Here is a 55,597-nt window from a genome sequence, read left to right as displayed (position 1 = left end):
TTGGAGGCTGCTGTGGGACATCCCAAGTCCCCTTGTGAAAGTCAGTGGGATGTCCCATCCCAGCCTCAGCAGGCTATGATGGCACATCCTCCTAAGTTATCTTTGCAGACCAGCACAATGCCCCATGATGACCTCAGAGGCTCATCTGGGACATTCTGCCCTCTGCAGATGGTGTTGCAAAGGTGACCAACCCCATGTTCTATGTGGGGGACTTTGAGATATTGGCTTGTCACACAAGTGTTCAAAAACCATTTACTTCTTCCTTCATACAGTACAAATTGCATGAGGTATAGACACAAATTGATTGAATTTATTATTGCAATTTTCAAGGCAAATGTGGAGGCCCAGGTGGGTCATCTCCCTGGCAACTAGTGAGATGTCCCAATACAGCAGAATCACATTGCAAAGATGTACATGAAAAGTACTATTGTATACTACTATGCATGGTGGGATGGGAGGGGATGTATAGGTTGAAGGACACTTTGTGGATTAAATCTGTCAGAGGAGCAAGGGGGCTAGGATTTCTGCAGCTATTTCAATGCTAATATAAGCTGCACTTTCAGGAGTAGGGACCCCAGTCACCCAAGGCAGTCTTGGGACATCCCAAATAATTGCATTTGAATGGATGGCTATGTGGGAAATCCCATCTGTCCCAGGGCCTAAAAATCTGCATAGCCCTGGGACATGACCAGATGTCCCTGGGCAGACCTTGGTCTGGGAGGCTATTAGGCTGGATGGTTTGGAGAAACTATTCAGCCTAAATGCTTATAAAAAATGGTTACCTGAAGTGCAATTGACCTCAGACACCACTACACCATCGAGACCATCACTATGGTCAAGAATTGCCTTATCACTGCAAGGGATAAGAATGATTTGGATGAGGAGGATGAAGATTCTGATACCTCATCTGATATCACTTGGAGGGTGCTAGTCTTGCAGCAGATTCGGAACTATGTGGTGGTTGCCACTACACTCAGTCTATACCAGGCTGCAGTCTCAACACTTTGAAGCACTACCCCAGAACCTTACCATACATCTGCTCTTTCAGGACAGGGATGGCTAAATAAGTTGCTTAATGGGCACCCCAAGCAGATCAGAACTGAGCTCAGCATCCACAAACATATCTTCCTCAGGCTGATATCCATCCTTCATGAAGGGGATCTCCAAGATTCAAAGAATGTCATGTTAGAGGAGCAGCTGGCAATTTTCCTGTATGCAATGGTGACAGGCTTATCAGCTTGGCACATCGGTGAGTGATTCCAATGCTCGATGGATACAATATCATGGTGAGTGCACTGTCATTTGGATTGAAATTCTGCTAAACTTTACCCAGGTATTTTAAATGAATGCTCCATGCATCCTCCAAGGGTTGCATTTATACCACATACAGTCACCTTCCCAGAGCTGATTCACCAGTTCCCAGTCATATTGCCACCAATCCCAAATTTTATCCATACTTCAAAGATGCCATAGGTGCCCTCAATGGTACACACATCACATGTGCACCATCCACAAGTGAACAAGACCTCATGTGCAACCACAAGGGTTTCTTATCTCAAAACTGTCTCATCGCATGTTCATTCAATGGTATCATCACATATGTTCTCAGAGGCTGGGAAGGGTCAGCTGCTGATGCCATGGTCTGCCACAATCCCTGCTTGTGGGACTTTGCTATTCCTGATGGGTGGTATTACCCTGCTGATGCAGGGTATCTGTTGACTCCACAGCTACTTGTACCATACCATGGCCAATGCTATCATTTGGCTGAGTGGGGGCGAGCCAATCTACAGTAAGTACCACTACATTTTTATGTGCATTTGATTCTCATTCATTCCCTACAGGCCAAGGGATGGCAAAGAGCTTTTCAACCTTTGCCATGCCATGCTCTGAAACAACATCAAGTGTAACTTCAGAGTTATAAAACAATGTTTTCTGACCCTCATTCTCCCACCCAAATATCACATGGCAATCCAGTCCTGCTTGCCTGCAGCGGTGTGCTGTGTTCACAATATCATCCACCTCCACGATCCTGATGACATTGACATGCCAGATCCTGATGAATTCAATGAAGATGATGGGCCACTTTTAACATCTGAAGAATGGACATCAGAAGCTTGCAAGATACTCCATTGAATGCTGGGTCACATAGTCAGATGAATGCCATGCATGACATGATTGCAGCACAAATGTGGGAAGATTATCGCACTGAGCTCGCAAGAAGGGGTTGATTCAGTAGTTCAGTAGCTAGTTTTGCATAATATCCATGTATCCACTACGTCACCCTCAAATTTCATCCATGTCTTATCCACCCTCAATTTTCACACTTGCATGGCAATTTTAAAACAGTGGTGATTGCTGTATAGACACATAAGTACAGACAAACTACTTATTTCCCCCCCAAATTCACATATTCTGGAACCTCATAGCCAATGGCCTTGAGCCTCATCTTAACCCACAACATTCAGTATGTTGCTGACTGAGTGGCAGCATTCTTGTAACCCATGACATAGGAGGATTTCTCTTCAAACAACATTTGCAAGTGGACTAGGTTCTGCTCCAAAAGGTTCTTCTCAAGCTCAAACATCAACGTGCATGCTTCATCAAGACTTTGGCCCTTGGGATTGTTGAGGGCAGTGAGCATCTTGGAGGTACTGTCTTGCACACCAGACATTAGACCCCACACTGCATCTTCAAGGCCAGCTGTCTGTGAGTGCTGCTTCCAAGAACCACTGGAACTTCCCAGGGAAGCTGCTGTGGATGTGGTGTTGAGCCCAGCAGTGGTGTCACTTTTGCACTTCTTGCCATGAGATGACAAACTAGATGACAGATTGATGGAAGTGCTTACTGATGTCATTGTGGAGGACAGTGGTGATGTAGGAATGGATGAAGGGGAAACTGTCAGGCCAGGCAGGGACATGGGTGGCACACTGGAAAGGGCCTGTGAAATACCCTGTGGTACAGGTGTACCTTGAACATTTATGGCAGGCTGCACACTCCAGGGAGTCTGTGTGATTTGATGTTGATTAGGGAACACAGATTGATCCTGCACAAAGGTAAACTGTGTGGTGGGTTGCACAGGTGGTAGCTGATACTGCATATGAGGATGTGTGAATGGTAGCTGATGCTGCACAGCTGGCTGCAGGAATGATGGTGGTGTGGGGAGCTGCATAGATGCGAGCTGAGGCAATATGACAGGGTGCACAATGGAGCTGGGAAAATCAGATGAGGTGGAAGTAGAAGCCCAGGACCTTTGGGCAGGGTCAGGCACTGGCAGCATGGTGTGCATTGGTGCCCCTTGCCTTGTCAGGAAGGGCAAGGTCTCACATATGATTGAAGTATTTGAAGCCTGTGTTTTGGTATTGGGCAATATCTGGCCAATCCTAGGGGAAGGTCAAGGATTTTTGCACCATGCCAGGAAAAAATCTCAGACATACCTCAATGACATCATCCATCATGAGCTGCCCTGCCTCAGTTACAACGTCAGCACCTCTTGCTGCTGAATATGCAAGCCCCAATCCCCTTGCAACAGCTAAAGCTGCATAGTAATCCTGTTTCAGCTTTGTATGAGATGGGTGATACCAAATGCAAGGATAAATCAGTAAATGCACACTTTCCCACTTGTCATAACAGCTTTTCACAGTTTTATGGTAGCCATTGGCTTGGGCAGGTAACCAAGATACCAAATCATTGAAGTGCCCTAGTTGAAAGACCATATGATCACCTGCCTTGGGTCAGATTTCCTCCACAAAATCAAGAAGCATCTCAACATCTGTATGGGGCCATACAGCTCACAACTTCAGCTGAGGCTCAGAGCTCGAACTGATTGACAGAGCCTTTTCTTTTGACCCAGAACCCCTACCTTCCATCTTGCTGTGAAGTTGATGTGAGTGGCAGGTTGGGGACATGGAATGGTCTAGCCTGCAATAAAGGTCAGTTCGTTGAGGTGGCATATCATGTTATGCATATGTGGTAGCTGTGATTCATCACCTGATCAGTAAACACCACAGTCGCAGATAGTCTACAATTATCAACTTAGAAGTCCGCTGAACTCCGCACAGAGTTGGTTTGTATATGTTTTGCATAAGGAAGTGGAAATTCCGCTACCGTTCGGGCCCTAAGTGTGACTACACTATGTGTGCCCATGTCATGTAAATTGCAGATTCAACATTCACAGGTTTCACTATTGTAATACCTACAGTATTTAGTCTCGCACAGTAGATTCCTCACCTCAGACGTTGTCGCTACTCGCGTGCAACTGAGTATACTTCGTATAGGTGAATATTAAGACGTTGTCGCTACTCGCGCGCGACTGAGTATACTTCGTATAGATATATCTGTGACAGAGGCAGTAGGTGAAGGCTGCGAATATTCGGACGTAGAAAGATGGCTGCTATGTTGGGAATGGTGATGTCTTCAGACTCACTCGCGTAGCGCAACAAGGTCGTGATCCCGCGCACTACCCACTATGTGATGCTTCTCAGCAAGCAGGCACGAAGTAGCGATGCTGACCGCACAAATAAGGTGCTGCGTCGTCAGGTCAGTTCCTGTTCTACGATTCAAGTCTGCATGATACTCACAGTACATACATGCGCATCAAGTGGCGGGCGCTGCCACGTGTCTGCTGTGCCAGTTGGCGCTCACGAGCGTGCCCACAGCATTCCCTCAGCTTCGTCTTTCCCTCACTCGCAACGTCAATTCAAACGCACAAACCTTACACGGAATATACACCCAATTGTTACATCAATGGACAGCGATCAGTTGAAGAGACGTCGCTCCAGTTCTGCCAACCCATCCGGCTCTTTGCCTCCTTCGGTATGTCGTCTGATTTTTCCTAGCGATGGTATGTGTCAAAATACTCATTTCTTCGTAATGACCGGCAAGCAGTCAAAGAAACCTCGCACTAGCCTTGCAAATCCATCCAACTTCGATGCTTCTTCGGTACGCAGATCACTCCTTTCTGGCGATGGTATATGTCAATTGGCCAAAAATCGATCGCAGGGATCTTCTCAGGCTACTGCCCATCTATCCTCTGATATTCAAGCGTTGGGCAGTGCCTTTCAGGGGCCAATGTGGGTTTCTGCTCATCCAGCAGAGCCAAGTTCCCTAAGTCCCACCGCGGGAGGGAGCACTGACATCTATGTTGATGGGGCGATTTATGAACACAGAGGACAATTTCAGGTCGCTCCGAACTACGAAGTATGTAGTCTATGCTGTCTCCGTCTTTCGACAACTCTAAGGAAGCTCGCTGGACAGACTCAGACGTCGACGGATCAACCAAATTTCGGCAATATGGATTCCATGTCGCCGACGTTCCTCAGTATGGGTCCCGTGACGGATAGGGGCGTAGGGGGTGTCGACCCTGAGACTGGTGCGAATACCGCACTCGCCGAGACCCAAAGCTTCCCCGATACGTATCTAAAACCGTTCAAAGATTTCAATCAAACCGTCACTACCCTTACTAAGGTAGGCAACTATTGTTCTGCTTCCACCTGATGACCGCATGCCTGTGCCAGATCCATCCATACGCCCGTATGGCGCTGGGAATGTTAGTAGCCATTTCTCAGGTACGTTCTTACTCCTGTATGCATTCCTCATCTTATGTAGTCGTACGTAGATGTTCGTGGTTCAGCAGACCCGAGATGAGCGGGTCTCCCGCCTCCTGGATATAGTCAGAAAGGTTTACGAATTCCTCACGGAAGAAAATACCCTCATGGAAATTTCGGGCAAGCGGGAAACTTTCGCGAAGATCGCACTCATGACAAGTGGTGCGGTGCAGTTCATCAAGAATTATTCTGCGACCGTGGACTTCTGTACGTCAATCACACTTTCCCACCGCCCGAGCTAATGCAACTTGGTATCAGGGAAGAGATCAGGGAAGGACGTAGAATATCAGGCGCGCGACGTTTCTATTGCCTACACCGAGGCGCTAGACGACTTGATGCAACAATACCGGCGCCACGAAGACCGGGGAGTCCAGGTCGATGCATTCCGCGTACTTGAAGAACTGGACTTGGACGGTTTCGCCCGTGCCCGAGGCGTGGGTGTCAATTGGACCAAGAGATGCCTTGATGGTACCAGGAGGGAGATCCTCACGGATATTATTAACTGGATCTATGATACCGCTGAAAATGTGCCACGCATCCTCTGGCTCCATGGGCAAGCTGGGAAAGGGAAATCTGCCATTGCGCATACGATCGCTCTGTGGTTTAAGAGCATTGGAGGGGTCGGATCTTGCTTTTGCTTTTCTCGTGACTGGCAGGCCGAGCACCTCGAAGAACAGTTAATCAGGACAGTTTCATGGGACCTCGCAGAGCGTGATCCTGCCTTCCGGCGAGCCTTGGCGGATGCAGTTGCGAAGGATGATGCTCTCAAGACTACCTCTGACATCGTGCTTCAGTGGAAGCGACTCATTTCGGAACCATTGCATAAGATCTTAGGGCTTGTCGTTGGGAATGTGCTCGTCGTCGTCGACGCGTTGGACGAAAGTGGGGGAGAACCATCGCGGAAGCACCTGCTCTCTGTGCTTGCGCCAGCCCAAACTGCTGAACTTCCTCGCAACGTCCGCATCCTCGTAACGTCCCGCACATTGCCTGATATCCAGCATGTCCTCAATGCTGCTCAGCATGTGAGGTCGACCTCGTTGGACGACGTCTCTACAGGGTTATCGGAACGTGACGTCCGATTGTACATCATGAAAAAAGTGGGCCATCTTCGGGGCGTTGGGCCTGCAGTAGTTCATGCGATCTCCCAGAAGGCGGAGGGTCTATTCGAATGGGCGCGTCTGGCTTGTGAATTCGTGAACCCAGGTGCAGTCAAGAACGGATCAGTCCAGGAGCGCGTCGACAATGTGATGAATCTTCGTTCAGGAAGCGGATTGCTGGATGCCATGTACCGAGCAATTCTTGAAGACAGTATCCCCAAGGACGAAACCACGCTGAGCCAGTTCCACTCTGTGATGCAGCAGATCATGTCAGCACTCGAACCTCTGCATTTGAATACTCTGAATAAGATGCGCAGTCACTTCCCTGACAAGGAGGACCGTTATGACTTAATTGCGATTCTTGCATCCATGGCCCCGCTATTGGGTGGCATTACAGATAGGTCTTGTCCTGTCCGACCACTGCATGCGTCGTTCTATGACTTCCTGATGGATCGTTCACGGAGTGGTGTCTACTTCATTGACACATCTGACGGAAGAGGCATGGCCTTTGCCACATTGCAGATTCTCCAGGATGACCTTCGATTCAACATCTGTGGATTGGAAAACTCATACCTGGCCAATGCTGAAGTTCCCGATCTGTCGAAGAAAATTGAGGACAAGATTCCACACCATCTCTCATACTCCAGTCGATTCTGGACCCAGCATCTGAGGAAGACAGCATTTGACTTGGGACTTGCAGGGTTGGTGAAGGCTATTGTTGGAAGTGAGAAAATTATGTTCTGGCTGGAGGTATTAAGTCTTCTGGGGATGGTTGGAAAGGGTGTGGATGCTCTTGGTATGGTTGCAAGATGGCTACAGGTGGGTTCCCCTATATACAGTGTTTGATGACATCTGACAGAGCAATGAAGGGAAAAGAAGGCTTTAAGGATGTATTGGCATTGGTAGAAGATGGAATCAAGTTGATTCGGAATTTTGGCAGTGTGATAGTGCACAGCACTCCACACCTGTATGCTTCTGCATTGCCATTTATTCCTTCCAATGCATTGTTATCAATGATGCTCTTGCCAAAATTCTCAAGGCTGGCTAGAGTTGCTGTAGGGGGCTTGAAAGGGTGGCCAGTTGAACAGCAGCTACTACAAGGCCATGCATCTATGGTCACCTCAGTTGCATTCTCCCCTGATGGGAAGAGGATTGTCTCAGGCTCTTGGGACAAGACTGTGAGGGTCTGGGATGTTGAGGGAGGTGTGCAGATTGGCAGCCCTCTTGAGGGCCATACAGATGGAGTCCAATCAGTTGCATTCTCCCCTGATGGGAAGAGGATTGTCTCAGGCTCTTGGGACAACACTGTGAGGCTCTGGGAGAATGAGCAGTTGGCAATGTTTGTATCCCACCCCTCCAGCATGCTTCATCCATTCCCCCCTGCAAATGGTATGTACCTCCACCTGTGACCTATCCTTATTTCACTTAATAAAAATGCAGATGTCAAGAGATATCCCATTTGCTTTTCATTTGACTCCTCACATGCACTGCATAATAGTAAACCACTTGTTGATGGATTTGTGTCACAGGGGGCTATGCTGGGCCAAGCAGTCAAGTTACATGATGATGGCTGGATCAGAGGCCCAAAGGGACAACTACTACTTTGGATCCCCCCAAAACTTAGGAGTCCATTTTACTCAATGTGGACCATACAAGTCATTCCTAGAGGTTGTTGCACAGAGTTGGACTTGAGTCAGATGGTCCATGGCAAGGAGTGGTGCAAATGTTTCCATTCCAGTGAACAAATGATGTCTTAAATTATATTTTTATGTTGGGTATACCTGCTGCTGTACTGCCACATATTAGTTCATCCCCTATGCTTTTCCAATGATCATGTTACCTGCTAATTGTACTGATGTCCTCTGATATCACATACCACATGTTATCACATCCCACTTTCAATCACAATTCATGATGTGCTACCTGTTGGGAAGTACATGTTACACCCAAGCACAGCATAATAATTCACCAAGGGGATCCCTTAACTCATAACCATGCCCCCAGCTGATATTCTCTCCCATCCCTCTGCCCCCTCTGGTATCAACAAACTCACAGTGCTCACTACCTACAATGATTTTTCCCAGAAAGCTGTTGCATGCTGTCAAAAGTTCCTTGAGCCCTGTGTCATCCCCCTGGTCATGACTCTTACCCAGGTGATGTCCTTATACCACTCTCCAGCACCTCATCACAGTATACAGCTCTTTTTCCATTTCCTGTACCATTTCCTCTTGATTCTGGTAGATTGGCACATTGAATTTGGCACATTCACCAGCATGTAGGGCATTGTGAATGTGAAGGCATATGGTATGGTCATTGTTCTTGATGTCTAATGTAACCATAGAGGTTGCAGTGTTGGCAAAGCTCAACAGTCTTGTCATAGCTGGTTGCTGGGAATCACTACTTGCACTAGTCCTGATCTGATGTGATGATGCCAATGAAGAGGGCTGAGTGAACACTATTGTGGATATTACACCTGTGATTCTCCATGATCTGACTTGGGCATCATCAGCTTCCTGAGTCTGTCATCCCCTCTCATCTTGTTTTATCTTATCATGGTTATCTCATTTAATCTTGACACAAGGTTCTACACCCTTCTGGGTCTTTCTTTTACTTGCATGTTGTTTCCTTACATTTCCCCTTGATGTCACTGGTGGTGTCATGAACACTGCTTTGGCTACATGCACTTCGCTTGTGTAGGGACACATCTGTAGTACAAAGGATTGCAATACATCATTCAGAGACCTCATTTGGGTTCTCTTTGGGGTCTTAGCTTTAAAGTTTTCAACCCTATTCCTCTCCTCCATGTGACAGTAGGGTAATCTGAGAGTGTCTTCTTTAGGATTATCTCACTGGAACTTGAATCTACTCTCAAACCATTGCTCTATCATCCTGACAATGACACTGGATGTGTTAGCTTTACCCAGACCTCAGGGTTAAGAGGTTTTTCTTTCTCCATTTCCCATTCTTTCCACACCCCACCTTTTTGGTAGGTGTCCCAATAAGCATTGTCCTTGGATAAGCATATCAGGGCCTTTTACATATCAGGATTGAGTGGGAGTACTGCTCTGTTCATATGTGCCCATACTCACATCCTGAACCACCAGTCCATCCATTCTCATTTGTTTCTGGTATGCAGCCCTGGATTGGCCATCAATTCCACTTGTCTTGGAATGGTGTTGGCTGGTCTGGTCCACTGCTGTTGCTTCTGTGTTAGGTTTTGTACTGTGGGCCAGTTGACAGGCACTGGAGAGTTCCTCTGGGGTGGTTGGTGGTTGTTTTACAGTGATGAGGTATGGAGTTGGCTAAATAACATGAGCTTCTTGGTGTGAAATTAAGTTCACCCTTGTGTGGCACATCAGCAACCATCAGCAAACCAACCCTCACCTTGTCCAGGCTGGCCTGACTGGAGCAGACTGTACAGCTGCTCCAGACTCCCAGCTATCCCCCAAAAGGTTCCCAACTGGCTAGCTCTGTCCAGACAGTCCCAGTAGAGAACATGACCTGCATAGAAATGATTGGCACATTTACATAAATCACATATTAGGTCTCATGAGGCAGATGAGGGGCCTGGATCTAGCCTGACACTGTGGAATGCAACTCAATCATCAATGTCCCAAAAGCATACATGAGCAGACTTGGGTGTCATGCTGGTGAGGGCACCAAGCACCCAACATGAAAGGCACCATTAATGAAGTAAAGGCTGGAACTCAGTCTAACCTTGTAGTTCATTCACAGAGCCTTGCGATCTTTGACAAAGGACTTGAACCCTGATAAGAGATTGTCCTCTCTGCAAAGACACTGGAAAATAATATTACCTTGGTGCTAAGCTAGCCTGCATCAGTCAAGGTTGAGCATGAACAAATTCTGCTTTTTTGGCTTGATGGTAGGGTTTACTTATCTACCTTCTGTCATCATCTAACTTTGCAGTTCATTCAAAGAACCTCACAAACTTTGCCAAAGCAATTACTTGAATCATGATAAGAGATTGTCTTCTCTGTGAAGATGCCAGGGAATAATATTACCTTGGTACACAGGCTAGGCTGCATCAGTCAAGATTGAGCATGAGTAAGTTCTGTTTTGCTTTCATAGTAAGATTCACTTGCCAAGTGTCATCAGCATCAGCAAACCCCCTCCCCCCAAATTGCCAGGGTGTAACAGCTTAGTGATAGATCAGGTCATCCACCTATCCATCAAGATTCCAAGGGTATCCATCCACATAGAAATACTGGAGCTTCTTGATGTCATGAAAATCACTGCTTGTCACATATGTGACTCTCAGACTCAAGCCTGGTCCAGTCAGGACCCCCTAACCCCTATCTCTGGTGAAGTCTGGACCTACTCTGGCCTAGATAACTCAAATCCAGAACTTTACCCCTATCTCTGGTCCACTCTGGCCTCTTGGCCTTGTGCTGTTCCACCCAGGTCCATGTCTGGGTCACCTGGACATAACTCTGGTAATGTTTGTGCTATATTTAGTTTTAGTCCTCTTGCCTGGTCTCTGCTTACTGTATGAATCCTGTGTCTGACTCCAGTTATGGCAGTCACCCAGACTTTGGCTATTAGCCTCAGCATGTCCTCTGTGGCTGTCCACCTCTTGCTAATCATCTTGCTAATAGCTTATTAACAAGTCCAGCTCTATGTTTGTTACTCTGGACTGGCCTTGTGTATTTAACCCCTGTACATACTTCATAGCACCTCAGTCAGAATATCAACTTAGTATTACCCTTAACTCTGTACTACCCTCTGAGTCTACTAAATAGCTAAGGCAAAGCCTTGGTCTATCCTCAGCCCCTGTCCTGGACCTCTCCCCAGCTTGCATAAGGGTACAGCACATAAACTGAGACCAAGGGAGGTAGATCCAACCCCAGACTGGCTTCCCTCTGTGTGCACTCTGAGACTGGTGTGAGTCAAAGTGAGGTTCAGTGGTGTAAACCAACCAAAACCAAAACAAAAGACAAAGAAAGTGAGTGGTGGTGTGCCTATGCAGTACCTAGATGGTGGAAGGTCTTGTTCAGGTGGGTTTTTGCGAGTTACAACACTTGAAGATGAGTGCTGAGGGTTGGGGGTGCTCCTGACAAAGAGGGAGCAAGAAGTGAGAGGATGCAATGGGGTAGACTGCTGTCAGCCTACAGAAGGATGGATGATGACTTAATTCAATGTCCTAAGCTGCACTGAGCTCAGGGAGGACTTGGAACAAAGTATATTGATGAAGATGATGATAAGCAAAGTAGACAATAGCTAGACCCTTAATAAAGTCTCAACTATTGAAGCTGATGAATGATTTCACTGAGAGATGATAAAATGCAAGCAAGAGGGCTCTCTGATGTCTCTTTTTCTCTATCTGAGTACAGTGATTTATATACAGTACAGGGGCATTGCCTATGGAAAACAAGGTGTAAACACTTGGTAAGTGATTGGTAACTGATAAGTAAGGAATGTAAGTGGTGGGTAATTGACTTAGAAAGCATTGGTGAGCATTGGTAAGGATAAGTAAGCCAAAACGCAAATAATCAGTAAGTAAAGTCAAAAGCTTGGTAAGTATTTGCAATAGGTGAGTCAAAGTGTGGAAAGGTGGTTTGAACCAACCAAAACCAACACCAAAGACAAATAAAAGCAAGTGGTGGTTTACCTCCACAGAACCTGGAGGACAGAAACATCTAAATTGGGAGGAGTTTCAATGGCAGGTGCTCCTAGCACAAGTCAATGACAAGTTATGCAGGAGAAGAAAAAAGAGGGATGACTGAGAGGGGGATGCTGAGTAGAGTAATGATCTTTGATGGGATGTGCTCCTGGCACAAGTTGATGTTGAGTTATGCAGGAGTGGATGAATGAATGAAGATGTGATGGGGGATGCTGAACAGAGCAAAGGTATTCAGCAGAAAGGACTCCTGGTGCAAGTCAATGACAAGTTATGCAGGAGTGGAGGGATGTCTAATCAAATGTGCTGACTAAGCACAGATGACACTTCAGATGATAAATGAAGGTAGATAGACCCTTGATGGAGCCTCAACTACCAAGAATATGAATGATGACAGATAGACTCTTCTGAATGAGCCTCAACTGTCAACAACAATTTAGGACTGGGATGAACTGAACTGATTCCTCAGTGACTTCTTGATTGCTTGTTTGTAGCTAAGTACAGGGGGTTTATATACTGTGGGAGGGGTGCAGCCTATGACAAACAAGGCACAAACACTTGGTAAGTAATGAGTAAGGACTGTAGGTAAATGAGTAATCATGATGAGTAAGTATTGATAACAATGAGTCAAGGACAGTCAAAATATCACAGTATGAGTCAAAGAGTGCCAGAACCTGAGTAAGCATGCTGGTATCACATTAGGAGGTGGCAATGCATGTCAGATCTCAGTGGAGACATCACTAGATCCAAAGATGGGATGACAGATGGACAGTGTTTCCAGATGGGGAAGTATTAATTCCAGAAAAGGATGGCATGAGTCAGGTGTCAAAGGACTAGGGTGTTGGGGGTCTGTGGGGCAACAGGAGCATAGGTGATCACATCTCCCACCCATTCATCCTCTCAGTGAAGTTAATAAAAGCTTCATGAATGGGGCTCTGATGGAGGAGAGGGAGAAGGGGGGACATCTTCTGCTGGGTCTTGCAGTAAGAAAGCAAGATGCATGTCATACTCATCATGGATGTGATCAGGGAGGCTGGAGAACAGTAGATTATACTGCAGCTGTTGCAACATGGGGAGAATGATGGATGAGACTGGTATGAAGACATTGCAGGGAGCAGGGAGGAAGGATCCATATGCTTCTTGGACTGGAGAGACTGAAATGACCACATAAGACCTTTGTAACTGAGTGACAGACCTGAGGTGACCAAAGAACATCCTTCTGGAAGTCATACTGACAAGGAGAACATGCTGACCAAGCTGCATGGGGTGGGATGGGGCTGATGATGATGGAATGAACCAGGGGGCTTCAGGATGGATGCTGGTGGGAACACCTGGCAGATATACATAGTCACTGTCTCTGGCAAAGGAGACAAGAAAGATGATTGATGAAGAGGTGGCCATATCTGATGGACTTAGTGAAATGAGTGTCTGATGGATGGAGTGCTGTGGAAATGTGTAGTGTGTGAGGATCCTTTCCAAACTTGGAAGGCAGAATTGTGTGGCTGAGCACTTTAGGCAAGTGTGAGAATGGAGTTGATATCTTTGGAAATGGTGGAGATATGATGAAAACCAGAATGCTGTACATGAGTGCTAAAAACCTTTGATGGGTGCTTGACTTGCTTCCTCTTTTCTCTCTAGCATTGATGACTCATTCTTGTGTGAAGGATGGCTGCTCACATCCAGCAGTCTTTCTATGCATGAGGGCTTTAGTCTTCATCTGCATGGCATGGCATGTGACTTGTTGACAAGTTAGGCAGAGTCAGCTGTAACCACGTCCACAACACCTTTGGTGTGTGACAGCACACTGGAATCACATTAGGGGGAGGCTGTGCATGTCACATCTCAAAGGAATTGCTTCTAGGCCAACATGGGATGACAGAGAGGCAGCACTGATCTGATGCCAATATAGTACATCCAAAAGGGGATGGCAGGTGTCAGTTATCAAAAGGGGTCAAGGCTTTGGGGGTCTGTGGGGTGACAGGAGCATAGGGGATTGCAACTTCCCCCCCCCCAACTGTCCTCTCAGTGAAGCAAATAAAATTTGATGAATGAGACACTGTTGGAAGAGAGGATGAAGGGGGAGCATCTTCTGCTGTATCTTGCAATAAGAGGGCAAGATGTGCATCATACTCATCATGGATGCAATCAGGGAGAGTGGAGAACAGTAGCGTATACTGTAGCTGTTGCAATTTTGGAAGAATGACAGTGTCAAGTCTGGGCCTACTCTGACCAACTCTGACATGAAACAAGGTCTGGGGAGAGGTTTGGGAGCAAGTCTGACACAGTCAAACAGAACTCCAACAAGTGGAGGATTGGCAGGAATGAAGTCCACTGAGACAGAAGCAGAGCAGAGTGAGGGCATTGGGTTTAGCTCATGCACTACTCCCTTGCATGATCTCAGCCCTTGTATTTCAGAGGAAGAGACCAGATGGAAGATCAGAGTTAACTCTGACAAACAGAAGACAGAGAGATACAGAGTAGGAACTTAGGTGATATTCATACTGAAGAACAGCAGAGTACTGTACAGGCTTTTATACTACCATGGAGGTACAGTAACTGGAATTGGAACTGACATATGGAGACCTGTAAATTTTCAAGTGAAAACTTCCTGGACAATGAATGAAGGGGAGATGGAGAACATACAATGGGTAACATAGAACAAACCAAAAAGGAAGCAGTCCAGGTGCTGAACCATGAGGTGTGCACACTGCAGAGTACCTGACTGTGCACTGTCAAGGAGAAGTCCAAAGGCTGGACTAGAAAGAGTCATGTGACCCACTGGAAAGCAGTCTGCACAGTCTGACAGAAGGCTGGTACCAAGTCTGACAGTAGCCAGAATGGAGAAGACTTGCAAATGACAGAGGACCATCAGAGTTGGTGCAGAGTGAATGGAATGGCCAGTGGAGTAGGGTGTGGAGTGAGTGGGAACCTAGGATAAACATATGGTCATGATAGTGCCCCCCCCTTAGGGCCTGAACCCCTGAAGGCTGCATGTATGGAATGACATCAACATGAGTTGATTATTTGAAACTGTTTTGATGCCTTGAGGACAATAGACACAGCTGCAGCAGAGCTCTGTCGGAGTTTGAAGAACTGCTTAAAAACATGTGTTAGGGCACTGAACCTTCATATCTTTCCCCATCACCATGTCTGCTCAGCATCAGAGTAAAACCCCCCAGCCAACCCCTGGCCACATCCACAACTACTCCCAAGTTGCAGATGAAGACCTGGTCATCCTCACTGATGACTCCACTGACACCAAGTGGGAGAAGTCCACAGAGAAGGTGCACTGACAAGAGGAGACTGAGTGGAGGGAGAGGGAGTGCAAGGCAGAGTGCAAGGCCAAGCATGAGGAGGCCAAGCAGTGGAGGGGAGAGGAGGAGTGACTGGAGGCAGAGCACAGGCAGAGGGAGCAGGAAGAGGCTCAGAGGAAGAAGGCAGCAGAGAAAGTGGCTGCAAGACAGAAGGTGGCAGTGGAGGAGGCTGAGAGAGAGTGGCAGAGGGCATTGGAAGAGAGGGTGCAGGCCAGGCAGAATGAGGCTGCCCAAAGGTGTGTAGTGGACCACTGCAAGTCAGGTGGAGCTGACTCATAGTTTATTGTTTACAGGTTATGTGGTGCTGTCTACAATGCCACCACCACCCAGAGAGTCCCAGGGGCCTCTGTGGTGGTCACCACAAGCAGGAGCCCCCCCTGCAAGCAGTGTATAGCCAGTAAGACCATGGGGCTGTGTGAGGCAGGGAAAGGCAAGGCAAGGGCCTGTGTGCCCTGCCAGAACAAGAAAAAGGTTTGTAGTTGGGTGTGGGAGGAGGTGGTGGCAGGGCCATCATGGAAGAGAGCAGGGACAGGGAGAAGAAGAAACAGCCATGAGGAAAAGGGAAGGAGAAGGCAGTGGAGACAGAGGAAGTGGATGATGAGCATGAGGTGGGCAAGGAGGAGGAACCAATGATGGCACATGAGGGCCCCTCGAGGGCTGAGACCTCACAGTGGGCAGAGTGGGAGCAGGAGCAGCAGCTGCAGGCTGCAGAGAGGTACACAGAGGCCCATGAGAGGGCTGCAATGGTGTTTGAGAGGATGGTGGAGGCAGCAGAGTGGATGGTGGAGGCCACAGAATGTACAGCTGATGAGTTCAGGCTGTCCTGCACATGGGAAGAGTGGGCAGAAATGAGGAGGAGAGAGGATGTGTGTGAGACCAGGGTGGCTGAGTTTGAGCATGCAGGTGGAGGCTGGAAGAGGCCACAGTCAGAGGTGGCAGAGGAAAAAATCAAAGAGGTGGATGAGGGTGTGGAGGGGGACAACAGGGAAGGGGAGGAGGTTGGAGGTGAGCAAGAAGGCAGTGAAGGACAGGAAATGGAGGAGTAGTGTAGATTTTTTTTTTTTTTTTGACTTGTATATTCTCTTTGTACTACTACAGAAATAGACTTGTATTTTTTCTTTGATTCTGAGAAATGAGGCAGACAGTCAGAGAATACTTGAAGGTACTTAGGGGAGTTTTGGAAAGGGGTGGAGTTGGTCCATGGAGGATGGTTACTTGTCCAGAGTACTATAGTGGGGGTAGATACAGGCCAGGTTTATGTGGATACCATTCATGGAAAGCAGAGACAATGTTGGAGGTGTGATCCAACTCAGTTGCAAGCAACCAAGATGTTTCTTCATCAGTGTTCTTGTAACCAGCCCAGCAGACTAGGTACAACAGTTGACAGTGGCAGTGATGGCAGTCCACCTTAGAGTCTATTATCTCCAATACTTCATACTCAAGGTCACCATTGACATCAACTGGAAGGGATGGAGGTTGTTGTCAATTAGGGAAGGGATTAGCTACTGCAGTTTCCAGTTGCAAAACATGGAAGACTGGGTGGACTGAGCACATAGAGTCAGGGAGCTTTCAAGTGACAGAGTGCATACCCAGCCTGGCCAAGATGGTGAACAGACCTAAGTACTTCTCAGAGAGTTTTTCTGAGGGACAAGTGGAGTGGAAGTACTTGGCTTTGACATAGGCCTGTTCTCTGACCTTAAACCCAGGTAGAGGTATGCATTTGGCATCTGCTGGACCCTGGTAGTGCTGCTGAGCAGTGGACATCTTGGAGCAGAGGAAGTCATGGAGGGTAGAGAGCTCAACAACATAGTTGTGAGCCCATGGAGAAGTGAAGTCTTGGTCAGGGACCACAGACAGGTTTGGATGGTACCCCTTGTTGGCAAAAAAGGGGGAAACTCCAGTAGTCACACTTGGTGCATTGTTAAAAGTGAAGTCTGCTAGAGGTAAGAGCTTGGCCCAGTTGTCTTGTTGGTAATTACAGTAGATGCAGAGGTACTGCTTGAGGGTCTGGTTGGTCTGGCCATTGCCTTCTGGGTGGTAACCTGAAGTGAAATGAAGATGCATGCCAAGGGCCTTTCCTAGGGAGTGGAAGAAGTGGGAAACAAATTCTGGACCCCTGTCAGAGGTGACATTAGCAGGTACCCCATGCTTAGAGAAGACATGGGTAAGGAAGAGCTTAGTGAGTTCAGGTGATGGAGTTGTGGGTGGGGATGAACACTGCTTGCTTTGAGAGGTGGTCCACTACCATGAGGATGGTGGAGTAACCATTGGAGTTGGGGAGGTGCTTGATGAAGTCCATATAGATGGAGTTCCAAGGTCTTTCTGGGATGGGGAGTTGCTTCAGTAGACCATAGGGGCAGTGATGTGGAGTTTTGCTCTGTCCACAGGTGGTGCAGGACCTGACATAGTTTTTCATGTCAGAGCAGAGATTAGGCCACATGTAGTCTCTGTGGACAAGTTCTAAGGTGCAGTTTTGCCTGAAATGGCCTGCCAGAGGGTGATCATGTTTGAACTGAAGCACTCTGAGGTGGAGGTCATCAATGTCAGGGACAAAGATGCAACCATCAAGGCAGAGAAGACCATCAGAGTCCAAGGACCACCAAGGCTTAGTTGGAGTGGGGAGATGACTGGTGGAAATAGTGTTGGAGGGTAGGGCAGAGATGATGTTGGAGTGCAAGCACTTGACATCAAAGACCATGGCAGTGTGGAGCATGGGTGTCATGAGGGTAATGGTATGGAGGGACAATGTGAATTGCTCCTGTGTAAACATAGGGTGGAGATTGTGAGGATTTACCTGCACATAGTCCCTATCCCCCCCTTTTGGGTAGATGTCCCAACAGTGCATAAGGGCATTGGGTTTGACTGCCAAGTGGCCAGGTCAGAAGCAGATAGAGAGGTTAAACTGGGAAAGGTACTCTGACCAGCAGGCCTGTCAATGGGTGAGGACCTTAGAAGTGGAGAAATACTCAAGATTTTTGTGGTCCATTACCATGTCAACAGGTAAGGTGGAGCCCTCTAGGTAATGCTGCCAATGGCAGAACACCTCATAGATGGCCAACAGCTCCTTGTCATGGGTGTCATAGTTGAGTTCTGGTGCAGTCATGGTGTAGGAGTAGAAAGTGACTGGGTGGAGTTCACCATTGGAGCAGGTGAGTGACAAAATGCCAGTGATGGCATAGTTGGAGGCATCAGTTTCAACTGTAAGTGGAGCATCAGGAACCCAGTGAGTGAGAATAGGAGTGGAGCTGAAGGCATCCTTCAGGCAGAGCAAAGTGGAGTGACACTCCTTGGAAAAGTTCCAAGGAGTGCCCTTTCACATGAGGTGAGTTAGGGGCATGATGATGTCAGAGTAGTTATTAATGAACCATTGGTAAAAGTTCACAAAGCTGAGGAAGGACCAGATGTCTTGCACCTTCTGTGGCTCAGGCCAGTCACAGACTGCCTGAACCTTCTCAGCAGACATAGTGAGACCAGAGGGAGAGAGGATATAGCCAAGGTACTTGATGGAGTTGGAGTGGAACTCACACTTCTCTGGCTTGGCATAGAGGCCATGCTTTTGAAGTTGGTGGAGTACCTCTTTTACATGGTCACAGTGCAACTCCATGTCCTGTGAATAAATTAAAATGTCATCAAGGTATACCATGAGGCAGACATCTAGCATGTCTGCAAAGATGCTATTAACAAATCGCTGGAAAGCCACAGGTGCATTAGTTAGACTGAAGGGCATTACCCACCACTCATAAGAGCCATAGCAAGTGCAGAAAGCCATTTTCCATTCATCACCATCTGCAATGCAGACTAGATGATAGGCATGGTGGAGGTTGATCTTTGTATAAACTTTAGCATGGCTCAGAGAGTTGAGCAGGTCAGAGATGAGCAGCAGTGGATAGCAATCTTTTTTTGTGATTTTATTGAGTCCTTGATAGTCTATGCAGAGGCAGAGTGAACCATCCTTCTTCTTCATGAAGAGGACAGGGGCACTGTGGGCAGAGGTGGACTGCTTGATGAAGCCATAGCCAAGATGCTCATCAATGAAGGCACAGAGAACTTCAAGCTCTGGAAGAGAGAGAGTAGATTGTGCCAATGGGTGGAGAGGCTCCTTCCTCTAGATTGATCTTGAGATTGAATGAGTGGTGTGGTGGAAGCTTGGTAGCCTTGTCTTTGCTAAAGATGTCAGCAAACTTGTGATACTCAGGAGGGACTGAGGAGAGGTCAGGAGGCAGAGAGGAAGTGGAGGATGCACATAGCTTCACATCATCAGTGGAGAGCTGTAAGTGGAACTGTCTAGAGCCAGGGAGAGCACAAGCTCTGACATGTGCAGCAGTGTTGATGAGTGACATGAGTGGAGTGGAGTACAGCAAGTCAATCAGAGGTGCAGTTGGAGCTGCAGATGGAGTGGAGGGTGTTGGATCTGGAGCAGAGCTCACAGTGGAGGGTGACAGAGGCACCAGGGGCATTGGCATTCCCTGTAATGGTGGGCTAAATGATATACTGCCCAATACCCAGTCAATTGACAGATTGAAGCAGGTGAGCCAGTTGTGTCCTAACACCAGTGAACAAGAGGAATCCCACAGAGTAACATAAAATGAAACAGAGTTGACATCACTGGAAGGAAAGCAGAGGGAAAGATCTACTTCTTGGGAAATGACAGCATTCATACTACCATCAAACAAGTGGAGTGGAATAGTTGGAGAAATGGAAGAAACAGGAATAGAATATTTTTTGATTATAGATGGGTCTACAAAGCAAATCAGAAGAGCTGGAATCAATCAATGTAGAAACAGTATCAACAGAATAGTTAAGAAGAGTTACAGACAGAAGTAAAGAATTGGGACTGGAGAGAGCAGACACATTGAGTCAGATGTCCAGTTGTGCACAGTTGGGGTCAATCCTCCAGGCTGTGCAGACTCCCTGGAGGAGCAGACTAATTTTTTGGCTCAGCCTTCTCCATGGGCAGAGCTTCAGCCATAGCAGCACAGGCTTTGGCTGCATGGGAGGTTGACTTGGGACAGTCCTTCACAGAGTGGCCAGCCTTGCCACAGAAGAGGCAGAGGTTGTTCTTCATCCTATGCTGGTGCTCAGCAGAGGTGAGCTTGCCATCCTTACCCAGAAGATGGGCAATATTGGACTTAGACACATCAGACTTGGGCAGATCTTTCTGCCTGCCCCTGCCCTTGGCATCAGACTTTGGAGCAGAGGAGAGGAGGATGACTTAGGCTCGTTGTCAGAGTTAGAAGACTGCAACTTGTCAGTGGTGGGCTTGGTGGTGTGTGAGATCTCCACTTTGTGCTCCCAGTAATGTGCATCAATGGTTTGGGTGAGCTCATGGAGTTGCACAAGGGTAGAAGGTTTTCCAATGCAAGTGATCTCATCCTTGATGTGGTCTGGAAGTCTGCTATAGAAGCAGTGGTGGAGTGCACCAACACCATAGTCCTTGGCCTGTGAAGCCCAATGACTGAACTCCACAACATACTTGGTGATCTGAGAGCTGGCCTTCATAGTGAGGTTCTCAAGTTGCTGGATGGCATTGGCTATGGAATCATGCAGACTAAAATTGGTTGTGAGTTCATGTAAGAACTCATGGTAGTCATCCATCCACAGTGGATGGTCATAATCTTTGGGGTTTAGCAGGTCCAGCTTGAACCAAGCCAAGGCCATACCCTTCAGATAGGATTGAGAAAAGGTAACCTTTGCCCTGTCAGAGCAGAATGTGTGGGGGCAATCCTGGAAGTTCAGCTTGCACTGTACAAGGAACTCATGGAGTTTCTTTGGGTTGGAGCTGTGGAAGGTGTCAGGCTCACAGACCTTAGTTTTTGGAGTGGAATCCCCAGTGCATGAACCAGACCATGTGAGCACATGGACAGCTCTAGCAAGAGTGATGAGGGGGTCTTCTGGTGGCTCAGCCAGGTCTTCAGGGATACCCCCATCACTGCTGCCCCTGCCATCAGAACCACCATCAGGATCATCAGGGTCTGGGTTGGGTCCATCATCTCAGTTACAGGGTGACAGAGTGTGGAAGATTGTTGGATGGAGGTTGGAGTGACCAGCTTGTGAAGTGCTTTTGCTGTCACACACCAAAGGTGTTTGGTGAGGTGGACATGGATACAGCTGATGAATGGAGATGAAGACCATAGCCCTCATGCAAAGAAGGACAGCCAGAAATATTGGCAGTCATCCCTCACACAAGAACAAGTCATCAGTGCCAAAGAAAAAGAAAGGGAGCGAGTTAAGTGCTGGCTAAAATTCTTAAGCACCTGTGTATGGCATTCCAGTTTTCAACATATCTTGGCCATTTCTGCAGATACCGAGACCATTCCCACACTCACTTGTAGTGCTCAGCCACATGATCTTACCTTCCAAAATTGGAAAGGATTTGCACACTCCACATGTTTCTACAGCACTCCCTCCAAAAGATGCTCATTTTGCTAAATTCTTCTGATATGGCCACCTCTACATCAATCATTTCACTTGTCCCCTTTGCTAGGGACCATGACTACATATATCTACCAGGAGTTCCTACCAGCTTCTGTCCTGAAGCATCCTGGTACATCCCACCCTCATCTATGCCCTCTCAGCCCATCCAGCTTGGACAGCATATTCTTTTTGTCAGTATGACCTCTAGGAGGACATTCTTTGGTCACCTTAGGTCTGTCATTTGCTTGGAAAGGTCTTATGTGGTCATTTCAGTCTCTCCAGTCCAAGAAGCATATGGATCCTTCCTCCCTGCTCCCTGCAATGTCTTCACACCGGTCTCATCCATCATTCTTCCAAGATTGTGACAGCTACAGTATAATCTACTGTTCTCCACTCTCCCTGATCGCATCCATGACAGGTATGATGCACATCTTGCCTCCTTGTTGCAAGATACAGCAGAAGACACTCCCCCTTCATCCTCTCTTCCAACAGAGCCTCATTCATGAAGTTTTTATTTGCTTCACTGAGAGGATGGTTTGGGGGGGAAGGTTGTGATCCCCTATGCTCCTGTCACCCCACAGACCCCCAAAGCTTGACCCCTGTTGACATCTGACTCACCCTGTCCACTTTTGGATGTACTATATCAGCATCAGATCAGTGCTGCCTCTCTGTCATCCCACCTTGACCTAGAAGCAATCTCTTTGAGATGTGACATGCACAGCCTCCCCCTAATGTGATTCCAGTGCACTTTCCCAGTTCCTGACATTACTTGACTCATACTTTGATGTTCTGACTGTCTTTGACTCACCTATTGCCAATACTTACTGATCTTTTGACTTTGCTTACTGATTCTTCACTTTTTGGCTTGCTAATCCTTACCAATGCTTACCAATGCTTTCCAAGACAATTACCCATCGCTTACATTCCTTACTCATCAGTTACCAATCACTTACCAAGTGTTTGCACCTTGTTTTCCATAGGCAACACCCCTGTACTGTATATAAATCACTGTACTTAGATAGCAAAAAAAAAGAAGACATCAGAGAGCCCCTCTTGCTCACATTTTATCATCACTCAGTAATTCATTCAGCTGCTTCAATAGTTGAGACTTTATTAAGGGTCTAACTATCATCTACTTCACTCCAAGTCCTCCCTGAGCTCAGTGCAGCTTAGGACATTGAATTAAGTCATCATCCATCCTTCTGTAGGCTGACAGCAGTCTACCCTATTGCATTCTCTTGCATTCCTGCTCCTTCTTCATCAGGAGCACTCCCAACCCTCAGCACTTGTCTTTGAGTGTTGTAGCTTGCAAAAACCCTCCCAAAGAACAGGTTCTGCCATCTAGGTACTGCATAGGCACACCACCACTTGCACCTTTTGTCTTTTGTGTTGGTTTTGGTTGGTTTTCACCACTGAACCACACTTTGACTCACATTGCCTTCAGTGCAAGAGTGGTGTTGAGTGGAGAATGTTTGGAACTGTTTGATGATGGAAGGAGGGCAATGTGGATTAGCCAGTGCTGCAATGAGGTTGTTGGCAACCTCTCTTCAGGATTGAGCTTGAGTTCTCATAATGGCATAAGTTTTTCAGGAGGCAGGAAGTGGGATTGTACAAGTGTGGGTACAAATATACTGTCAAGTCCAGGCCTACTCTGACCAACTCCAATGTGAAACAAGGTCTGGGGAGAGGTTTGGGAGCAAGTCTGACACAGTCAAACAGAACTCCAACAAGTGGAGGATTGGCAGGAACAAAGTCTGCTGAGACAGAAGCAGAGTGGAGTGAGGGCATTGGGTTTAGCTCATGCACTACCCCCTTGCACAATCTCAGCCCTCATATTCATATTTCAGAGGAAGAGACCAGATGGAAGATCAGAGTTAACTCTGACAAACAGAAGACAGAGAGATACAGAGTAGGAACTTAGGTGATATTCATACTGAAGAACAGCAGAGTACTGTACAGGCTTTTATACTACCATGGAGGTACAGTAACTGGAATCAGAACTGACATACAGAGACCTGTAAATTTTCAAGTGAAAACTTCCTGGATGATGAATGAAGGGGAGATGGAGAACATACAGGTAACATAGAACCAACCAAAAAGGAAACAGTCCAGGTGCTGAACCATGGGGTGCATGCACTGCAGAGTACCTGACTGTGCACTGTCAAGGAGAAGTCCAAAGGCTGGACTGGCAAGAGTCATGTGACCCACTGGAAAGTGGTCTGTGCAGTCTGACAGAAGGCTGGTACCAAGTCTGACAGTAGCCAGAGCAGAGAAGACTTGCAAATGACAGAGGACCAGCAGAGTTGGCATGGAGTGAGTGAAATGGCTGGTGGAGTAGGGTGTGGAGTGAGTGGGGACCTAGGATAAATGTATGGTCATGACAGACAGACAAGACTGGTATGAAGATGTTGCAAGGAGCAGGGAGGAAGGATCCATATGCTTCTTGGACTGGAGAGACTGAAACAACCATATAAGACCTTTCTAACCAAATGACAGACCTGAGGCAACCAAAGAACATCCTCCTGGAGGTCATACTGATAAAAAGAACATGCTGTCCAAGCTGGATGGGCTGAGAGGGGGCAGACAAGGATGGCATGTACCAGGATGCTTTAGGATGGAAGCTAGTAGGAATCCCTGGTAGATATACATAGCCATGGTCCCTAGCAAAGGGGACAAGTGAGATGATTGATGTAGAGGTTGCCATATCAGAAGAATTAGTGAAATGAGCATCTGTTGGAGGGAGTGCTGTTATGTTTTACCCTTGTTTTTGCCTCATTGCTACCTCATTTCCTTCTGCTGGATGTTCTTTCCTTTCTTGGCCATCTTCTCCTTGTTCCAATGGCCTTTTACTTCCATCACTAGCAATATTCCCTCATGCCTTGTTTGGGACATGTAATGTTGTTGTTCAACCAATAACATAGATAACTCATTACATGTGGATGCCTCACAATCTATTCCTGGAGCCCCAGACTCAAGCCGCTCAATCATATGCAGTGTTCCTCAGCACTTTGCCCTCAGAGTCCCTAACCTGGACTTCTCTTACTAGCATTGCCAAATCCTCTGCTGTTTACAGAGGTCACTGTAGCTGTTGCTTCAGTAGAAACCATTAGCCTGTAGCTGAGCTCAACCTATGTCTTGACTTTGGTCAAGTGTAACAAAAGCTCAAGTCTAAACAGCCTTTTGGCCAATGGTCACTGTTTAGTGAACCACCACAAACCCCCGAAACAACCAACATTGGGCACCATTGTGACCCACACAAGAAGAATCTTCAGAAGATGAACAGGAGAGCACTGTCACCAACACCTCCAATGAACCAGAACAACTGGATAGAGGCTTTAACTCAGGTATCCTCTCAAACCTTTTCAACCAGTCCCTCTCTTTACTTGGTACTCCCATCCCACCTGTACCAACCCTGACACCTTTCACTCTGCCCCCACCCCCAAACATGATGTCCAGTTCATTGTCAAAGGCTACAACCAGCAATGCCATCAAAGCCACAGAACTGAAGATTGGCTCCCCATCTTATTTTGATGGTGACCAGAAAAACACCATGAGCTGGCTGTTTTCAGTCCAGATGTACCTCATGGTCAATGATGAAGTATACAACACTGACACTAAAACAGTAGTGTTTGCTCTGTCATACATGAAGAAATGGGTTGCTTGCTCATGGGCAGCAACCTTCCAGAAGACCTCTCTGGAAAAGAACCCCCCCAGTTTTGGCTCTTTTGCTGAATTTACAAAGACTTTCAAAGCTTTGTTTACCTCCTCTGACTCTGCAGGTGTTGTGATCTCCAAGATGTGCACCCTGAAACAAAAGGAATCCATGGAACAATATATCACAGATTTCCAAACCACTGCCACAGATTCCACCATCACAGAAGATGTGACCTTGATGAAGTCTTTCTCTCAAGGTCTCAAACCATTTATTGCCAACTGCATCTACATGATGGAGATGACACCTACCAAGGTTGAAGATTAGTATGCTCAGGCACAAAAGTTCAATGCAAAGTGAAGGAAAGTAAATGAGCTTTCCAGAAAGAAAGAAAAGAAGGTGTTTTATCCCAAAAACAACTTCTCAGAAGAAAAAGATCCCAACACAATGGACATGGATGGAGTGAAACTCTCCAAAGAAGAAAGAGACCACCACATCAAGGAAGGAAGATGTTTTGGTTGTGGAAACAAGGGACACCTCTCATGGGAATGTCCAAACAAAGGAAAGACTCCTCAGAAAAGAGTCAAGAAAATCAAGAGGATCATCAAGGTAGAAGAAACTGATGATGAAGAAAACAATGAAGGGCCCTCCATAGCTTTAGTGAGCATTGCTAGAGTGTTAGGAAAGGGTTTTTAGAGGGGATCTCTGAATTGACATCAGAAGTTCCCAGTGAAAAGGACAGTTCCATCTCTGCTGCTCCTGTACTAGTATCTTCCACTCCAGATTGTACTATGCAAATCCCTGTCTCCCTTTACACATCAGAAGGAACAAAGAAAATTGTCAACACCACTGCACTAGTTGACTCTGGTGCAGAAACATCCTGTATTGATTGGGGATTCATGCAAAAGCATAAAAGATTCAGTTTTTTGCCACTCTCTACTTCAAAATTAAGGGACTTGTCCACCAGTCCTTCCATGTTATCAATTGTGGATTGGAAAACATGCTTCTTGGTCTCCCTTGGCTACAAGAAAACAACCCCATCATTGATTGGAGAATGGGAACTCTCTCCATCAGTGAAAAGACAAACAGGTCCAAAGAGTTGTCTTGCAACACTTCTTGTGTTGCCATCGATGAACCTACTGTAAACCTTGTTTCCCCCATTGAGAAAAAAGGGATAAACAAGTTTATGGATTATGAAGAACCCAAGGATGACACAATATGAGCTCACTTTGTAATGTCACTTGGAAAACTTGTTGAAGAAGCCAAGAAAACAAATCCCAAAAACCATTTTCTTAAGAAAGTCACCACCACCACAGAGTTAGCACAAGAGGAAGCAAAGAAGAAACCAAATGTGGTCCTTCCTGATGACTACAAAGAGTTCACCTCAGTTTTTGAAAAACCTTCAGACAGAATGTTTCCCCCATCCAGACCCTATGACCATGCCATAAACCTCATTGAAGATTTCACTCCTAGAGTGGCTAAGGCATACCCACTTTTTCCATCTGAGAGAGAGTCTGCAGAAAAGTTCATCAAAGAAAACCTTTGAGAAGGAAAGATCCATCCCTCCAAGTCTCCCCAAGGTGCTCCATTCTTCTTTGTCAGAAAGAAGGATGGCTCCCTCTGTCCCTGTCAAGACTACAGATATCTAAACAAGAATGCAGTGAAGGATGCATATCCCCTTCCCCTTATCTCAGATCTGGTCAACAAGTTAAAAGGAGCCTCCATCTTCACAAAAATGGATGTTAGATCCAGATACAACAATGTCCAGATAAAGAAGGAGACCAGTGGATGGCCACATTTATCACACACAAAGGACTCTTCAAACTGACAGTCATGTTCTTCAGCCTTTGTAATTCCCCTGCCATGTTCCAGTGATTCATGAACGATTCATTTCAGGATATGATCACTGAAGGATGGTTGGTCATCTATATGGATGACCTTCTCATCTTCTCCACCAATGCTGAAGAACACAGACAAAGAACTTGTCATGTCCTTGAATGAATGAAAGAATTGTCACTTCCTCTGAAACTAGAAAAGTGTCATTTCAATCTTACTGAGGTGGAATACCTCAGAATGATCATAAAGGAAAATACTGTCACTATGGACCCCATCAAAGTCCAGGGTATTGCTGAATGGCCTGTCCTGAAGAAGGTTAAAGATGTGTGATCTTTCCTGGGATTCACCAACTTCTATTGAAGACTCATCCCTTAGAGCTAGTTCAGAAACCTTGGGTAAGTTGCAATTAGTTCCTTCAATGCTTGTACATGTTTTTCCACTGGGGCAGTTCTCACTGAAGCATGGTTGGTCATCTATATGGATGACCTTCTCATCTTCTCCACTGATGCTGAAGAAGACAGATGAAGAACTCATCATGTCCTTGAACAAATGAAAGAATTGTCACTTCCTCTGAAACTAGAAAAGTGTCATTTCAATCTTACTGAGGTGGGATACATGAGAATGATCATAAAGGAAAATACTGTCACTATGGACCCTGTCAAAGTCTGGGGTATCACTGAATGGCCCATCCTGAAGAAGGTTAAAGATGTGCAATCCTTCCTGGGATTCACCAACTTCTACTGAAGATTCATCCCTTACTATTCAGACATTGCCAGAGCCCTAATTGACCTAACCAAGAAAACTGTCTCTTGGGAGTGCTCAAAAAAGTGTCAAACTGCCTTTGAACTCCTAAAGAGGATTTTTATGGCACAACCAACCCTCCATATGCCTGATACTTCTTGGCCATTTGTGATAACCACTGATGCATCTAAGTACATGACTGGAGGAGTTCTCCTTCAAGAAGATTTGAATGGTCAATGGCAGCCCTGTGCCTTCATCTCCCAGTCATTTAACCCTGCAGAATGCAACTATGACATTTATGATTGAGAGTTGCTGGGAGTTATTCAAGGACTGAAGACCTGGAGACATTATCTCCATGGTTCCCTGTTCCCAGTCAAGGTCTGCACTGACCACAAACATTTGACCTACTTCAAGGCACCCCAGAACCTAAACCATTGCCAGGCACACTGGCTTCTGGACCTTGCAGATTTTGATCTGCAACTTGAAAACATCCCATGCAAAGACCTGGCAGCTCCCAATGCACTCTCCTGATGCCCTGACCATGTCCCTGATGATGATGATGATGAGGATAACAAAGGAGTAACCCTCCTCCCCCACACAATGTTTGTAAACCTTATCAACACCAGTCTGACACAGAGGGTTGCATCATCCTCTATGAAAGACTCCATTGTCCAAACAGCTCTTCAAGCCATTGAAAATGTCAACATGCTACTCCCCTTCAAGTCACATCTTTCCAACTGGAAATTTGATAATGGGGTGCTACTTTACAAAGATCAGGTCTATATCCCTGATGATCCCTCCCTCTGACAAACCATGGTGTCCAATCACCATGATCACCCCTCTGCAGGACACCCTGGTGTATTAAAAATGAGACAGCTTGTCTCCTCTGGATTCTGGTGGCCAGGACTTGTGTCCTTTGTCTGCAGATACATTGAAGGCTGTGCTACATGCCAGCAAAATAAAGTAAACACTCATCCAATGACCCCTCCCCTGACACCCATTGTTTGGACCTTGATCCACCCCTTCCAACAGATCTCATGCAATCTGGTCACTGACTTACCCCTTTCCAAATGCTATGATTCCCTTTTGGTCATGGTAGACCATGGGCTTAAAAAGGGGGTAATTTTATCACCTACAAAGAAAACCACTGCTGTGGATATTGCAACACTGTTTTTCAAGAAAGGCTACTCCCACTTCAGGTTATATGACAAAATCATATCAGATCAAGGCCCTCAATTTGCCTCCACCTTTGCAAAAGAACTTGCCTCCCTCCTGGGATACTCTCTCACTCTGTCCACTGCTTATCACCCTCAAATAGATGGAGAGACTGAATGAGTCAACCAAGAGGTTGAAACTTATCTTTGAATCTTCTGCCAGAATGATCCCACTCTCTGGGTAGACAACCTCCCTATGGCAGAATTCACACACAATCACTGACCCCACTCCATAACCCACCAGTCACCATTCTACCTCATGTACAGGTATGAACCAAAACCCCTTCCATCTTTGATCATGGAAACACACCTTCCCACCACTGAGTCTAGACTTGAGGAATTACAAAAGGCTAGAGAAGAAGCCCTTGCAGCCCATGACCTAGCCCAAAAAGCCATGAAAGACCATGCTTCTAGACCCTTCACCCCATTTCAAAAAGGTGATAAGGTATGACTAGAAGCCTGCAATTTGAAATGCTCCTATGAAAACAGGAAGCTTGCACCAAAACAAGAAGGACCCTTCATTGTCTTGGACATCCTATCCCCAATCATGTATCACCTTGCAATTCCTGCATGATCAAAGATCCACAATGTGTTCCATGCTTCCCTGTTATCACCCTATCACAAAAATGACATTCATGGACTGAACTTCCTGGCTCCACCACCTGATCTGATAAATGAAGAGGAAGAGTATGAGGTGGAGGCAAAAGTCAGCCATAAGAGGTCTGGCTGCAGACATGCCTTCTTAATCAAATGGAAAGACTATCTGTCTTCCAAAAACTCATGGAAAAAAGAAGAACACCTAGAACATGTGGATGATATGCTCTCTGCATATAAGAAACAATTCCCCAAAGACTTTCCCCCTCAGAAACCACCTCCCCATCACTCTTCCTGAACTGTCAGAACTGTCTCCTTTGAAATGCCCCCTTGTCATTACACATATCCTTGTGAGATCTCCCATCACCACACCCCTTTTGCTTGTCATCAGCAGCAACCCACTAGTGAACAAATGATCAACTTGTACCATCTCTTTATCACCAACCCTGCCATTGTCAGCACCATCTATCATGAGGTCAATGAGGACTCTCCCCCTGACCTCATCTATCATGCATCCATTCAGGCTCTATGCCTCAAAGAACTTTCCCATTGTGTTAACCACCAAAACCCTCTGCTGTCCCCAGCACACATTATTCTAAATGATTTTGCTTGTGAACAAGTCCCCCTGTGGCTCCATCTCTTTGATATCCTTGGAGGTGCAGACCTTATATACAACATCAGGCAACATCCTGACCTCATTGCACCCCCTCCTCCTGGGTCCAGAAGACCCTCAACTGCAACCTCTCCTCCTGTGTCCTCCATTTCATTGTCCCCTCCAGCATTGTCATTGTCATCATCATCCTCCCCATCCTCCAGCTCTCTTCAAAGAGCAGATAGACCATGGGCCTGTTGCCTGTCTGGTCCAAAGCCCCAACCATGTGAATCTCATGGTTCACTGTCATCTCCTTCTGAAATAGACCCAGTCTCTACTTTCAGTGTCACTGCTGATGAGTTGGCTGCCACCATGAATCAAGTAGAAATGCTCACAAACCTCCCACCTTCTCCTATGAGAAGTGGTTGTCTGGCCACTTGGCCCTTAACCCCATCAGACCCATGTTACTGGCAAACATGTTACTCTTGTTGCTGCCTTGGACACATTCATGTCAACTGCAACCTATATGAATGCCCCCTGTGTTGTACCACTCATCCTGGACATACCCAGGCCCAATGCCTGTCCTTACACCCTCATCATCCCTTACATGATAGAATCACTACACCCAGGCTAGTAGATGATCAAACTCTCATTGACAGTGAGGACAATGATGGGTACAATGACAATTTCAACTTTGATGACTCTGCCATTGCCAACATGACCAGAGAACCTTATGGAGAGTAGTTTGAAGTTGGGGACTTCAAGCCTTAGAAGGGGGGTAATGTTATGTTTTACCCTTGTTTTTGCCTTGTTGCTACTTCATTTCCTTCCACTGGATGTTCTTTCCTTTCTTGGCCATCTTCTCCTTGTTCCAATGGCCTTTTACTTCCATCACTAGCAATATTTCCTTGTGCCTCATTTGGGACATGCAATGTTGTTGTTCAACCAATAGCACAGATAACTCATTACATGCAGATGCCTCATGATCCATTTACATGTAGTATTTAGTCTGCCAGCCCAAGTCCTAGAACCCCAGACTTGAGCTGCTCAATCATATGCAGTGTTCCTCAGAACTTCACCCTCAGAGTCCCTAACCTGGTGTAGAGTGGAAGCACATGCAAAGGTGGAGCAAGATGTTCAGATGGGAGAGGAGACCATGGTGGAGCTTGGCAATGATGGTGCAGTGAAGATGTCACACATGGAAGTTCTGCAGCCAGCTCACAAGGTAAGTCAATGTGGGCACATCCTCCAGTCTCACTGACACTGCCACCACACAGTGCTCTTGGCAGACTGTTGCCAAGAGTGACAAAGAGCCTGCCTGGCCAAAGACCTGTATCCCAGCTGTGGGTATGATCACCCACAAGGAGCCATGCATGCAGTGCACTCTGAAGGGGGTTTCTTGTACTGGAATGTTGGGCAAGACCTGCAATGCCTGCATGAGGATCAAGCAGGGCTGTGAAAAGTCAAGCAAAGCAGCAGGCAAGAAGGCACAGGCAGGCACATCAGTTGGTAAGTAGCAGTTGTGTCTTGATGCATCTGAGGCTAATCTGCTACAGTGCAATCCATGAAGGCCCCTAAGGCCAGTCCATCAAAGTGGGGTCACAACAATGACAATGATGATGACATTGTGGAGGTGGTCAAGAGCAGGGCCCACGGAAAAGGAAAGGGACTGGTGCATGGTGGACTGGATGACAAGACCACCACAGCTTTGTCTCAAGCACTGATGATGGTGAGGGCTGAGGCCATGGCTTCGCATGCAGCCACCATGCATCTGCAGGTCAGTGTAGACCAGCTCACAGAGGCCCCTTAAGACCTTGGCATAGAGTAGATGACCATGTAGTTTGTAGACACCCTTCTGCATCCTGTCCCATTTTTGCTGTGGCCCACATCTTATCCATGGGAATATACCAAGCCTTGTCTTGTCCCTGGTAGTTGCAATGTCAGGCATTGTGAAAGACCTCTGTCTGTGTGGCAAGGAACTGGCCCTAGATTGACTGTGGTATCATATTGTGCATGGGGTACCACCTGACTTGTCTTCTTCATGCAACTTTTGACTTCTCTCAGTGGTGAGTCCTTGTAGAATGGTCTTGATGGTAGGATGTGATGGATTCTTGAAGAGAGAATGAAGGGACTGTTTATTGGGTAACTGGGACAGTCTTTGGGTATCAATTGCAAGGAGACAGAAGAAGAACTGAAAGGAAAACAGATCAAGGTGCACACACTGACTGTGCATTCAAAGAAGAAATGTGCAGGGTAGTTTCAAGTATCCATGGTTTATAGTGGCCAAGGATGGCATTAGCAAGACTAGTAAGAGAGATAGGAGAAATGTTGTTTTAGCTATATACTTATTTTTGTTATGTTTCTGGATGGTTTTTGACTTTTTGTTAGTGGTTTTTATGTTTTTTGTGTGAGGACTAGCTATCAGTAGAATCGCTGGATGCAACCCAAGGTGGAACAGATGTCTCTGGACAGAACCCAGGGTAAAACAGATAAAAAGAAACAAACTATGTAAGTTGGGTGCAGGTCACCCCTGCAGGGGACTTTGAATGCTGACTGTCCCCAGTCAGCATGGGGAAAGGAATGAGGGTAGCAGAAGAGGCTGTGGAGAGGCAGGTGAAGCTGCAGAAGGAGGTAGGGGTATTGTTGGAGGAGAGGGTATGGAGGCAAGTAGGAAGGAAAGAAGGGGAGGGCATGATGGACAGGCTGTGGGTGCCAGAAAGGGTGGATAGTCAGCTGTCTGAGGCAAAAGCCTCTACCTTGTCATCAGTGGGGTCATCCTCAGTCTCCTCAAGAAGGTGGTCTAGTTCTTCATCATCTAACCCAGTAATGTGAGTCACAGTCACATGGGTTTGAGACCATGGGTGGTAGGGAAGTAGGCAGAATGCAGTGAAGTGGAGTCTTGAGATGGAGCCATCCAACTTAGCCAGCAGGTATGAGCCCCCAGTGGTCTGATGAAGGATGACCATGGGGCCAGTGTACTGCAGCTTTGTCTTCTGGTTCAGTTCTTTCTCTACATGGGAGTTGTGAATGAGCACAAGGGTGTTGGGAGCAAAGTTATGGTCTGTAATGTGATGCTGAAAGGTGGCTTCAAACTGCTGGATAGACTGGAAGTGTGCATGGAGGACATTATTGGGGACCTGGTCTAGGTCATCCTGACACTTCTGTAACTGGTACATGCACTAAGCAATCAGTTCTGTGGTACTCAGCAGTGTTGCATCATCATGGGATAGGGGCAAAAGGAAAGTAGCCTCAGCAAGGTTGAATGGGAACAGCTGTTTGACACCATGTACCATGAAATAGGGGGATAGACCTGTGGACTTCAAGATGGTGACTTGCTCAGCCCAGAACACATAGTGTGTGATGGTGTGCCAGCAGCAGTCATTGTTCTCGCAGCTCTTCATGATAGCCTTGTGCACATCATAGTGGCAATGCTCTACAATGCCATTAGCCTGAGAGTTGTAAGGAGAGATATGGATGTGATGGATATGATATTGCACAGCTAGGGCATCTAAGGCTTGAATGAATGTGGGACCATTGTTAGTGAGACTGAAGATGTATACATGTACCACACACAATGTGTAGAAGAGGCCATACAACTCAAGCTTAGCCTTGGAGTAATGGCTTTCCACTTTGTTGAGGGTAATGGATCTGAAGTGACTAGGGTATCATTTTCTGTCTTCACCAAGCTGATAAAGGATGTAGCCAACTGCGATGACTGAAGTGTCAACTGCTAAAATTACTTCACAACTACACTCATAGTAAATCCTTTGGAGTGCAGGGGACTTTATGATTTCATCCTTGAGCCATTGTGGCTCATCCCATGTGAATGGTACATCTTTCCATGTGAGTGCAACTAGCAGCCACATGATTTTGGCAAAGTCTTTGATGAAGATGCAGAGGACACCACAAACACCAAGGAAACCATGAACCTGTGTCAGGTTGCAGCACTCAGGCCAGTTGCAGATCTTTTGTACTTTGCTTTCCTCAGGGACATGACCTTCGAAGGTGCACTTGTGGCCAATGATCACAGCAGATGGAGTGGCTAGCATGAACTTCTTTGCTGAGACAGTGGCTCTGATGTTCTGCAAATTCTGAAGGATGTGGTTAATGACTATACAGTGATTCCAGATAAATTTCTGAATCCCAGGATTCTCTGGGATAGTCTCATAGGACTTGTCTGCACACTGATAGTGGGTGGTCTCCGATTTTATGGGGACATCATCTATGAAAGGCAAGGTATGATGTGGGATCTCATCTTGGAGGACAAACACAGTATCTCCCTGGCATACCTGGACTGTGTTTGCATGACCTTGTGGCAGAGTAGTAAGCCAATGTGGTCTGAGCAGGGTACCAAAGGTGGTGAGGTCATGGGAATCAATGTGAAGCGCATGCCGGTCATACCCAGAGTAGAGGTCCATCATTGCATACACTGCATATCCAGCAAAGGATTCCATGAGATGTTCTATGAAGGGTGGGATGGACACATTGCAGATGGTTACTGCATTTAGGGGCTGTAAGTCATGCACAAGGTGAAGAGACTTTCTGTCTTTCTTTACTACACAGAACCAGCAGGAGCAGTAAGCCACTGTAGAAGGTTCATACATGCTGGACTTGATGTGATCTTTAATCATGTCTATGACTTGGGCATGTATCATGCTCAGAATAGGGATATTGCATTGGACCCAAGGTGTGTGCAGGATCATGGGGATCTTTACAGGTGGGAAATAGCATTCATCTAGGTGTCTGCACTCTGTGATGTCCCAAGTGAATGCAGGCTTGTGGACTGAGATGAGCCAAGTCACAAGTTTGAGTTCTTCTGGCCAAAGCCAATCTGCAGGATCAAGCTCAAGCTCCACAGCCCATTCAGCAGTGAAGTGGATACCTGGATTGAAGTCTGGTGGATGTGTAGGAGGTGGTTGGAGACCAGTGAGTGGATCATCAGGCAGGCTGTGCATGATGTGGTATTCTTCCACCATCAGGGCAGGTACTGTCTGAACCTTCTTGGCAACTGGCTTGTAAATGAGAGTGCAAACTGTGGGATCTAATTGGTAAACACTGCCAAAAGCAGCTATAGCAGAGGGGTTTAGTATGGTCTGAGTGGAGGAGAGGAAAGTGAAAGCAGGTGAGGGTATTCCTGCAGGCATGTTCTGCAGCATGAGTACTGTGGGCAAAGGGAAGTTTGTTGAAGTGAAGGCTAGAGATGAGACTGTGGGACTGAGGAATTGATAACAGTGGCTAAACAGGAAACAGGACATCTTAGTAGGCTCTCCCCAACTGTTTGGTGGATCATTGATACTCAAAAACCCCATTCAACAATACTCTGGTGACTATGGCAGTGCTTGCCACACTTACAGCACAGACAGCCCTCATGCCATGGGCACATGGGCAGCACATACTCATGGCCATCATTCAGGTCATGGAGAGTGATCTGCTGTCCACCATTGGGATAGTTGTTTGTTACCACACTCATAAGGCAGATGAACAGATGCCTGAGAAGCATGTCAAAGTTGGTGTGTTCAATTACTTGAACCTGGAGCATGACTGGTCCAGCTCTGAAGTCGAGTTTCAGGTTCTCTAGAATGCCTACAGTAGTGTCCTTAGACATGTTAGCAGAGGTCATAGTCATGAGATGGTCACTGCACAATGGCAGCCCAATCTTTTCCCAGATGTGCCTAGGCATAGCAATGATTTCCAAGCCAAAATCTGGTATGCAGTTGATTGTGACATCGGTCCCAGGGACCTTGGCTTCAATGCAGCAGAGCAGTAGAGTGTGGTGAGCTATGATGGAACTGTCATCACTGTAGATGACATGATCTCTGTACTCATGTGCAGTTTGTTGAGGGTCACAACTGGTCAGTTCATTTACATGTACTCCCTTGTCATTGTCACTATGAACTACCTCAATCTCATTGGTGGTGATGCATTTTGCCATGGTGATGTCCCTGAACTGTTTGCGAAACTCAGGGGCTACTGCGAATAGTTCCTTGACTGGCAAGGCAATGCTGGTTTCAAGTATGCACTCCATGATATGCTTGGGTGTGGCATCATCTTCTAGAGGGAACAAGTAATGATACTGGTTATGATTGTGAGCTGCTGGGTATGGTGTTTGTGATGGGACAACTGCTGTGGGTGTGGGATCCTTGCACACAGGTGTCAGAGTGGGGTTAGTTGGGGGAACATATGGTTTCATAGTGGTGGATGTTGGTGCAGGTGCAGATGGCTCAGATGCCTGGCGAGTGGCACATGAACTCTAAACACCAGGGGAAATGATTTCCTCTTTGACAGTGGCTGCATGAAGATCTACCTATGGAGGGTTGGCTGGATGTGCCACAGGTCAAGCTGTAATCTCAACCCCATCAAAGCAGGCTTTCTTTTCTGTGGGACACGACTGTGCCCTTGTTACCTTTGTCTGCCTGATATGTAGCCCAAGCTTGGGTGACACACACCTGAAAGTCAGGATCATCTAAGTCAGTGGCTGATTCATCTACATCCTGGATGGTGTTCAGAAAGGCAGATGGCTGGATCTCCAACTGCACATCAACTTTGGGGTGAGCAATGCAAAAGAGGTTAGTGGTGCCTTGTGTGGCTGTGTTGTGCAGAGCAGCAGGAGTTGCAGCACACACATTGGCCTGGGCTCTGTCAGCCATGACACAGTCAACAGCTTCTTTCAGTGAGTCACATTCAGGGAAGCATGGAATTCAGCTTCTGTCTGCAAGGTAGAGATGGTTGTCCATACCCCTTGTGATCTTACTGGCATGGATATAGACTCCAATGAGTGCACACATCCTCATCCTGTGATTGGGGTCTGTGCAGAAGCTGCAGCCAGGTCTGCATTGCTGTGGCAGTCACTGTGTCTGGAAGTTGTATTCTTGTTTGATGACAGTACCAGCAGGTGGCACCTGTGGCATGTAGGCTGGTGAGGGAGGTGCAGCTGGTGAGGCCATGGTTGCCAATGTCAGTAGCATGCTACAAAGGGCAGATCCTGTCAGAAGGAACTTGGTGGCTTTGATGACTTCTGCAAGCAGGTATGGGTCATCTGGGTGGAGGTCAGTGCAGACTATGGAGAGTTGATGACAAATATGATCTGCAATGGCCCTTGGGAAGCTATTAAGGAACATGGAGTCCCATTCTGTCTCTGCAAGCTTTTTAGTTTTAATGAGGAGGGCAGAGATCTTAGCGAATTTCTGCTGGTATTCTCCAAGGTTGTCCTGGTTTTGCATAGGCTTGGACTGGTATTCTTTGATGAGGTACTGCAAGTCTGCACAGCAGTAGTGGTCATCACCCTTGCAGCCAGGGTACAAGCCCTTAACAGCAACTATGAAGGCATCCCAGTCATCAGCCACAGGTGCAGCTTCCAGAAGTGTTTGCCAGACCTCAGCTTCTTCCAGGTCAGTGTAGCAGATTGCAGCTCTGATCTTGCCATGGTCATCAAGGGCAGCAAGAGTACTGAGGAAGTTGATGTCTTTGAGGTATCATGGGAGCTGTGCAGGGGAATCTCTGCTAAATTTAGGTGAGTTTTGTGTACTGCAGAGTGGCATCTGAAACTGAGGATTAGCCATTGGTGGGTTAACCTGTGGTGGCAGCACCAGATTGGTAATGGGTGGAATGGGTATTGGTTCCAGATGTGGAGCAGTTGGTATAGTGTGCAAGCAGACTGGTGGAAGTGTTGGTGGGTCACTAATTGGCTGATGGGTGGTCTGTGACTGTGTGAGTGGTTGCAGCAGTGTGGCAGATGGATCTGAGAGTCTGGGTATAGATTTGGAGGCATCAAGGAGACAGGAAAGAGAGGGCATTGGTGATGATGAATCAGATGATGTGATGGGTGTTAAAGGTGATGGTGGGGTTTTGGGTCTTTGGGGAGTTGAGTGGATAAAGCCACTGGGAAGGTCAGGGGCAGTGAGATCTAGGTGATCCAGTGTGATGGATATCTGATCTGCTGAAATATTAGGAGGAGTGATCATGGGTAGTACCCACAGAATGTCAGCAGGTAATTGTGCATGATCCAGTGTTACAGGTGAAACAGGGTGGAAGAGGTTGGAGTCTTCTGACAGGTTGAAGTTGTGAAAGTGCAGGCAAAAATTTTCTAGTTCAGTGTGTTTGGTGGGGTGCCTGAGTGACCTTCTGGAAGTGACAGCAGAATCCCTCATGGTGGGCTCCAGTTGTAGGAAAAGTCCAAGTAGCTGTATAATATGAACTAGATGGCTTAGATAACAACAATAAAAATGAAGGGAATGAATTGCTTGTCCCAAGGGATTCTGGACTACTGAGACTAGAAGGTGAGACCCTGCACTTTGTAACAGTAGTGATTCATGATGTGCACAGCATGGTCCACAGAGTAGTACTGGTGATGTGAGTGGTGTGTGTAGTTCATGTGTGGCAGTATGCAGAATGTGTGGTGTAGACAAGGTGGAAAAGAAACTTGTGGTGACCTTCCAAGTGCCAAAAGGTCCCATTCTGTACCTCAGTACAGGGCTTTATAGTCTGGGCAAACCTGGAACCTAAGTAAGACAAGGTACAAGTAGAGGAAGGCTGAATGACAGTGCATACATACAAGACAGGCCTGAACAGAGGCTGTGGGTATACTACTAAAAAAAAGGGAACAGAGACCATGTTAAAAGAAAGAGTCTGAAGGAAGGGAAGTGACCAAAGCACAGTGGCCACATGAGAGGAGCAAGGGTGTGGGAAGGTAGTGCATGAACAATGGTGGATACAAGCAGCAAGGGGATGTAATGGTAGTCACAGAATGGTCAATGATAGGGGCTTATGCATCCAGGGAATGTGGATTCCCTACACTGGACTTCTCTTACTGGCATTGCCAAATCCTCTGTCATTTACAGAGGTTGCTGTAGCTGTTGCTTCAGTAGAAACCATTAACCTGTGGCTGAGCTCAACCTATGTCTCAACTTCAGTCAAGTGTAACAAGTGCTGTAGAAATGTGTGGAGTATGAGGATCTTTCCCAATTTTGGAAGGTAGGATTGTGTGGCTGAGCACTATAAGTGAGTGTGGGAATGGTGTTGGTATCTGTTGAAATGGGGGAGATACATTGAAAACTGGAATGCTGTACATGGGTGCTAAGAATGTTTATAGGCACTTAACCTGCTTCCTTCTCTTTTCTTTGGCACTGATGACTCATTCTTGTTTGAAGGATGACTGCCAACATTCCTGGCTGTCTTTCTTCACATTAGGGCTCTAGTCTTGCATCTCCATTCATCAGCATTATCCATGTCCAAGTCACCAAACACCTTTGGTGTGTGACACTGGTTGGTTTCCCATGGTCCCAGTCTTATTCCTGTGCTCCCAGCCTTGACTCCAAACCTCTGGACTTGGCCCCTGACTTCTGGCCTTGACTCTGGTCAACTGGACTTAGCCCCCATCACCTGGACTTGAAGCCCAGTCACCTGAGGGTAAACCTATACTTGACACTGCTACCCAGATGCAAAATGAAGAGATTAGAGCACAACTACTTGATGAGATGGATTCAGAGCTCACCAGTTGGACAGATACATCATCTAACTCTTCCCCTAGCCCACTGAGCCTGATGATCATTTCCCCTGTCTCCCTGGAATCACCAATCCTTTCAGCATGGGATCCATGTCAGTTGACTCAGAATCAGCATCTACTCAGGAAAAGGGGACTTTGCTATAGGTGGTTTTTTTTGCTTCTTTTGGCCCTTTTTTGCCATTTTTCAGTCATAAAGTGACAAAGCATGACAAAAAGTGCTGAAAGACAATAAAAAGCAAAAAAAAAAAAACCTACAGCAAAGTCCCCTTTTCCTGATGTACCAGCTCTGTTTCCATGACAGAAATGACTACCACACATTATATGAACTTGCTGAGTGTGATCCAAGCCCTATATGACAGGGTTGAGGCTGCCAGGGTACTTGCATGCCCAGTGGAACCAATGCCAAGAGCACCTCAGCTGCACCTTCTGGAACATTTTGCAGAAAATCACCCAGACCTCTTTTGTAAAAATTTGCACATTAACCAAGAGATATTCAATGATATCTTGATCAAATCAGTCATCACCCTGTCTTCCACAACCAATTGAATAACAAGCAGCTACCAGTGTCTATCCAACTTGCAATCTTCCTCTTTTGTGTGGGTCATTATGGCAATGCATGCTCCCCTGAAGATATTGGGCAATGGGCTTGTGTCAGTGTTGGGACAGTGGTGAACTGTACACATCACATCATGGCTGCAATTCTTGATCAGCATGATAAATTCATCTACATCCTCCATGTCCACTTGGAGGCAATGCATCAAGCATGGACATTCATGGAGTCACAGACTTGCCATGCATGGAGAAATGGGGTGTTCATGGCTGATGGGACTTCAGTAAACTTCATGCACAGCCAGGAATGTTTGGAGATGTGTTTTATGATCAGAAATTATGTTTTTCACTAAATTGTCAGATTGGGAATGAACACTCACCTGAAAGTGAAGGCTGTAATCATGACACATAACCTCAGCATAGTAGATTATGCACTGGGGCAACCTGGTTGCATGCATGACACATTTGCCTTCCAAGGAACAAGAATGTACTGGGATCCTGCAAACTTCATCCCCCCACATCACTGGATCTGGGCAGACTCTGCAGCTTGACAAAAATAGGTTGAATCATGCCACCATCTGGCTGGCCCATTGGACCTCAGGATATGGAGTGTTGCTAAGGAGTTCCAAATCTTGGCCTGACTGGAACATTAGCATGGCACAGGATGCAACATTCAATTTTCCAACCTGATATGCTTGACTGAAGGCATTTGGGGGATACCACAGAAGGATGTTTCCCTCTTTGTCAATCACTGCTGCCAGATGCATGATTTCTATGTAAGTCAAAAGGTCTGCATTGGCCTTTGCATCCTGCATGTCTTCAACCACAACTGTGGCAGTCTTAACCTTTCCAATTTCCTGGATAGATTCACTTACTGCATTCACAATATGCTTGGACTATGACTGGTGACATGTGGTCCACTTCACAAGCTATCTGCAACAGAATCAATACATGTGGGAGGGCACATGGGCTGCCCAAGATCTCTTCACACAACCTGGACATCATGTATGCAGAGACAGTGTCTGTCAGATCCATCTTCCAATTACCCAGAAGGTCCTTGGCATATTGTAATGGGGTCATGTTATGCTGGACAAGGGGCAGATAGTTGGACTGAAATTCTGAGATCATTGGTACAGATAGTTAATATGCAGAATTGGTATTTGAATTACAGCACTGACTGGGATCTGATGTATGCTCAAGCATCAGATAGGAAACCCAATCTATCAACAGCCAGCTGATATTGAACTGTTGCTATTCTCCAGTACCATGCATGTATCTGCAATGCAACACCATCTTTACAACCAACAATGTTTGCAGCATTTCTGATGGGCTGGCATCCATTGCAACTATGCAGATCATTCTCAACAATGCCCCATCTTGCTGTTGCCATCTTCATCTGTCATTGGCTTGACAGACCCACTGATGCAGTTTGACAACATCTACAATATTAACTACAGGCATACATATTTGTTTCAATTGGAGTCACATTCCCTGGATGAGGGTCCTCATTGGTTTCTGCTGCAATCACCACATCAATGTATGGCCTGCCCATATGTTGTGATTCCTGAAATCTCCCTTCCATGGGTCCATCCATTGATTAGGACAACATTTGCCATATCTTCAATGGGCCTGCAAATCAATTCTGACTTGTTCATATGGGCCTGACCATGGGTTGTCCCAGCATCCACAATATATGTATGTGATGTGCCCACTCACAAGTTGTGATGGATGTGACATCCCTTCTATGGGCCTAACCATTGGTTATGACCATGGCCTGCCCATCAGTTGTGACCTGTTCAATATGCCTTGGATGGACCCATCCATATGTTACTGCAGTATCCACCATATATGTGATGGGCCCACTCATAAGTTGTGATGGATGTGACATCCCTTCTACAGGCCCAGCCATTGGTTATGACAACACCCACCATCTATTGGATGGGCCTGCCCATCAGTTGCAATCTGTTCAATATGCCTTGGATGGGCCCATCCATGGGTCATCACAGCATCTGCCATATATGTGATGGGCCCAGTCACAAGTTGTGATGGATGCAACATCCCTTCTACAGGCCCAACCATTTGTTATGATAACATTTACCATTCATATGATTGGCATGCTGATCAGTTGCGACCTGTTCAATATGCCTTTGATGGGCCTGTCCATGGGTTGCCACAGCATCTGCCATATATGCGACAGGCCTCCTCATAGGTTGTGGTGGATGCACCATCCCTTCTATGGCCCTGGCCATTGGTTATGATAACACCTGCCATCCATATGATGGGCCTGCTCATAAGTTGTGATGGATGCAACATCCCTTCTATGGGCCCAACCATTGGTTGTAACAACAGGTGTCATGCATATGATGGGTCCACCCATCCATTGCAACCCATTCAACATGCCTTGGACAGACCCATCCATATGTTGCCACAGCATCTGCCATATACAGTGGCTCAAAAAACTGACTGCATGTTTGGACATTTTTCACTAAAGTCAATACTGCCCCATACCCCCTAACTTAGGCCCTAACCTATAAGTGTATGAAACAAAGCCCTTACACTTGGCTCTCTATTGGTGCAGGGGCCAAGGGCTTTGGATAAGGTTTGATCAAATGGCAGCTGTTTCAAAATGATGACTCATGTGGTCAGTTTGTTGACTTTATATCAATTTATGTATCTAGTACTTTGTATGAACTCCTTTGGCCCTAATATGTAACTGCTTCAATCCTTCTAGGCATGCTTTCTATTCATTTTTGACACTGCTCCTCATCAATCTTCCCCCACTCCTCCACCACTCTTTCCCACAGTCAGTGAATGCCTGTAGGAGCACTCCCATAACCTGAGGGGCATCTCTTGAGGTGATTCCAAGTATGTTCAATGGGATTAAGGTCTGGATATTGTGCAGGCCAGTCCAGAAGGTTGATTTCCTGTTCTTCCAACCACCTTTTGGCTCTCCTAGAGGTGTGCTTGGGGCCATTATCTTGTTGAAAGATAATGTCACCTTCTGGAATTCCAGAATCTTCCAAGATTTGCAGCAGCCCCTACTCCAAAATGGCCACATACTGTTTAGCATCCATCCATCTTCCACCTCACTCAAAACTCCTGCTTCATTCCACCTTCTGCAGCCTCATACCATCAGTGAACCACTTCCACACTTAACTGTACCCTTGACCTCTCTAGCAATTAGCCCTTCACCCTTCTTTTTCCACACATACTCTTGCCCATCTGACCAAGTCCTATGTATTTAGGTCTCATCTGACCATATAACTCTCTTCCTGTCCTCCACATTCCAATTCTGGTACTTGAGAGCAAAGGTTAGCCTTCTCTTCTTGTGTACATTAGAAAGCAAGGGCTTCTTTTTCTTGACCACAGCCTTCACAGAGGATTCCTTGAGGGTATTTCGCACAGTCTGTGGTAGACAGGAGTATCAATAATAGAATTGATGAATTGAATGGCATGGACAGCATTTTTGGGCTTGCCAATAATGATTTGCTGAACAATAGCCCTTTTGTTGGTAGGGGTAAGCTTTAATGGATGGCCACCACAAAGCCTAGTCTTCTCTGGCTGTAGTTTCTGAAGGACCTGGCATACTGTAGACTACCCTAAGCCAGTTTTGGAAGCAATTTTCCTGGAGGAAAGATCAAGAATGGAGAGAGATATGTTGCTCTTTCTTTGAGAAGCAGAGATGGGTTTCATGGTGATGGTGGGGTTTATTGATAATGTCTGACACTCAGTTACATAAAGGTGACATAATAGAACAATTACCAGATATATGTACTAATATTACAGTATGCCAAGGTCTAATATATGTAATTGAAACCTAAAGTCAAAAAACTGACTGCATGAGTCATCATTTTGAAATGGCTGCCATTTGATCAAACCTTATCCAAAGCCCTTGGCCCCTGCACCAATAGAGAGCCAAGTTTAAGGGCTTTGTTTCATACACTTATAGGTTAGGGCCTAAGTTAGGGGATATGGGGCAGTATTGACTTTAGTGAAAAATGTCCAAACATGCAGTCAGTTTTTTGAGCCACTGTATGTGACAGGCCCACTCATTGGATGTTCCATGAATGGGCTTACCAAATTTTGTAATAGATTTTCATATGCATGATGACTGCAAGCAACTGAAGCATGCAGCCAGAGCAAAAGTTGCCAAGACTAAGACTGCAAAGAAAGCGATTCTAGATGCTCATGGGGTGCAATTTTCTGTGCTCAATGAGCTCCCAGGCTGGCTTCCCACCTGTCAGTCACCAATTGACTTCATGCACAATTTTTATGGAATGGATTGCCTCATTTTCAACTCCTGTTGTGTTGATACTGACAGCCATCAATAGCACTCATCAAACAGTTTATCTATGATGAAATCACTGTAGGATACCTGCTTGACAGTGTGGGATTGGAATTATATGAGGTGACTATTAGGTCAATCATCTGGCCATTGATTGTTAGTCATCTCCCACAAAATGCAAGTATATTATTTTCAGAAGCACATCACTTTCACATATTATTCTAGCTAGACAATGATCATGCCCTTCCAAAAGCTGATCAATGGTGTTGCCTCTCAAACATACTCCCATTTGTCCTGTGGGTTTGTTGGCATGATCCCACAGGCAACATCAGATCATTGGCTCCCTGAATTCCAAGCAACAGCAAGAACCAACTTACATTTCAGTGTAATGTACAAGCAATCTACAAGTTGTATCTTTACCTGGCAGTCTCTGAATGTATCCTTGCAAACAAGTCAATGTTGGTGGCTGATATTGAGTGAGGGCAAGCCTACCTCCAGCTTTACTGTCAAGGTCTTCAGTCCCTCAGTGTCCACCAAACAATCAATAGCCATCTTGCAATGCACTACTCAGTTGTCTTTAAGCATTATGGCCCTGCTTATGCAACCTGGCTCTTTGGATTTGAATGCTTCAATGGTGTCTTGGAGGATGTAAACCTCAATGGGCATGGTGGCAGAGAGATGGAGTGTTCACTTGCTCACAATTGGATTGAGAAACATAGTTTATATGAGCTAGAAAGTCTGATATACCTGTATTGGAAAACACTGACTTATATTATGCAGGCTATCTCCCTACCTGAGGAAGCTTCAGCTCAGGAGTGCAGGGTGGTTGAGTGAGTCATCACCCAGAAGGGATTGATAGAGGGACATGGTGCAATCAAATTGCTGGTTTTTGTGGCAGGTGTGTTGCTCAACTCATCATCTTTTCCAGCTTCTCATAACTGATGTGCCAACAGAATCAACTGTTCTCCCACCATGATGCAGCTCAAAAGGATTTTATGACTTACAATGTCTTCAGCATCCAGAAGTTTATGGATTGATCATTTCTTTCCTACAGCTGCACTTCTCTGAGCTCTGAGTTTGTGACAACATGACAGCTGATACATCAGGAATGGTGATATTTACTAATTGCTCTGTTAAAGTTCTCCCCTTTGTCATAAAGGATGGCATCAGAATTGGCTCAGCCACTGCAGCACAACCACCTATGATCAGTTCACAGGTGTGGTAATTGATCATACCTGCATTCCACGCAAGTTGGTCTATCACTTCAAAGTACATATCCCATGCCAAGAAGCACCCTTCTACTGTTCAGCTATACAATCAATGGTCTGTGATGAGGAAATACTTGTAATGCCTTGGGATCATTTGTAAGTGATCATTTCCTCAGAATTCCATGTTACGACTGATCAGGCACACAGTTAGTGCACTGAACTCAATGTAACAGTTGCATATGCAAATGAGTATAGAGAAATCGAAATCACTCCCTCATCATCACTTTCCTGCAGTTGTCATCATTCCAATTGCACTGCATCTTGCTAAGCAAACAAAACCGCTGTGGGCTGACACTTCCTGTGATTGCATGAGTACTTTTCCCATTTATGTTTTGACTTTTACATCACTTTCTACAGACTGGATTTGATTGTGATGAGGTATGACTCAACTCAGAACTTGACACCATTTGAATTGCAGGAAATGATGTTTTCTACTTGAAGAGGCCATTGACTCCCCCTTGTCCATTGATGAGCTCATCAATTTTCTTCTGTGCAGCCTCCACTGCAATTTTCAACTCAAACTCATTATCTCCAACCTTTTTCTTCTGAATAACCACCCTTTTCCTTGAAAGACCAGTATCTGCCACCTTACCTTTCCCTTTCCTATCTCTTGATAGTTCTTTTGGTTTGTCTTCTCCCCATACAGCCCCACTGGTTGCAACTCTCCCAGCTGTGATCCATGCTGAGTTCTGTTGAAGAGGTTCTGGCTTTACCATCCAAGTTCAGACTTGTGTGGCTAAGGACTTTGCCAAAGGTGGGGCTCCAGCTTTCATTTCTGCTGAACATATTCATGTTCCTACCAACTTGGCTTGATCAGGTCGAGAATCCTTCAGAGCATCAATGGCTGAGAACAGTTTGGAGACCTGCAAACATGCTGGGAGTGATGCCTGAAGAAGAACCTGCCAGTGCTGGCACTTACCTTAGGATGTCACCACTCTGGTTCCATTGCCATGTATGCAAGTGACTCTCCAGGTACATGATTTGGGTCATCATCATCTGACATCACATTCAAAATGAATGCAGTATCATATTTACTGTCTTTCCACTTTGAATTGCATTCCTGTGATTCCTGCTTTCATTTTCATGCATCTAATTTCTTTTTGATGTGTAAGTTCATTTCATCTGTATCTCAGAAATTATTCATAACTCACAGACTGAACATGGGACTCCATTTGTGCATGACCAAGAACTGTTTCAACCACCTCAACCTCACTGTCTCCAAAGTCATCATCTTCTTCAGTACACTTTCACTTCTTCTTGGCCTTGCAATATTCACCTGCCATTTGCATATAGTTTGAATGTACTGCCTTTTCCAGCTGTACAGGGCCAATTTTATCCACAACCACCTTCATGCCTAGGACCTGCTCAGTGGTTGCTTGCATGTGCTTTATGACCTTCTCAAGACCATCCACATTCACTGACTTGTCCTGCATTCCAGCTCTCCAGTCAGAGCACAGCAAACTCTTCCCTGTGGACTGACCCCTTGGTCAAGTACCTGTGGCTTCCCCAATTCCCATAGGATAGCCTGTTAAGTTTTACCCATCAAGTTTTTGCAGTCCCATGAACTTCTTGAAGCTCTCTGACATCAAGTCCATTATCAGTTAGTATGAACCAGACCTACAAATAATGAAGATTGCCATACCATAAATGTCTTTGACTTCAGGGAAAGGTTACTTGCTGTCTGTTCAGCATCCTCTGTCAAGTATGCATTCTGGAGTTATGGTAGCATCTCAGAGTTTTGCGCAGAGGGCTTGGAATTTCTCCCCAACCTTTGGAATTAAATTCCAATGTCAACCCACTCAGTAATTATGGTACTATAAATTTTCTGCACCATTATTTTCCACCTCAGTGACTACTTTGTGCACTGAGGTGAGCATAGCTATATTTCCACTTGTTTACTTGGTACTGACATAGCATAGAACTCATACCTTGATTAGGTTATGAGCCCCACCCTCATGCTCTAATTCCAAAAGAGTTATTACACAGCAACAATACCCACTATGGCAAAAGATGATCATCTCTTACAAGTCCCAACCCTAAATGTGGATGGAAGCAACTGGCTATACTACAAGGCTCAGGTTGAATGGGCCATCAGTTTGAAAGGGCTGATTGGACACCTGACTGGCTTGGATGTGAAACTGGAGGACCCTTCAGTGGGAAAAGACCCCTGCTGGAAGCCCACAGCCACAGAGCAAAAACTTGTCAGCAAATACCCAGAAAAACTCTGGCAATGGGCAAAGGATGATGGATATGTCAAGCAAGTGATTGCTGTGTCACTTCCAGAATCACTGTTCCTTCAAGTTCTGAAGGAAGAGACTGTGAAGAGTGTTTGGGGTGTCCTCACCAATCTTTTCAAAACTGCTCCCATGTTGTTGCAATCAATCTTTGGAGAAAACTCCAAGAATCTTGCTGTGTGGAAAAAGGAAACATCCATGCTCACTTTGACAAGATGCATGCACTGTGCAAACAACTTGCCACACTTGGACAGTCTATCACATATGACAACTTCACAGCCATCATTCTCAGTTCACTTCCCACTTCATATGACTCCAACCTTGCAGCTATGACATCTTCAGCCCTGGTCATGCAAAAGGACCTATCTCTGGACTTCATAATGAAAGTAATTTCCAATGAATATGATAGGCACCAAACTTGGATGAAGAGGGGCAACTCCAGAAACTCTGGAAATTCCAAAGATGAAGATGCAGCTTACTCAGCAAAGGACAGAAAGAAGTCTACTTGCAAAAATTGTGGAAAGAAAGATCATGCAAAAGACCAATGCTGGCAAGAGGGTGGCAGAAAAGCTGGGCAAGCACCCAAGTGGTTCCAGAACAAGGCCAAAGGGAAAAAGAAGGAGAAAGGCTCCAGAAAAGTGGCTACTGCAGCCAGTGCAACAGCCAGCTCAAGCACACAGACCAGCACTGACTCCAAACCTGATGGAGTTTGGCTAGTTCACCCATAGGATGATGATTGGCTCACAGAAATTGTGGAGGAAGAAATTCCAAACCCCCAGGACATTGTGATTGATGAAGAAGATGCATACATGAACACCCTCAATCATGTTCTTCTCACAGGTGAAAGCCTAAATTCCACAGAGGAAACCATTCTGCTTGACTCAGGCACTTCATGTCATATGTCCTCCTACCACAGTAAATTTTTCAATTACAAGCCAATCATCCCCAAACCTATCACTGCTGCCAATAACCACAGGCAACTCAAGGCTGACAAAGTTGAAGATCTCTATTTACACAGCTTTGACAAGGAATTCCAACACAAAATCATTCAGAAAATGTGATGTGACAATCGACAGCAACATTCTGATGACCCATGGCCCATAGGCCAAGTAACAGCTGTGGCTACGAAATTGCTACAGAAAGGAATTTGCTCAGAGAAACCTCAGACAAGCACAGAATGTTATGTTCAACCACAAAGCAACCCAGAATTGAGTTCAGATGAGCAGAGACTACCTAAAAAGTGTTTTCCAACTATGCCTACACATGACTCACTGACAACTGGTGTGCAGGGATCTACAGATTTATCAGGATACATAGAATGTGAGAAAGTCCCAAAAGTAGCTTTGACAAGATGCATGCAGCCACACAGCCCATCTGAGAAGGCAAATAATGAACACCAAAGTCCTGGCAGGCTCATCAAAGCAGCAGCAGCAGCCTGTTTCGAAATGAAAGAGTGTTCTTTGAGTACAAGTGAACTACTGACTACTGAGTTACAGGAAGCACCAAAGCTTGAGCAGGTTGAACCAGTGCTAGTGGAAGAACTGCTTGTAACAAAGGTCCCAGTTGAATTTGAGGCAGATGACAACACTCAAAGGGGTTCTTTAATTTGTTCACATTGAGTTTCTCTGATGGCTACTGGTGTGTTGCTACAGGAGTCCTGTCTAAGAGGTCAAGGCAATGAAAGAAGCGACCTCAGAGTTCCAGCAGTCAGCGAAGATACACATCAGTTAACTAATGACCTATTTGTATCAAAGATTCCACTCAAATTCGAAACAGAAAGGCTCAAAGAACAGCCAAAGCCCACAAGAGTCGAAGTCAAAGAGCTCGAAATGCTCGCAGGCAGCCCAGAAGCGAAAAGGTTGGCAGACGAAGAGGTTGTAGGCTCACACAGGATGCCACAGCACATGAATTGTGCTGAGTCAAGGGTTATTGCAAGAAGAAGCAGGATCGAGAAGCCATTGAGGCTTGTAATATGAAGGAAGCCACCAGAAGAAGTTTTGTGAGTTGAAATGTTGAAGCATGCAGCAAGGGTGGACAACCTTGCACCTGAAATATTCTGCAACCATGCAGCACCAACAATAGATATTTTATTTGAGAATCCATTGAGAGTATCAACACACACACTCAGTATTAGGACTTGTGCAGAAAGTCCTGCGATGTTGACTAAGCAGAGTCATGTGACCACTCTGCACATCATGGCTGCACACACTCAAGTACTACATACTGATGCATCTAGTATTACAGGCCAACTACACAAGATCACAGTGATTGAAGGATATGAAGAATGGGGAAAACGACATACCATGTGCAGGATACCACAGTTGTGAGCAATGGTGACAATGACAAGGACATGAGTGATAATGGCAGCAACAATGATGATGACCTTACCTACTGCAGATAAACAGCCATACAAGATAGGAAGTGCCATGCTGTGGAAACAGGGCATGACAAGCATGGATACTGAGCCTGCATCAGTAAATCACTTTATGAGCTGGTAGTCCTAGGGAATCTGTCCAGTGCTGGACAGCTCTGGCCAGCTCTGGCCAGCAAAAGTGATTTACTGATGTGAGGGCTCAAAGGTTTGTTTCAGTTTTGGACCATTTTACTTACATCTATTCTACACTAGGGAAAATGACTATATACAATGAAGAGTGACCGGCATCCAGGTGATCATGGTACAGGAACAGTGACAATGGTAAGGCTTGATGTGGATCAGTGGCCATGCAAGGCTAGAACAGCCATTTGATGGAGATGAGGTGCAAAGAGTGCAGATAATGAGCCCAATGGCTCAAAGGTTTGTTTTGAATTTGGAACATTTTACTTACATCTATTCTATGCTAGGGAGAACTGGGTTATGCTGCAAAGAGTGAGTGACATACAGACAAGCATGATACAAGAGACAACAATGACAACACTTGACATGGAGTGATGGCCATGCATCACTAGAATTGCCATTCGATGGAAACAGAGCATGACAAGTGCAGATTTTGAGCATTATGGCTTAAGGCTTTGTTTTGATTTCATAGCAGTCTACTTACAGCCATCCTACTCTAGGAAAAATGGATGTACACAATGAAGAGCATGAGTGATATTGACAATGGCACTTGATGCTGATCAATGGCCACACAAGGCAAGACTTGCTGTTTGGTGGAGATGAGGCGTGATGAGCACAGGTACTGGGCTCAACAGCCCAAGGTTTCATTTTGAATTCATAGCATTTTACTTACAACTATCCTACTCTAGGAAGAGCAAGAGATACCTATGACACAGCATGATCACAGTGCATGGACCTACGAAGGACTATGAATGTAAGGCACTCAGACATACCACAAAACAAGTGCGATGACTACGGTTCAATCTACAACAACGACTGTCGAGGATACAAGAGCAAGTGCGACACAAGGGAGACATCAGGATCATGCAGAATGAGCTCAATGGCTCAACTTTTCATTTTTACTTTGAGACATTGTACTCACACTGGCTTCATTCTAGGGAAGGTAGCTATTTACAATGAACAGCAATCACAATACAAGAGACAATGATGATGGCACTCAATGTGGATTGACAGCCATGTGAGGCATGATTTGCCATTTGACAAGAACAAGGCACAAGGAGCACAGATGCCAAGCCCAACAGCTCGAAGGTTCAGTTTGAATTCGAAACATTTTACTTACATCTGCACTATCCTAGGGAAAGTAAGAGTGTGCAGCGAAGCATGACCGATGTACTGGCAACTGCGATTCAAGAATCTACAGCTAACTATGAATGAAGTATGACAAGACAAGAGCAAAGACTATGACTCGAACTACCATGGTGATCATTGAGGATATGACATCTGACAAGCATGGATATGGAGCCTGATGGCTCAGGTTTTTACTTTTGTTTTGCAGCTTTTTACTTACAAGTACATTATTCTAGGGTGGACAACGACACCAAAGAAGGAACATGTTGATACATGACAGGACAACCACAACAACTACAAGATTCCCAATGAGAAGCATTCAAGGGAACCTTACAGGCTCACTTGCGAGAGCTGCTACAAGTAGCAGCACAATACCAAAGTTCAGAATCATGACAAGATGGATGTTCAGTGAGGAGCATCAAAGCCATGGTGAGTGGGCTCGAAGGCCCAAAGTTCAGCTTTTTCTTCAAAGTGCTTTACTTATGACTTCATTGTTTTAGAGAACACAATTTCTTACAGAGTATCAATGAATCTTCGAGCATTGACACACCTACAATATGAAGATCTGGATCAAGACAATCTACAACTGAGTCCCTACAACTAGCAAGGGAAGACACCTTCCCCATGTTGGATGTCGTACAGAGGTACCAGGATGTTTTGCTCTGTGTTGGAGATGTTGTGGACAAGCAGAGACAATCAAGCTTAGGAGCACAAAGTACATACAAACCACTACAGGAGATGACAGGAGCACGAACATCAGCACCATGGTCTGCCATGGAACAAAGGTTGTTTGAAGCAACAGCAGATGTTCAACAGAGGAGATGCATAGGAGATTCATGCACTGAGCTCGACAGCTCATTCTTTCTCTTTTGTTTTGTGTTGTTTCACTTACAGCTATGTTACTATAGGGAAATCTGGTATCTATGACAGACTGAAGAATCAAAGCAACACAACATGATCTGACAGTTTTATTATGAGTGGGGCAAAGGTTCAAAGGTGGTGTCATTCACTTCACTCAGAATGGAAGCTATGCCTGAGGTGAACATGTGCAGGCTGGGAACAGTGAGCAACAGATATGATGAAGCAATGCAAAACTACATGAGACAAAGTTGATCACATTTGCAACTACCACAACAGACTTTGATGATATGAGAGGACATGCAGCATGCAAAGGACTTAGGAGATGTGCTGACCAGGCTCGATGGCCTGGGGTTTCATTTTTGTTTCAAGTTTCGAAGTTTGCTGAAGGCGAAGACCACCAGATGGAGCTGTAGCAGGAGCCAGGAAGAACGAACCAAAGAGACTCACACATGGAGTCTCTCTCACAAAGACCAAATTGCTGGGTATGCTACACTGGTTAGGGAATGCGAAGGGCAGGTGACAAAGGATGACAGTAAGATTTTCAAGGTCGAGAAGAAGCACAACTGCAAAAGCATCTCGAGGTTGGCATTGAACAAAGCAGTGGCTGGTTTGTGTAGAGTAGAATCCCTCAAAGAAGAAACTTGGGGTCTCACATGGCATAAAAGGTTGCTACAGGAGCGATGTGCAAAGCTGGAACAAGCATGACAAGATGTGGACCCAAGGGTAACCACACTGGAAGAGAAGCTTAGCAAGGAAGCCCATGGATTCAAGGTGATAGGTTCTATTTTGCTCCGAATGTATGCTACTCTGAGGTACAGTGTCCCTAGTGTGAAAGACAAGGAGATCAATGAGGACAGATGGCTCAAGGCCATTCATCAACACTTAGCACCAAGGCTCCATCCAACTGACTTAGAGGTAGAAGGCTGATGACTCAGTTCAAGCGATGTTAGCATCAACACCCATTGGTGTCATAGACTGGTCTATCAGAGAGACACGAGAATCTACAGATCCAAGGTGACATGTTTTACTTTGTTTCGAACATATACTACACTGAGACACTGTGTTTCTAGGACTGAGAAAGTAATGAACCAAGATGGGTGACTTGAGGTCACTCAGCAATACTTGGTGCAAGGGCTTCAGCCCCCAGACAAAGTGCCAGATGAAGTACAAGGAATTGAGTGCATGCATGCACAGAGGGTTGAGGCTGTGAAAATGAGAATGAAGAGGACAGTATAGCAAAAGTCCCAGTGAGCATGTTGACATATAGTTTTCTTTAATACAAATTTTACCTTGTGCAACTTTGTTCAACCTAGTTGCACTAGTCTTTGGGTGATTCTACTCACCCTGACATCTAGTTTCAATTTTCTTTCACTTTTCTTATGTGCTAGATTGTCTTAAGGACAACAAGAGTCAAGAGCACATATGCATATAAGGATGGTAAATACATGACTGAGCAGGAGTTTTTTTTAGGTACATATATGTCTTCAAGCTGCCTCGTAAAGGCCAACCTCCACTGTACCAGCTGCAGCACTGCATTACACCGCATTACTGTTTTGTGCAAAGACTGTGCCTCAAAGAGCAGTCTTTGACTTGCTCTGCACTCCATTTATTACTCACTTGCTCACATGCTCAGAGTTACCTCTGTGGTCATTCAGTTCAAGGAACTTGGGGGCTGTGGAGTAATTGAGGGTCGAAGGGGTCATCTGCAAGGAGGGTGAGGGGTTCAAGAAGCAGGGTGCATGTTCAAGAGGCCAGGTGGTGGTTCTGGGTGGAAGGAGCTGTGTTTGGAGGTCCAAGGTTTGAGAAGTTAGAGGGTGAGGAGCCATGTCCAAGGGAAGCAGATGTGAGGGTGAGGATGTCTGTGCAAGGAGAAGAGCAACCAAGGACAGTCAAATTCTAAACCACCCCCCAGATGTAGGGAACAAGTTCGAGTTCCCTAGGAGAAGTCATCCCAGTTGGAAGAAAATAGGGGTTGGGGGATTTGTGTTTTATTTCTTGCTTTTGTTTTTGTGTTTGTACCACTGGACTTGGTGGTGAGCAGCCACATTGCTGACTAAGCACATGTGCTGTGTTTGCACCAGTTCAGTTTACCAAAAAAAAAAACAAGTTCATGTCACAGGCCCTCAGTAGTTGGGTGATTTTGTCTCACATTTTGGCAAGTTTTTGAAGTTAGAATTATTACTTTGGGGAGTACCCAAAGGGCCAGGAGGACTGGCAAGAGGTATTAGACAGGCAGAGCTAAGTATTCATTTCAGTTCACATTTTTACATTTTTACTACACTTCTTTCACCAGAGAGAACCTCCCTTGTGGGTTGAGCACTATACTTGCCCATTTACTGATAATTTCTATTTCTAGGTATCTTCATTTTACCTATTCCCACACCATGCAGTCTGGTAGGAGAGCAGTACAAGTCTGACAGCAGTCAGAGCAGAGATGACCTGTAAACATCAGAGGGTGGGTGAAGTTGGTGCAGAGTGAGCAAATGACCAGCAGAAAGGGGTGCAGAGTGAGTGAGGACTT

General features: G+C 45.9%; 3 protein-coding genes across 3 annotated transcripts; 2 read left to right on the top strand and 1 right to left on the bottom strand.

Moving 5' to 3' along the window:
• Window positions 1-31,851: 31,851 nt before the first annotated feature.
• On the top strand, window positions 31,852-32,505 carry F5J12DRAFT_897063 (uncharacterized protein; the record flags this gene model as incomplete). Its single annotated transcript, XM_051747996.1, has 3 exons — window positions 31,852-31,920; window positions 31,973-32,204; window positions 32,252-32,505. 3 exons carry the CDS (start codon window positions 31,852-31,854, stop codon window positions 32,503-32,505), a joined length of 555 nt encoding a protein of 184 aa, XP_051595834.1.
• A 12,308-nt stretch (window positions 32,506-44,813) lies between these two features.
• Window positions 44,814-45,828, top strand: F5J12DRAFT_907339 (uncharacterized protein; the record flags this gene model as incomplete). The annotated part of the gene is made up of 6 exons (XM_051748919.1): window positions 44,814-44,985; window positions 45,078-45,187; window positions 45,257-45,327; window positions 45,388-45,493; window positions 45,551-45,767; window positions 45,812-45,828. The coding sequence occupies 6 exons, from the start codon at window positions 44,814-44,816 to the stop codon at window positions 45,826-45,828; spliced, it is 693 nt and encodes a 230-aa protein (XP_051595833.1).
• A 902-nt stretch (window positions 45,829-46,730) lies between these two features.
• On the bottom strand, window positions 46,731-47,732 carry F5J12DRAFT_786013 (uncharacterized protein; the record flags this gene model as incomplete). Its single annotated transcript, XM_051743349.1, has 5 exons — window positions 46,731-46,969; window positions 47,013-47,074; window positions 47,219-47,295; window positions 47,451-47,515; window positions 47,576-47,732. 5 exons carry the CDS (start codon window positions 47,730-47,732, stop codon window positions 46,731-46,733), a joined length of 600 nt encoding a protein of 199 aa, XP_051595832.1.
• Window positions 47,733-55,597: the final 7,865 nt, after the last annotated feature.

Source organism: Pisolithus orientalis (genome assembly GCF_024613125.1).
Source record: "Pisolithus orientalis strain OTSU chromosome Unknown F5J12scaffold_47, whole genome shotgun sequence".
Lineage (NCBI taxonomy): Eukaryota > Fungi > Basidiomycota > Agaricomycetes > Boletales > Pisolithaceae > Pisolithus > Pisolithus orientalis.
Note: the sequence above shows the minus strand (reverse complement) of the source record. Positions and strands in the feature narration are given on the sequence as shown.